This window comes from Pinus tabuliformis, chromosome 3_2, assembly GCF_031772625.1.
Source record: "Pinus tabuliformis cultivar Carrire ecotype Pingquan chromosome 3_2, CPIR1, whole genome shotgun sequence".
NCBI lineage: Eukaryota > Viridiplantae > Streptophyta > Pinopsida > Pinales > Pinaceae > Pinus > Pinus tabuliformis.
The window spans coordinates 1,275,612,604-1,275,684,692 of record NC_142302.1 but is presented as its reverse complement, the minus strand read 5'-3'; positions in this window follow the sequence as shown (position 1 = coordinate 1,275,684,692).

The following is a 72,089-nucleotide window of genomic DNA, read 5'->3' as shown; positions in this document are numbered from 1 at the left end:
ACAGAGGAACAAGATGCAGATATTTTGACAATGACATTGTCAAGATGCAAATTCAAGTTTCACAGAGGCAGGCTTGGGGTAGCAGATAATCCCTTTCTTGTTGAGAGGGAGTGTTGAAAATGCAACAAGAAAATCCTAATTTAATTTTTTCCTTGAATTAAATTGGGAATAAAATTGTAATTGCACATCTCATCACAAATTGTATTAGTTAACTAAGTTAATTTGACTTAGTTGGCTCAATTAATTTGAGTTGAGGGTCTAACTTGAGTCATTTAGTGTGTCTCCTACTTTATAGGATCCCTGATTGAGTTTATTTTGAGTTGTAATTAATTAATTCAGTTTAACTAAGTTAGAGTCAGTTAAACTAGTTCCAACTATCAGAGGAACTAGTGGGAGGTCTAGTAGTGTGGTGTTGCCTGCAGTGATTAACCAATAAACTGATTATTCCTCATAAATACTCATTCATGTTAGATCTGAGAGTTACCCAGTTGATATTGGAGTTCAGGGAGGATGTACTATCAATTCTATAATCATCTGAATTGTACAGGTGGTGCATGCAGTCAGAGGAATGCATATGAGGATTGCGTAATTCATATTGAGGAATTTCCCTAATTAATAGGGGTCTAATTCCCAAGGAAACAACACAAGGAAATAGGGACTTGGGCAAGCAGAAAATTGGCTAAGTATTGGCCTGGGCTTGTCTAGGAAGAAGTGAGATAGATAGAGATAGTGCAAAGGTTGCTGGGGCTTAAGCAAAGCATTGTAATATTCTCATATTTTTTTACTAATGCAATATATAGATAGAAGGGGTTTTTAGCTATGGCTTTCCCCATGAAATCATTGTGTTATGTGTTGATTGAATTATTTCTCTTGTATGCTTCATGATTTCACGATCGTTTAATCATTTTCGCTGATGAATAGAGTAGATTCAAGTCTATTGTTTTATCATATTAAAATTAGTAGTTTGAATCTACAAGGAATTTCTACACCTCTTCATTGTTTGTGTAATGTCATTTTTTGTAACTAGAAAGTGACCACCTATGATGGTAGGAGTTGCTAGCTCAATTAAGTCAACATTCATCGAAGTTATGTTCTTTTGGACATCCCGCTCTTGCACTTCTTGTTGGGATTTGACAACTTATTCTTGTGCTTTAGCCTCAACTTCTTCTTCTTTTCTCCTCTATTATTCTTCCTCTGATTTTCTCTTTTCTTCTTGTGATTTTATATTTCTCTCTTTCTCCATCCTCATTTATTCCTCTTCCTTCTTCTTAAGCTCAAGATCCTGGGCTATCCCGACTACTTCTTTCTCCTATTTCATCATTTCCTCATGTGCAACTCTAGCTGCTTCTTACTAGGTTGCTTATTTCTATGAAATATCTTCTCTTTCAACTTGATCTTTCTATTTTTCACTTAAGGTGAATTATAGACTATTTTGAATACAAGTTTCAAGAAGTTAAATGATTTTTTCTATTCCTCCTCTTCATCCCACATCTGTGATTGGTAATCATGCCTATATTTGCATGCTTTACAATGATTCTCCACCATAGAGTTGGTATCATACCTGTCGAATGTTAGAACACCGAAACAAAATAATGTTAGTGTTAGATTTTGCTCTAACTTCTTTCATGTCTTTTAATTGATATTAGCTTAGGTGTAATGACATGTGTGGCTAGGGAGCTTTCTCTTCCCATGGGAGTGCTCCACCTACTCTTGTGAGAACTTGATACGTTATTTCATGTACTATGATTCGATTAGTTACAAACTTTGGTAGAAGATGAGGAGGTTTGGTTTCTCCAAATATTCTTAGATATGCATCATCTTGATCCACAAACCAATAGCCAACTGTGAACATCAACTGGATGGTTCTTTTAGATATACATGGAGCAGGCACATTGAATAGACATTCATACAGTGGGATCAATAATTCCTAACATATCTTGTTGTAATACTAAATGTAATGAGACTCCTAGAGGACATTACAATAAATGTTCAATGGCTCCTCCTGCATTATCCACTTCCATCCCATTACTAGGAATACATACTTGACATTAAGGATGTCCTCCAAATAGGAGGCCATAAAAAGCTGAGGTTTATGTGTTGGTCTGACCATATAATTGACATAACATGGAAACCACTAATTGAAAGGCAGTCTTGAGCGGGTTAGTAGGGCATTTTTTGTTTGGCTTAGACATCAAGGTTCTTTTTTTGGTCCATCATGTCTTTAAAATCTCTCTAGGAAATATCTTGAAATCTGTCATCCTGTCCTTGTCTACGGCTAACTTTTCCTTGAGGATATTGTAATACATCTTAATGTTAGAGGCATTGAATGAGGCAATATGATTCTTATGGCTATCCATAATTGTGGATTCCTAAGGATCACCATGCTTTGCCAACCACTCAACCGCCTATGCAGATGGGAAGATATGAGGATGAGAAGGCACTTTTCACAGCTAGGATATCCAAAATTCCCTAAAAATCTTTGATTATGGGTCATCTAGAGGATAATTTTCTCTTTGAAACAATCAGTATAGTTCTGGCCATGTGCATTTTGTATATTTATTGATGAAACATGAAGTATCCCTGAAAACAAGACCAAGTGAGTTGGTAGGTGTCTTGTCATCTGAAGTCTCAAACATTATAGCTTTAGAAACCCTTCTCTTTGTTACATACATATTTCACCTACACAATCAATTGAAATTAAAATACCCATTATGTAGATTAAATTACATTATTAAGTCTAGGGAACTCAAAGGTTTGGGATGAAGGTTAGTTGTGTCAGTACATTGGTGTTATTTTTTGTTGTTAAAACTCATCTAGAGGTAATAGGGTCTAAGATTCTGAGTGGTGAAGGAAAAAGAGAAGTCTAGTAAGGAGTGGCTAGGACATGGTTATTCACGAGATCAAAATCTTGACCATGATGGCTCCTCAAATATTATTCTTTATGGTACAGAAGCTAAGACCAGTTTCTAGAAAATAAAAACATGTGTTATTTCTCTAAAGGAGAAAGACAAGAGTGCTAGCAAGTGAGCCTAGAGCTAAGATTCAATAATGAAACTGGGAAAGAGGTGTAGAAAGGGTGCTGAGAGCATGAAGCCTAAGAGATTTGGTGGGGTCAACCTTAGGAAATAAAGAGAGGAAAAGCTCTACATTGATGTGCATGAACAAGGTAAAAGAAAGGGTTTCACCATCATAATCAATTGATCCAATGACCAAATATCCATCTTATGTCTATGAGGGCATGATTCTAGAGTTAAATCAAGAAAGGGATGAGTGAAATGAGCTAGTTGGGGATATGCATCTCCTTTTCACTGATGAGAGTCTTCTTTGCGACTGAATTAAGGAATTTATTAAATTTTGTAAGTGCATGAGGTCTAATATGAGCTAGGGACCGATGGGAAGCTTTGTAGGGAAGCCTTTGGGCTTGGTAGAGTACATTGTATTGCCCACTTGATGTGAAAAGGAGGAAAGCTAGTTGATATGGTATGAGAAAAGAAGAAAAGAAAACACCAATGATAGAGACAGGTGATTTTACTGACATAATAAATAACTTAAAAAATATCAATGGCTAAGTGGGATAGTTGTTGTTCGGTTGTGTTATATTCTTTCCATGACTAGCCCACGTAGTTAATCGGGGGGTGGGGGGAGGGGAGGCGCGGAGCTCCCCCTTCATTGTGCCGATTGTGTAGTGGGTGGGTCATAGGGGTTTGAGGGGTGCAGGTAACCCCACTATATGGGGTCTGGGGCAGTGCCCCGGAAAATTTTGTTTTTGGATCCTATATTAGGTTGGGTGGACCTAACTATGGTTTTGTGCATTATTTTTCGCACATGGTTTTGGACGCGATGGTTTTCGGTCCATGGTTTTGGATGCGATGGTTTTTCGGTCCATGGTATTGGCTGCTTCGGCATGTATAAATATGTATTGTAACAATGAAAGGAGCAAAATGGAAAATCAAGCTAGTAGTCCCGGTTTTGGGATCTAGGGGAAAATCTCTGTGTATATGTTTTTTTATGTGTTATGCTCTCGCATTGTTTATTTTCTGTGTTTTAGAATTCGTATGCAGGTAATTTCTGTACGGGGTTAAAACCTACATTTGGTATTGGAGCTGTTTTGGCTTCAAGGGGACGCCTTTGTTGCTGAGGGGTTTTGCTCGGGCCTGTGGTAGACCCCGTTCAATAGGAGATCTACGAGATCGATTTTGGTTGTGAAAGAAGATGGCGAGCAGTGGAAAGATAGAGATCGAGAAATTTAATGGTTAGAGTTTTGAGTTGTGGAAACTCAAGATGGAGGATCTGTTGGTGGATAAACATTAGTGGATCGCAGTAGATCCGGGTACTAAACCAACGGGAGTGTCCGATGAAGAATGGAAGAAGTTAGATCAGAAGGCAAAGAGCAAAATACAATTGTGTGTCTCAGATTCAGTATTGCTAAACGTATCAGGGGAAGCTACGACGAAGGCTTTATGGGACAAGTTAGGGACTTTGTACCAATCTAAGTCTCTGGTGAATAAATTGTTCCTGCGGAAAAAACTATATAACCTGAGGATGAAAGATGGAGACTCAGTGACAAAGCATCTGAACACATTTAATATTGTGGTAAATAAGTTATTATCTGTTGATATTAAAATTTCAGATGAAGATAAGTGCATCAGTTTGTTGTGTTCTCTACTAGATTCGTGGGATAGTCTGGTTATTGCAATAGGTAGCAATAAAACTGCCTTGCAGTTTGATGAAATAGTCTCATCCTTGCTGACGGAGGAGATGAGATGGAAAAATATGGAGAGCCAGTATGGTGATGCCTTGTCTGTATGAGGACGGTCCCAGAACAGAAACAAAAATAAGTCATCGAGTGGGAGATCTAAATCTAGAGGGAGATCTAAATCTCCAGGAAAAACTTTAAAGGTGGTTTGCTGGAAATGCGGAAAGGAAGGGCACTACAAAAGGGACTGTAAATCTAAAGCTCCCGAAAAAGGAAAGGGATCTGATGATGCTCCTTCTGTAGAGGCGACAACCACCTCCGATGAAGGTGGGGATGTGTACTTGGCTTCTTCAAGTACACACGTAGATCATGAGGCATGGTTGATTGACTCAGGTGCATCCTTTCACTTCACTCCCCATAGCAAGTGGTTATGCAAGTATAAGAAATACGATGGTGGTGATGTCTTCTTAGGGGATGATTGTAATGTCCCTTAATAATAAATAAAAATAAATAAATAAATAATATAATATTAAATAAATAATAAACAATAAATAAAAAATAGTAATAGTAAATAAATAATAAATAATAACAAAATAATAAATTAATTACATGCTCTAAATAAAAATAAATAAGAATAAACAGAAAATAGTAAAAATCAGTAAAGCTATCAAAAAGTAAAAACAAAAGAAATAAACCAAGAAAGCAGTAAAAATCAGTATAGCTATCAAAAAGTAAAAACAAAAGAATAAAAAAAGAAAGCAGTAAAGTTGCATGTTGACACATGGAGTGTGTGCATGTGGTTCCCCTTCCAATGTTTGCTCTATTTAATAGATGGGGAGGAAGATGAGAGGCATTCCATCATTCCATGATTCCATCATCCATTCTCTTGGGAGAATAATGTTGTGAGATAAAGGATTCCCTACCAGTAGTACGTTGATTGAGGGCTCGGGGGTGGCCAGTTGTAGCAAGATTTTGTGCAATTGAGCCTACGGTTGGGTGGAGAGTCGTCCCCAAGACTTTGTTGCAGTAAGCAGAATTCAACTTGCGTTCAACTAGTGTTCCACATGTAAGTTGTCTCTGCTCACATTTTCTTTTGAAATTTAATGTTAACTAGTTGATAAATTGCGTGTTGATTATAAATCGCTTGATTAATCTAATTAATTGTGTGTTGTTATTTCGGGGCTGTTACAATGATAGGAAGGTCATAATCATTGGTCGCAGAAAATTAAAGTTGAAGTTGCAAGGTGGAAGGTATAGAACACTTCTGGGTGTTCTTCATATTCCTGCATTGGCCAGAAATCTGATTTCTGTAAGCAAGCTAGATGATGTAGGTGTAAAAACAATGTTCGAGAGGGATACCTACAAGATGGTTCGGGGAGCACTGGTATTGATGTGGGGAGTTCGAATTGGAACTCTATACAAGATGCAAGGTAGCACTGTTATTGATGTGTGCAACAGTTCTGTGGTTCCTGAAAGTGGAGAAGAAAATCTAGTGGTCTTTGGAGAGAAGACCATGCTGTGGCATCAAAGGCATGGAAATATTGGAGAGAAGGGCCTTCGAATACTTCATGGTAAAGGTATGGTAGAAGGTATGAGTAATAGCTCTTTGGATTTTGATTTCTATGAAAATTATGTATATGGGAAGCAGAATCGAGTGAGTTTCCCCTCTAGTGGTAAGAGGGCGAAACATATATTAGAGCTTGTGCACAGTGATGTGTTTGGACCTATGAAGGTTCCATCACTGGGTAATTCTGTGTACTATGTATCATTTATAGATGACTTCTCAAGGAATACATGGATATATTTCCTTAAGAATAAATCTGAAGTCTTTGACAGGTTTAAAGAATTTAAGGCTCTGGTAGAAAACGAGACATAGAAGAAGATAAAGGTGTTGAGGACAGATAACAGTGGAGAGTTTTGCAGTAAGGAATTTTAAGAATTCTGTAAAAAGTGTGGTATAGCACGGCATAAGACTACTCCATATACACCTCAACAAAATGGAGTTGTAGAAAGAATGAACAAGACGTTGATGGAAAGGGCAAGAAGCATGCTCAATGGTGCCGGGTTAGGACAAGAATTCTGGGCAGAGGCGGTGGAGACTACATGTTACCTGGTCAACAGATCACCTTCATCAGCATTGGAAGATAAGACTCCACAAGAGGTATGGATTGGTAAGAAACCTTCTCTTTCACATCTGAGGGTATTTGGATGTGATGCATATGTACATGTTCCAAAGGAGAAAAGAACCAAGTTGGATAGTAAATCTGAAAAGTGCATCTTTATTGGGTATAAGGATGGTTTAAAGGGTTATAAGCTTTGGAACCCAGTAACAAGGAAGGTTGTGTACAACCGAGATGTGGTGTTCAGAGAGGTGAAAGATGTTATTAAACATGAAGTCCAACCAAAGGAACCTAAGAAGATAGAGTTTGAGCTTAAGGAGGAAGAATCAGACTCTACAATAGAGGAGGAATCAGAAGATGAAGAGCCACAAACTCCGGGTGTGAGAAGATCAGTTCGAGAAAGAAGGCAGCCAGAAAGGTATATTCCATCTGCTTTCTGTTCAAATTTTGCTTTATCTGTTACTGATGATGATCCCAGAACTGTGAAGGAAGCAGTAGATTCAGAGGATGGAAAACTCTGGAAAGAGGCCATGGTTGATGAAATGGCATCTTTGCACAAAAATGAGGCTTGGGATCTAGTTGAGTTGTCGGATAGAAGGAAACCCATTGGCAGCAAATGGGTGTTCAAGAAGAAGACAAATGCAGAAGGAGAGGTGGAGAAATACAAAGCTCGGTTGGTAGAAAAAGGTTATTCCCAGGTGCCGGGAATTGATTTTGGTGATATTTTTTCTCCTGTTGCCAAGGTAACTTCTATTATATTACTTTTATCTATTGCTGCTGCTTTTGATTTTGAGGTAGAACAGATGGATGTGAAGACAACATTTCTTCACGGGGATCTGGAAGAGGAGATCTACATGAAGCAACCTGAAGGTTTTACGGTGAAGGGTAAGAAATAAATGGTATGCAAGTTAAAGAAGTCTTTGTATGGGTTAAAATAATCACCAAGGATGTGGTATCAGAAATTTGATACATTTATACGGGGACTTGGCTTCACCAGAAGCAAAGCAGATCACTGTGTGTATTTTAAAATAATTGGTGACCATGTTATTTATCTGGTCTTGTATGTGGATGATATGTTGCTGGTTGGAAATGACAAAGAAATTATCCAGGATTTGAAGACCCAATTGTCCTCCGAATTTGACATGAAAGATCTTGGTGCTGCAAACTATATTTTGGGCATGGAAATTAAAAGAGACCGGGAAAAGAGGAAGCTCTGGTTAAACCAGAGGAAGTATGTCGAGACAATACTACAGAGGTTTAATATGTAGGATAGTAAACCGGTGAAGGTTCCTATTCCTGTAGGTGTGAGGTTATCTGCTGAACAATGTCCCAAGACACAAGAAGAGGAAGAGGACATGTTTCGTGTTCCATATGCAAGTGCTGTCGATAGCCTGATGTATGCAATGGTCTGTATTAGACCAGACATTGCACATGTAGTGGGAGTATTGAGCAGGTTTATGTCAAAACCAGGGAAGGAGCACTGGACAACAGTGAAGCGGGTTTTCAGGTATTTGCGTGGCACTAGTGATTATGGTTTGTGCTACCAAGGAAGACCAGGATTGGACAGAGTGTTGGATATTTGTGGCTTTGTTGATGCAGACTGGGCTGGAGATCTGGATCAAAGAAGATCTATAGGTGGGTATGTGTTTAACCTATTTGGAGGTGCAATAAGTTTGATGAGTAAGAAACAATCTATAGTGGCACTATCAACTACAGAGGTAGAATACATGGCAGCCACTCATGCAAGCAAGGACGCAGTTTGGTTGCAGAGATTATGTTCAAGTATGGGGTTAGTACAGGGAGCTATAAGGATAGACTGTGACAGCCAAAGTGCAATTTTCTTCGCAAAGAACCCTGCATATCATTCAAAGACAAAGCACATTAATGTCCAGTATCACTTTGTGAGGGATATGATAGAAGACAAAAAGGTGTTGCTGGTAAAGGTGGACACTTTGAAGAATACTGCAGATGCATTGAAAAAATCTGTGAGCTCTGAGAAGTTCTCTTGGTGTAGAGAAACAATGGGTGTTGCAATGCTGGATAAATGACTAAGCTCTCTTGTGGCCCCTTGTGGAAAGAAAACAACAAGTGGGAGAATGTTGGGCTGTGTTATATTCTTTCCACGACTAGCCCACGTAGTTAATCGGGGGATTAGAAGGGGGTGAGGCCCCCTCTTCGTTGCGCTGATTGCGTAGCAGGGGGGTCATAGGGGGTTTGAGGGGTGCAGGTAACCCCACTCTATGGGGTCTGGGGCAGCGCCCCAGAAAATTTTGTTTTTGGACCCTATATTAGGTTGGGCGGACCTACCTATGGTTTTGTGCATGATTTTTCGCACATGGTTTTGGACGCGATGGTTTTTCGGTCCATGGTATTGGATGCTTTGGCATGTATAAATATGTATTGTAACATTGAAAGGAACATAATGAAAAATCAAGCTGGTACTCCTGATTTTGGGATCCAGGGGAAAATCTCTGTGTATATGTTTTTTATGTGTTATGCTCTCGCATTGTTTATTTTCTGTGTTTTAGAATTCGTATGGAGGTAATTTCTGTACGGGGTTAAAACCTACAATTTTGATCATACTTGAACTAATTTGTTGAGACCTGGTGATGATGAGGAGTAAGGAAGTGCTCTCTCCAATCCACACTTTCGTTCTAACAAGAGAAATATAGCACTAAGTAATGTGAGGAAAGAGGACCATATGGTGTCCTTTGAAAGAGTTTTCTTGAGCTAGGGTGCATTGATTTCCTTTAGTAAATGCCTTTTTCACTTTCATTCCACTAATTACCAAGCCAATGTTACAATGGAAGAGGCTAAGGGTTAGCGTTTCATGGAAAAATAGGCAAAAAATATTGTTCTATTGATGGATATAGAATAACTAGGGTGATATAACACTAGGATAATACCTGGTGGGGAGATATAACACTAGACTAGTGTTGTCGCTGCAACAAACACCCTCCAAAATTTTTCTTGCACTTGAATTTTGGACCCTACTTATGATCTCATGATTTGTCACCTCAAGTTTTCCATTGTCACTTCATGGTCGGTTGATGTTTTTCTAAGTGATCAAGTCTTCTTATGAGAATTTAAGTGTCGAAGCCACTTGCTTACACATGTTTAGCCTTTTGATGCATTCTCAAGCACACCTTCTTTGGGCAAGTTCAATGGTCAATGTTTACCCTTGAAGGTAGACATTGCACAATCCTTGAGAGTACTACTTACATAGTCTCTGGAAGTAGTTCCTGGACAATCCATAGATAAAGTAACTATGCAGTGCCCAATGATAGTGACTATGCAACTCCTAATGATAGTCACTGCGCAACCCTTGCTGATAGTGACTACACAGTTCATAAACACAATGAATGCACAATTCTAGTTGATAGTTGGTGCACAATCTTAGTTAATAGAGAGCATGGAATCCTGCGAGTTAGTCATTCTCTCACTCTTAGTTACAACTTTATTTCAATTATAGTAAGTTTACTCAGTTGTTTCTTTTCATGCTTTTTCTTTCATAAGTGTCGCTTTCATTTTCAGGACTGTCAATTTTTCTTTCTTTAGCTTTCTCAAGTGTCACTTTTTCATTCTCTTCCCTTTATCATGTGTCACTTTCAATTTTTCTGTCTTTTGCAAGTGTCGTTTTCACTTTTCCTTACTATCGCAAGTGTTGCTTTTAACTGCTTTCACTCCTACATGTGTTGCACTTTGGCACATCACTAGAGGAATCCCTAGCACATCCTTTTGCATTAACTAATCATATATATCATAAGAATATGTGCTATACATTCTCCAATAATTTAGTGCACTTTTTAGTAGTAATTGACACCCCTATCATAACTTATATTCTAAGTGTCACAAGCTACGTTTCAACTTTCGCACTTAGAAATAATTGTTGCTTTGTTTCAATTTCAAGGTATACATGATTTATTTTGGGAACTGAACATTCCCTTAGCTTGTGTTGATGTTATCTGAGTGTGAGATCATTGTATCAAGAATTGTTTGCATGTTTTGTTCTCTCTTGTCTCGTTGGTCCCACACAGTCATTTTTCCGAGCTTTCACTGTTTGTGCAACTTGCCAACTTTCCTCCCTCCTAGAAGTGCACACTGCATAGTATTAAGTCATAGAAAACTACCCTTGCCTTTGGGAACTGCACACTGCATAATCAATGCCTCTAAGGATTGCACATTGTGAAATCACAGTGCTTAGTCTCTGCCTCATGTCCCTCAAAATTGCACAATTATTTGTCCTAATCAGTCTTCCATTGTGCACTATGTAGTCCTAGTCAACAACCAAGCCTCATTTCCTCCTTGAACCATGCAATTTCACAATCACTTGGCTCATTCTTCCCTAAATCACTGATTCCACAATCACAGTGAGAAAGACTGCCTCACTGTGTCACTGTCTCCCTCAATTGCGTAGTTCTATCTTCTATTCCCTCAGCCACTGCACACTGTTCAATCACAGTGACTATACCTTCATCACTACCTATTGGAACTACGCACTATGCAATCTTGAGCCTTCTCCTTAGTCCTGCACTCTTTCCCTGGTTCAATCAATGAATTGCATGAAGAAGTTAGACTAGGAGATTTCCAGACTGATGTCATATTTTCATGAGTGAATTTCATCTGCAAATATTGTATCTTGACATGAAAGGATGATGCTCAAGGAGGATTCCAAGGAGATCATGCAAGAACACACTTGTGAAGCTGAAGAGACAAAGAGACTATCAAGCAAGAAGATGAAGGGACACTAGATCATGATGGAATATTGAAGATCAAAATCACAAGGAAGACTCCATATCATCCAAGCTCTGGGAGGATGAAGATGAAACACATGCAAGACTTATCATGAAGATACAAGGGAGGTCACTAAGGAGAGGCTACAAGAGAGCACTTGTGAAGAAGAAGAAAAAGAAAGAACCATCATGAAGAACTTGAAGGAATCTTGGACCAAAACAATGACTTGGAAACTCATGCTAACTTGGAAGGTTTCAACACTCATCTAAACCGTTAGAGGGTGAATATGAAGTACAAGTAAAGATACATCATAAATAATATACAAATATGGCAGCTCGGAGAAAGGCTTGGCCTGAATACATCATAATGAAGTTACATGTCATCAATGCCAAGTCATGGCTCGTCCACGTGTCATTATGAATTCATATGTGTCAATGTATCTTGCCACAACATTTGTGGATGTATTTATTGAATTTTCAAAAATGAGAAAATTTAAAATGTGTGGAAGACCAAGGGTCCCACATGGAATATGAAGAGTCACTAGAAAGTTCTAAAGTCATTTAGAATTTCAAAGGTCATATAAGAAATTGAAAAGTCATAATAGAATCTCAACAGTCATGAGGGAGTTCAAGAGTCACATGGGAGGTGGAGAGTCACCTCATTTGTTATGAATGCATCCACATAACTCAAGCAATAGACTTCGGATTTTGGACTTTTCACCTTGGCTTCTCTAGTTTGACATAGGAGAGAAAATATTTATTTGGAGGAGAAAGTGGTGACTAAATGTTCCACTATTGGGGCTACTTTGGCAGCATTGTAATTGTACATCTTGGGACTTTCACTTAATATATGAAGCTCTCAGAGCCAATGCATTTTCATGCATATGTTGTGAATTATTGTGAGAGTATTATTTCATTTTTCGCGGTGTACATTTATGTTAACATATACTAATGAAAATGAACTATTTTGTTGGCTTTAGTATGCATCTTGATGAATGTGAGTTGTTACTTTATTTTGTGATCATTGTTATCTTGTGAACTAATTTGAAGGTTAATCAATGATTATTTCCATGCTCTTGTGTGTCTCTCTAAGGATAGTACTATTCCTTCTCTTCTAGAGTCTCACTCTCTCTTTCCTTGCAATGAAAGTATACATTACAATTGTATGCCTTACAGTGTCAACTTACTTGCTTGTTTCAAAGATTGTTTGTACACTATCTTATGTTGATAATTGCAGCCAAGGAAAATTATTAATATTATGGCAACAAACTGTATTTCTAGTGGGGCTCCTACTGTTATAGACATTTTTGTGCCTTACAGCTCTAAGCATGAAATGTCCATAAACCAAGGGATCCTAAGTCCCTAAAAGTGTTGTTCTGGCCCCTAAAGGAACAAGGTCAACAAATTACAGCTTCTCCCAGAAGTTCTCCACCAGAAACTGCTCAGAACTAGTCAAATTAGGATCATTTCAGCTGCTCCACTAGCCAGCTGCGTTGCAAAGCACCCAAATACACTAGCTAGGTGCGTTGCAATGCACCTAAATGCACTACCAGGGTGCGTTGAGCGGGAAATGACAAGTGGCAGAGTCATTCCACGAGGTGGAGAGACAATGGAAGCTTCCAGAATCTTCTCCAATGACACTTGCCTCACTGAATTCGATCAATGATGAGTAAGAGGCTCTCAGTCTCCAAGTGGAAGCAAGAACTGACAGAGAGAAGCCACTAATCAATTCATGAGCTGACTCATCCTCTTTGCATACATCTATATATGGATCCCTCACCAAGAGATCCAGAGGCTGGAATTTTGTACATTGCAGAGAATTGCTGTTGGTTTTGAGATAGATATCAGAGTATTGGGTGATTTATGCTTTGTTGGAGGTGAAGAGGGGATTCTATGTTGGGAGGTTGATGCTGGATCAGGAATCATCGGTTGTAACTCCTCCAGGATCTTCTTGTTTTATCAATAAAACTATTTGAGTTTCTCCTACATGCTTGTATATCATTGATCTTGTTTACATTTGTATGTTTAGCTTAAATCTGATCCTAAGCTATTTATGAATATAAATCCATGTCTTTGTGTAGTTTCTTTCTTCTGTGATCTTACAGGAACTTGGTGAAGCTGGGAAAGTAAGGGAGCAGGTAGCTGGAAGCTGTCAAAGAGGAGAGAGATTGGATCAAAGGACTAGCGCAAGACACAGGTTGGTTCATCCTATTCCTCTTCATTTATAGTTCATAAAGGAGAATACGAAAGTAGTTTTCCCTGTTTGTTTCTGAGGTCACTATCACACCTCAGTGGGATAGGGTCGTTCTGAATAGACACTTTTCCCGTTAACAAAATGGCGACTCCACTGGGGATCCTGTCTAGTTAGTTTGTTTGTGTTTCTCTTGTTGTTTGATTCATAAACTTAGAAGTAGCAATCGAACTGCATTTGCCATTAACAAATGCAAAGTAAACGTCTGCTACTTCAATCCATTCACTGGATCTGTTTATGATTTGAACAGCTGATTCACAAATGATCTGATTACCCTTTGTGATAGCTCTTAAACCTCTTTTAAATCTACCCTCTGATTGTGCATTATTGATTGCTTTTACTCGGCCAAAAACCATAGATTAAACTGCAAACCGTGACCCAGAACCCGGATAGAATTCTCGTTTCTGCCCCAGCGCAGGTGCTGTGAAGAGTTCCTGCATTTCAGCGCAGTTCCCGAGAGGGCAACCTGCGTTGCAATCCAGTTTCTCTGTGTAGCAGGTGCGTTGATCAGCCTAGCCTTGTGCAGCTGAGGTTCTTTGCTCAATTTTTTCAGTTTTGTCTCTGATTTTTGCAGCCTGTGATCAGTGTGTGTGTCTGTTTAAAAACCCCTTTTCTTTGCCTTAATTCCGCCTCAGTTGTATAAAAGAAATTGTATATGTTTTTGTGTGTTTGTTACGTCATTTACAGTTTCCCATTGCAAAAGTAGAATAGTCATACTATCGTCCTTTGATTTAGATTTGTCGTAAGTGTCGATTTTGATCTTAGGAGAAAGTTTATTTGCTGTTGACAGTTGATTATGCTTTTACTTTTGCCTTTGGCTTGAATTTGTGAATTTCTAGTGTCGAAACAAGTGTTTATTTCAAAATCATAAAGTGTTGTAATCATTTCTACCTTTTGATTTCGAAAAGAAGCTTGTTTGTGTTTTTCACTTGAAAACAAATTCAAATTTGTACAACAACTTTCTTTTTAGGCATCAATATTAAGAAAGTGAAAAACAAATACATGCACATGTGCATTTGCATATTGACAGTCTGTTTGGCTTGATTTAGGAAAAGTGCATTTACAGTGTGCTCTTTGCTCTTTGAGAAAAGATTGTGTCTTTCTTTTCCCCTTGTAGCTAGGATTTTCATTGCTGAAAAGAGATAAAAGCTTGCTTATCATCTTTAGATTGCATTTTAGGAATTACGTCTACATCTCGTGGTGAACCCAAAAGGCAAACTTCATAAGAAAGATCAACCTAAAATAAATTCAATGAACTTAACAACGCTTTGTAACTTAACGCACAACATTTAGAGGTCTAGGCTAGAGACGTATTCCGGCGTCGTAAAGCCTGGTAACTGTTGTCCTCACTGATGGTTGGGTGATTCCTCCACTTTGAGACGATAAGTGCCAATACGGACTTGTGCTCCCACGTACCGTCGAGTATATATTGGGAGACCCCTATAGGCATAAAACCTTTATCCATAGGAAGCCGTGTTGGCCGCCCTACTGATCGCAATGCACCGAACACAGCATTCGGGAAGATTGACTGCCGTACCGTAAAAAGTATTCTGCAATTTTGCGATTGGTTTGGTACTCCCTCTACCTAGACCTCCAGAGCAGTCCCTTTCGTTCCTTTTCAGACTCCTTAACGGAAAATGTCCATTTGAGCACTTGTCACTTCAGACTCATTAAAAATCGAAGGAGACTAGAGTCATCTTTTGTTTTTTCTCGACTCTTTAAAACTGAAAAAACAAGTTGTGTCAAAGCGTGTTAAAATTTATTTTAAACGGAATATTCATACCCTTTTCCTACGTTGATCTTTAGGTTGAGAAAATGGAGCCTACCAACCAAGGAATTCCCCTTGGTGGAAATCCTAGTCCCTTCTCCTCTTGGGGAGATGTTGGTGCGCCCCATATGGCCACATTGTCGCTTCCAGGACTGACAATTGGCTTGCCAGTATGGCTCTTCTCAACCAATGTCGTTCAGAACACCACTATTCTTGAACAATCGAATCAGCAATTATACGAGTCCAGAGTTACCCACCGGCCTTCTACTTCCTCTGATTCTTCCTCTCCTCCTTCCTCTTCACTTGACGGGATTGGTAAAGCTAAAAGCCAAGTTCCTAAGGAGAAGAAGGAAAAGAAGAAGAAAGAGAAAAAGAAGAAGGAGCCAAAGGTGAATGGGGGAAAATGAGTGTCGTCTAACGAAAATCCACACACAACACCGACCAGGCCTAAATCACCATGTGTCATTTGCAGAGGAGACCACTTTCACAGAGATTGTCCTTGCATCCCCCGGATACTAAGGGACTGGTCTCCTCGTTTGCACAATCCGGTGTCATCAACCTCTGGAGATCATGTTGAAAGCACACCGTCAATTAGTGAAAGTGAAGCCCCAGGACAAAAAGGGAAAGTTAGATTTCCTTGTAAACTATGCGAAGGCGACCATGCCCTCCACCGTTGTCCCTTCTTAGACGAGGCTAAAAGAGTTTTGGATGATCGTCCGGTTTCACCGTTACGACTTCCTCCTGGATATAAAAAACTCTTGCCGAGTCCGTCACTAGTTGAAAACCCAGCTGGCCCGCTCAAGTGGTCGGCTGAAGCGCCTATCATTGAAGATAAACCAACTGAATCCATACCAGACGAAAGTCAAAAGGTCGAGGCGGCAGTTGACCCGGTCTTGCCTTCAAAGGTTTTATCTTTGGATGATACAGTCACTGAAGAGAACAAGGATGACACCGTCCAAATTCTCTTCATCAACACAGACTCCGACGAACATGGGGGCAATCCACCCATTCCTTTACCGCAGGAAGGAAGTTCGTCAGAGCCATACCCGGCTGTCTACTCGGTCCCACCTCCAAGCAACCTAGTTGTATCCTTTGACTGGAATCAACCAGGCAGACCTCGTTTGCCAGCAAGCATACCATTCCAAATTATCGTTCAAATATATAGAATGGTCATGGCTGGTACCATCATAAATGAGGGGGCTTTTGTGAGTATCCTTTCCTCTATTGCTTGGAAAGCGCTTGGTTCGCCATCGCTGTTGCCTGAAATGAGAAATCTGACAGGCTTTGATAAAGGAACCAGTCGACCTTTAGGGATCCTTCCCGATGTGCCCATAACATTGAGAGGGAAGACAGTTCGCATGAACGTCATGGTCGTTCAAGGACCCTTGGATTATAACCTACTCCTTGGACGAGACTATATTTATTGCATGGGAGCCATCATCTCCTCACTCTTTAGAGTAATGTGTTTTCCGCACGAAGGAAGAGTGGTCAAGCTCGTGGACCAGCTTTCATTTCCCGGATCACGCATAGCAAATAGTCATATACCGTCCCTAAATGGTCTCTTCACGCAAGAAATGTCTCAGTTCCCAGTCCGTCCTCCCGATGAGCGCGAGTAATTCAGAGGGATATGACTGAAACCCAGGGGGCATGCATCCTGGTCTGCTTCGGCAGGAAAACTTCGGGTATAGGGTAGGTTTCCGCGGGAGAATATGACTAGTCTGTACCCCGTCCGTGATTGGAAGAGGGGTTATTCTAGAACAAGATTCTCTTGTCAAAGTTATGTGAGTTGGCAGAACTGAGTCACTCGCCTTTGTTTATCTCGGTAGACATCGCCAAAGAAGTGTTTAGTTTGCTGTGTGAATAGAACAATCTTTGGGTGACCTGTAAGAGGTAGGCCTCTCCTGATAGAACAAATGTTTTGTCTACAAATTGAGGGGAGCTTTGAAACTCTGTTTTATACCTGGGGGCATGCAAACCTTTTGGCGTGCAAGCAAAGAGCGATTATTTATCCATTTTTTGGATTAGTCGTTTCCTAACTTGGATTAAGAAAGGACGTGGGGCAAAAATCTAAAAGTTGCCGTTTTTATATGAGACATTCTTATCATATGACTGGATTAATCGAGCAGTTTTAGCACATAGTTCAAGCTCGTTAAAAAATAAACATAAGACCGAGCAAATGTTTCCACCCGCGTTTAAGCTCGTTAAAAAATGAACTATCCCCCGGTAAATAACCACCGTGAATGAAGCATTTCAACCATTAAAGCCTTGGTCGTGTTTGCACCGTCACCTCCACTTTTCCATTGGCCGATCATTCACCTCCATTTGATTGTTTACCCATTTTGAGGAACAGCTGCGAAGAGTGATTTCACTAGCCATCCTTGTGACACTGCCGTGATTGGAAAATTCCAAACCTTACCTGGAATCAGTTGCTACCCATTTTATCACTCGTTCCTCAAAAGACGAATCTTCTTTAAGCTCTTTTCAACTGACTCGTAAAATATGAAAATATTGCCAAGTTTTGGCCTTCCAGCTCGTTAAAGCAACAGGAAGTGCTATCCCTCCTCTAGATTTTAATCTTTTTGGACCTGAGGGATTATTGCACAAAAAGATCGAGCGCTTGTTTTGTTCGGCTCGTTAAAACTATCGAAAATTCATCCCTTTTGTATTATTTTATACTTTTTCGGACTTAAGGGATTAGATGACGAAAAAGGAACTTCGGAGTTACCTTTACGTACCTTTTCAGACTCTCTAAAAATGAAAAGGACCGAGTTATCTTTGTCGTTAGACTCGTTAAAAAGATTAATAGCGACAAACTTGTCTTTAGGCGAGAATGAGTTTCACTATCGCTAGGCTCGTTAAAACATAGCGATGGGTTTGCCCGAAGGGCAAATTATAGAACAAGCATATGTTATCATCCTCACGCTTGACAAAAATAAAGAGGTACTGGTCAACAATGACTGGGGAAAAATTGGGAAGAAAACTCAAAGAAACTTTGTTGGTAGCAAGTCGCTCTTGAACATGACACTTCCACTCCGTGCCTGAGTCGGGTTGGGTTGTTTCATTCACCGGTCACATCACCATGGTCATGCCATACCATCCACATTTGGGGTAAATGCTACCAATCCATCACATAAGTGTCGCCGACATGTTCAAGAGAAGTCATCCAGAGAAGTCGCCTGTGTCCCATCCACTACCATACATTATACTTCATTCCTTCATGACCGCCACCCTGAACCATATATCATCAGATCGTTTTCACCTCCATCAAAATCATTTGCTCTGTTCCGTGTCATTGATGTAGGATTCATTAAGGCCCTCCTTTGACGGATCGCTTCTTGTCGACATCAGCTCATTATCCAAGAAGTTGATCTAGGAACAACCCCTTCAGTACTTTGAAGCTTGCATGCCTCAATGGCAAGTTTCTCACTTCCGGCGACAGGTATACATCAATGACCTTCGACCGAAAGATTTTGCTTGGTGTTCGACGCCAAGTCCTTTATTCACACAACGTGAATTGTACTGCGGTACCTTGAGGGTCATTATCATTATCGGTGATTCCTCTCGCGCTTGTTAACAGTTTACATCATTGACTGGTAATCAAGCGATGTCTTTCCATGTTCGACTTCAAAACATTTCTCACATGGATCGACTTGTACTTCGAGTGAAGATCGGACGAGATTGAAGACCCCGGATATAGTTTCATCCATCCGGGCTGCGATATATATTCAGGAAAAATAAAGACATTGAAATGTACAACATTGCAGCACAGATAATGATCCTACCAAAAGGATGATGACTCCATCAGAATCATCAGTCTACCATCAGACGATTGTCTGTCCTATGTACATGAAAATGAATTTATAAAGCTGAGCATGGGAATGCCCGCCTCAGCTAGATCATGAAAACAGTATGAAGATAATGTATTGTATTGTATCTTATTACAGGTCTCCTCCCAGCATTGAAAGAACTTCGGATCCTCCTAATAAATCATTTCACCCGATAAACGGCCTCATACTTTAGGGGGCAATTGTTATAGACATTTTTGTGCCTTACAGCTCTAAGCATGAAATGTCCATAAACCAAGGGATCCTAAGTCCCTCAAAGTGTTTTTCCGGCCCCTAAAGGAACAAGGTCAACAAATTACAGCTTCTCCCAGAAGTTCTCCACCAGAAACTGCTCAGAACTAGTCAAATCAGGATCATTTCAGCTGCTCCACTAGCCAGCTGCGTTGCAAAGCACCCAAATACACTAGCTAGGTGCGTTGCAACGCACCTAAATGCACTACCAGGGTGCGTTGAGCGGGAAATGACAAGTGGAAAAGTCATTCCACGAGGTGGAGAGACAATGGAAGCTTCCAGAATCTTCTCCAATGACACTTGCCTCACTGAATTCGACCAGTGATGAGTAAGAGGCTCTCAGTCTCCAAGTGGAAGCAAGAACTGACAGAGAGAAGCCACTAATCAATTCATGAGCTGACTCATCCTCTTTGCATACATCTATATATGGATCCCTCACCAAGAGATCCAGAGGCTGGAATTTTGTACATTGCAGAGAATTGCTGTTGGTTTTGAGATAGATATCAGAGTATTGGGTGATTTATGCTTTGTTGGAGGTGAAGAGGGGATTCTATGCTGGGAGGTTGATGCTGGATCAGGAATCATCGGTTGTAACTCCTCTTGGATCTTCTTGTTTTATCAATAAAACTATTTGAGTTTCTCCTACATGCTTGTATATCATTGATGTTGTTTACATTTGTATGTTTAGCTTAAATCTGATCCTAAGCTATTTATGAATATAAATCCATGTCTTTGTGTAGTTTCTTTCTTCTGTGATCTTACAGGAACTTGGTGAAGCTGGGAAAGTAAGGGAGCAGGTAGCTGGAAGCTGTCAAAGAGGGGAGAGATTGGATCAAAGGACTAGCGTAAGACACAGGTTGGTTCATCCTATTCCTCTTCGTTTATAGTTCATAAAGGAGAATACGAAAGTAGTTTTCCCTGTTTGTTTCTGAGGTCACTGTCACACCTCAGTGGGATAGGGTCGTTCTGAATAGACACTTTTCCCGTTAACACCTACTCCAAATGTTATGAGGTCTAATTAGGACTTCATATCGGGGATACCCCCTTTGTTGACAAATTTCCAACACCATAAAAAACTAGCCAACATTTGAGTGATACACTAGGATGAAAGAGTTTCAATATGAGTCAAAAATCATATTTCGTGAGTGTATCACTGGACTAAGCAACATTGGGGAACTATATCATTGGATTTCACATAATTGGGGTGATAACTTGGGAGAAAGATGTTGTTGAGTGAGTTTAAAGCCAACACTTGAGGGTGTATCATTGGAAAAGTCACCAATGGGGCATTGTTTCTCTGGAAAAGTGGCCAACGTAGTGATACAAGGCCTAAAAAAGGAGTTTTCAGAGATTATTATGTCAAGTTTAAACCCTTTGCAGAGCTATATCACTGGAAATGTAATTCGTGTAGTGATGTAAGACTTGAAAAAGCAAGTTTGGCGGAGAAAATCATAGATTTGGTCATCAATTAAGTGTGTTATCGTTGGATGGATGAGGATATTAGATCTATATCACTAGATAATTCATCATTAGGGCTATACAAGGATTGAAAAAGTAATTTTTCATGTCCATAACTTTGTTAAAGTTTATTCACTAGGCCTTAAAGTTTCGCTAGGTTGATCATCAGTGTAACCACTTGGCTAGTCAACATTTCTAAATCATGCTTAAAAATTATATTAAGGGGTGGTAGGACCAATAAAAAAGTGATATGAGCTGAGGTAAAGTTAATCAATCTTACAAGGTATATGATGAGTCTCTTTAGAAGGAGGGACCCTCAATTTCCTCTAGGAATAAATGGTACTTAGAGGAAATGTTGTGGGGGGGGGGTAGTTGTAGCTACTACAACACATAAATTTTTATATCTCTTTAGAATTATTATGAACTTGCCATTTTATTTTCAATATGCGTGATAAATAGAATAATGGTGCCCAAATTTTGGAAATAATTTCATGCAATGTTCTATCATATTTTCAAACAACTCTTTCTCAACACTTTGTAAAAGATGTACAATTTTTCTAATATATTTCCTTGAAAATATTTCATAAGTGAGGGATGCCCTCTCTAGCTACTTGAAGCTTTCATAGTAGCCTAAAGGGGGGATATTTCAAGCCTATAAAGGGACTTGGCATGGTTCCATAAACAAGAAGATCTTGAGGAATAAAATCTTACTCATCAGCCCCATGAGGGATAGGTCTTTCACTTCTCTTTGATTTTTTGAATAAGATTATAACTTGATCTGTTATTGTACAAAGTCATCCCAAATATTATCAAAAGTATGCAAATTCTCATGAGAAAAACACCTGGGACAAGCGATTTCAAAGATGAAACAACCCTATTCAAGATAATGGGCACCAAATTCTCATCGTCAAATTTTATTCCCATGATAACCAATTAATGTTTCAAGTCCATGATCCTAGCCATGTAGCTAACCATTGTATATATGTCACTAAGATGGACAATTGATAGTTTGTTTCTCTTTCAAGTGACACACACATACACTAGTGTAATGCAACCAAAATTTCGTACATATATTTGTTGGTATTCTTGTTTTCGGTGTGATACAAGAAGGCTTAGGCTTTTAGTAGACCCTTATAGTATGACATGAGTGCTATAAGATTGAAGAAAATAGAGAGCTTGTGTGATGAAAGGTTAGAGAATATATAATAATTGAATGATGCAGTTGGAATATTAAGGGTGGACATGTTGGTGTTGATTTTATCTTGTCATTGAGCCTTTGGAGTGGCTAGGACTATCTTAGTGTGATGCCTTGTTAGGTCATGATTGCTGGTTAAATTTGGATGTTGATGATGGATGCTATAACTAGGGTTTGGATGCAATTAGAGTGTCCTAGGTTGGGATAAGTGGATAAAATATGCTGTAACAACATGTGATGATATCATGATATGTACTTGTAAATTCATTATGTTATGCTATGAAATGTACCTTATTCATTCAAATATTACGCATTGCAAATGTGAAAATTAGAGTTATGTTTCTCATGTTAATGAGTAGTTTCTAAGGCTATTTGATATGTTGATTTTTCATGCATTGTGTGAAAATTTGTTTAAGTATTTAATTAGCTAGGAAGGAACTAAAGGGGTAGATTGAAAATTGTAATAAATAGGGAAGGGTGAAGGCTTCAACTTTCAAGACTGTGCCATGTGCCCCAAGGAAAAGGAGTCTTGAAAGACAACACAATTTTATTCAACAAAAGGTTATTGTTGGTTTGGAATGCACTTTTCCTTCTAGGCTAGCACAATTTGACTTTGGTGTTGCTTCGTTGCCAACAGGTCTGGACAGTACCCCGACACAGTCACTACAGGAACAAAAGCATCACTTCACTACTAGCGAGCCTGAATAGTACCCCAACAAAGTTACTTGTTTCACCTCTTTGCACAGGAATACTTTCTCTTATTTTACCCTTTATTTATTTTATTTACAAAACTATGCTTAAGAACTTATTTATTTACCGGGGTGGAAGAGGGATCCCACCTTATTGAGAGTAGGAGAGGTTGTTCCTTTAGAGAAGGTAATATAAACCCCTGATATTGGTGTTCTCGCTAATTGATTTTCCCCTTACCTTTCTCTACTCGATTATATCAACAAGAAAGCACTATTTAATTACAATACCAATTTGAGGAATGAGGATCCTAGAATACATACGAGATTTATGGTTTGACCAAAGGATTTCATTTGAGTGGATCATATTTTCATTCATACATTATGGCTTTAAAGATATGTAAACCCAGATAGAGCGGAGGTAACATATTATCCAAGCATTGTTTGTAATCACAATTTCCCTTTTCAAATTTTGCCACATTTCCTTTTGATCCAAACAAGAACATATTTCATGCAAAGTCTTATTAAGGAAACATGGAATAAAAGGCATAACAAAACAAAGAAGCAAGGCAAAGAACAAGAAAATAAAACAAATGCAGAGACTAGATGGAGAGCAAGACAAAAGGTGGATGCAATGCAAGGGAAACTAAATGAAACTAGACCTACTCCTAACTTAACCAACTACAAGGCCAGGGATAAGTGTAATGATATTTCCAATGAAGTCATCGTAATTGGTCTCGAAATGTAAACACAAAGATAAGAGAAATTACAATATATATATAATAATGTGCAACGGAAAAGATAGAATCTTTAAAATCTTGCACAAAACATTGAAGGTCTTTCCTATAGGAAGAAAGATGTGTCATAACACCTAACTTTACCCAACCTGCAACCTTACCTTTTCGATGACAACCGTAATCAAACAAAACTTGATGGATCCTCGTGAATGCACTTGCACTTATATTGTTTTCCTTAGCAAGCATCAAGAGAGGTTGAAACTTTCTTTTATAAAATGAACTTGTTAAGTAAGATGCTTCTAACTGATGATAGATTGGATCATAAAATTCAAAAACATCCTCTTGAAAAAACTAAGATTCTTGAAGAGTTAATTTCTCAATTAATGGGATGGAATCAGGATGAGAATCTTGTAAGGGAACATGGATTTGGTCATATTCAAAAGGCTTGTCAAGATAGTGATGACCTAACATAACCATCAGTGAAGGTTAAAGTAACCATTAGTGAAGGATAAAGTGCCTCACCTAGTTGACAAGTGTCTAAATATTGAGATGATAAACCATAAATATCAGTTGATGTAAAACAACCATCATTAGTACACTAGTGGGAAAATGATCAATTGAACAACATTTGTTATAACAAGAATCATGATTAGATGGGTGGATTAAGGCATAAGATTCTCAGTTAGGAGACAACAAAGATAGATAATTTTGAAAAAAAATAATATGCTTTAAATGAAAGAATTATATTCATCATATCTTGGATGTGAAAAACCTACTTGTGATTGGTTGCAAACTGGACTGACATCATAATCATTAAAAATGAATGCCAATATGGCAAACATATGAAACTAGTCGAGATGTAGTGGATGAAAAAGAGGAGTTTGATTCATTAAAACTCAAGAAGAGATACAGTACCATGAAGAAAATGATTAACATTCGAATATTCACAAGAACTATTAGGAGTTGATTATTTTCAAAAGAATGCGATATGTATGAATCCTTCGACCAATTATAATCTTTAGAATGATCAACTTCACAGTTTTTTACATTCATGAAAGGTATACACGCCAAACCTGAGTCTGATATAAAATATCTACATGAGGAATGATCCATTGAAATAGAATGCTCAATTTGTCTAGAAACAAAATTTGAAATCTTTCCAAGTTATACTCGAAATACCACACAACTTTCAAGGAGGAGTTTACATCCAGTGAAACCATGTCAAGGAAATAATTTTGCGAGAAAATATAGATCTTATTTATTTCAGGGATCTTTCCAGAGTCACAAGAACCTGACATAACCATCAATGGAAGTTGAAGTGCCTCAACTCCCTAATGAATCCCATAACTTTTAATAACTATAGAATTGCATTTTGAATATTGAATCTGATCATGCATGGTGCGTGGAAAACTACCACCATTAATTTCAATAAGATCAATACTATTCAGATGCAAACCATCTATATCATTGGTTAGATCATAATTTACATATTCAAAAAATATATTACCCAATTCATAAGGTTCCTATAATTGAACATCTAAGGGTGGATATATTGGATCAATCTCATGAGTAACTTGAACATAAGAATTTTCTTCATGCAAAATTGGAAATGATAAGGAATTTAATGGATTTTCCTTGATTTCCTTACCTTCATCTTCACCATGGATAACCTCACTACCTTATGTCAAGTCAATATCCATCTCATTAGATGATAAAACATAAAAATCATGGAGTAACTTATTCACAAGTTAATGCAAAAAGGGATAGTGAGCTGAAGAGGAGGTCACCATAAGAAAATATTCTTGGACTAAATCATATGTAAGGTCCAAATCTTTTAAATCTTCTTGAGAAACTGAAAAACTAATTAGTGCACTTTGGAAATCATCATCACATTCATCAATAGTATTAGAATCATCATAACGATGGTTTTCCACAACTTCAAATTGATTAATCAAATTAAATTCATTTGATTCATCATCGAGATTCTTAGATTCAAAATAAACCAAGGATGGAAGAACATAATCTTGACACAGAGTATTTTGGAAAAGAGAAGAAAGATCAAAATAATCCTCACTTTCTTGCTCCTCTACTTGTGAAAAGTGACTACCTTGCACTTGATCACTGTTTATATTGGAAAATTGAAAATCAAGCAGATCAAGGAGCAAGGGGTTATGAGAATGAGATGGTAAAGGAGCATAAGAATCAAAATAAGATTCAAGAGTGATGTTATGAGCATTAATATCATCTTGAGAAATCAAGGGATTATCCTTCACCTTAGGCTCCATGAACCATTCCAAATTATCCTCAGTCAGATCAAGATCGTGGGAAGTGGATGAAGGTTGAGAAGATGGATTTAGAATTGATTTGCATATTTCCCAACTTGATCGTTAATACATATAGGCACCCTGATTGGTATTGGAAAATGAGGAAGACAAGGAACAAAAGGAATAGTAGGTTCCTCCTCTGAGATTGGAGGTGTCTCGTGATCATCCAAGGGTTTAGATTCACTGTGTAAAGATATTTGAACCAAATTTTCAATATTCCTTTTAAGAAAATCCTAATTTGTATCTTCTCGAGGAAACTCACAACATAATTGAAGGAATCGATTAGAAAAATCCTTAATTGATTCATCAGGTTCCATTTTAAGATGATTAATTATGTTATAAACATCTCAATAATCATACCTATCAAAATATTATTGAATATCCTTAAGAAATTGATCAAGAGAATGAATAGAGGCAGATGGTAAGATATGACACCATCAATTAACACGACCTTCAAGAGTGAGGAAGAAAAGAACACAAGCAAAATCTTCATCATCAATTTCATAATATTCACGAAATTTAAGAAAATTAGAAATGTGCTTAGCTATGGATGTTCCATAGTCACCATCAAAATTCAATTGAGACATGTCATAAAGAAGCTCATTGGGGATTAAAAGTTGATCATTGGATATATTGGAAAAATACCCCAAGAATATGTTCTGATGATGAGCCATTAAAGAAAAGAGATTCAAAACAAACTCAATGGGCACAACTTGTCATCGAACCCTCCTTCTATTGCCATAATGTTGATGGTTCTAGATACCTCCAACATACAGGGGGTCTCCTCAATGTGAGGTACCAATTAGACCTCACACCATTTGGAGTAGGAGCCCCATTTGGAAAATCGACTTGACCACCATAACATAAAGGTTAACCTTGGTTTCAACAGATAACATAAGCGATTATATACATAGACCTTGAATAAGAAAGTAAGTTGACATTGTGAAACACCAATTGCAATATGTAAAAGGAGACCTTCACGAGTGAGATACAAGAGTGAGTCTCTGGAAGGAAGTAATAGTACTAACCTAAGAGAGAGACACGAGAGCATGAAAATATTCTGTTAGGTTCCTATAATACTAGTGTATCCCCATTATTGCTATTGTTAGTGTAGACCCCTATTGTAATTGTTGTGCCCCATAGAAGCCAAATATTTTTATTGTTGTGCGCTTACATTATTACTGTTATGTAGGCTCTAATTATATTGTGAACCCTTACACTCCTATATATACCAAGGAGGTATTATCATTTGTATCATCCAAGTATTCATTTATGTAATGTAAAGGAGGTTTACCCCTCAAAGAGGATAATTTTTAAGTCATCGATCTATTTTTTCATCTATTTTGTGAGTTGGTTGCATAACATTTGGTATCAAAGCTTTGGATTCTAGGGCTTCGCTGGTTCAAATAGGTCATCTTGGAATTTTCGCTATAATTTTTTTCTACGAAGCTTAAGAAGGTAAAATTTCTACAATGTGGAGCTGAAATATTTTTAAACTTCATGTTCAAATTTTAGATCTTGGTTCGCTATATTTTTTGAGATATGGTCTGAAGAAGTTAGGGTTTTTGAATGCTCCGTAATTCAGTCTCAAATAGGTGGTGTAAGGAAAATCGTCATAACTTTCACTTCAAGCATTGGATTTGAATTTTGTTAAGTGACATAAGTAAAATAGACTTTAGTTTCTCAAGTATCAATTTTAGGGCTGAAGGTTGAAATAGTGACACGTGGAATTCAGTACGATTTCACTCTATTGAACCCGTCCATAATCAAGTCATTATGGGAGATTTGGCATAACTTTATCTTGAAGAATACAATCTTGGTTTGACTTGTGGAATTGGAAATAAGACTCAGAGGGATACCATAGGACATAATTTTAAACCTTGGAAGGTTTACATTACAGAGATAAACTAGTTTCAACATTAAGCTCCTAAAAGAAAGAAAAAGGTGTGTATTTTTCTACAAAAATTTGCATAACTTTTGTTTAAAAAATCAGTTTGAAGTGTTTCAAAGTTCATAGTGAAGTATAAATATCGTTGTTTGATTCCAAAATGCCTTGAAACAAAAAAAATGGATACACCTAGTAAGAAACTAGAAATATCTACTATGACACATGAAGAAGAGGAAGAAATGCAACATGATATATCAAAATTGCAAGACCAAGTGCATCAAATTTCTCTCTCGCAAAGAATAACAAAAAATGAATTGGAATCTAAGATGGATGGTTTAGAAGAAAAAATAAAAGGCAACATGGAGGTTTTTAAAGTAGAAATGGACTCGAAGAATGTCAATTTGGAAGGGTTGACAAAGATGTTGCAAGAAAGGCTTCCCATTGGTGATAAGGTAATCCATGAAAGTCATGATGAGGACAAAAGGAATATGGAATATAATTTTAGCGACTCCAATGATGGGTTTAAAACCCACCACATTCCAAATATTGATATGAGGAATTTTGATGGAAAGGAGCTGGTAACATGGATACTACAGATCGAGCAATATTTTGATCTCCATGATGTGCAACACACACAAAAGGTACGCATTACATCTTTATATTTAGAACCAAATCAGTTTGTATGGTATAGATTGCTTTGTTCTCCTAAACCACTTGTCACTTGGTCAATTTTTACGAAGGAAATGATAGCACATTATGAGGATATAAACAACAACACATTATTTATCCAATTGATAAATCTAAAACAAAAGGCTTCAATAGCGAAGCATATTGAGGACTTCCAAAAATTGAATACCAGGGTAACTGATATTCTAGAGGAGCATAGGATTGATGTCTTCATAGGGAATTTAATGTATAACATCCAACATGAGGTTCACCTTTGGGAACCTGATTCATTGGAGAAGGCATTTAGGGTGCCAAGAAAAGTTAAAGCAAAATTACGGCAACAAGGAAGTATACCACTCACAACTATAAATATGGAAGTGTTTTTTCTCCTAGCCTTGCACAACCTACAAGGTTGACACCATAAAAATTGGAGGGAAAAAGAGCAAAAGGGCTTTGTTACTGTTGTGATAGAAAATAAACTAAAGGTCATAAGTGTGCTAAGAAGAAATTGTTTTACATATATTGTGAAGAGGAGGAAGAAAATGAACAAGAAACATCAAAATAGGAGGATATACACCAAGAAAAATAAACATCAAAATAGTAGGATATACCCAAGAGAAATAAGAAATGAATCTGACCATATCTTGTAATGCATTGGGAGGAATTACCACTCCTCAAACTCTCAAGATAGAAGGATATCTCAAGAAGAAAAAGGTAATAGTGTTAATTGATACATGTAGTAACCATACTTTTATTCATTGTAAGATAGCCAAGGAATTGAATTGCTTCCTATATCTAGCATCAGAATGTCAATTGATGTTTGCAAATGGAAGTTAAAAATTAACCTGTTCTATGGGGGAACCTCCTTTACATTATATAAATGAACAATTCTTGGATGATACAAATGATAAGACCTCCTTGGTATGTATAGGAGTCTAAGGGGTCACAATATAATCAGAGTCTACATAACAATAATAATGTAAGGTCACAACAATAACAATAGTCGGATTTTATGGGGCACAACAATAAAAATATGGGGGATAGTTCATATAATGATTATCAAAGCATAAGAAACACACATTCAACAAGATGAGTATCAAAGCCACTGAAATAGTTCAATTTATCTAGTACATATGAACACAACATATAATTTAAAAATCCTAAGAATAATCCTAAATTTTTTTTGGTACATGAATGAAAATGTGTTGGCTCATTGAAATTCAATTAGCTGAAATATCTAAGTACATAGTTACAATAGTGAGGAACTAGTTCCAATAATGTAACATTAAGTCACTTGCTTCTCCAAAGAATAGTTTTTCTCTCTTTTGCCAAGTAGAGAAGCCAAGACTTTCTCTCCAAGCTTAAGCCTCCAAAAGCCTTTTGCTTGAGTTATGAGGTTTCTTTTATAACTAGGGGAATGACCTTACATATCCCCATGACTCTTGAGTTACCCTCACGAATCTTGGACTTCTATGAAAATCTTGAACTTCTAAATGAATTTTGGACTTCTTTATATGAATTTTGAACTTTTTACAACTCTTATGTCCATATATGACTTTGTGACTCTTCATATTCCACACGTGACCTTTGGACTTCCACACATTACATTTTGTCCTTTTATTGAGAATACATCATTACATTCCACATGATGATGTGGCATGACACATGAACACACATTGACTATTATGATGACACTTGTAAAAGTTACAACTTGATAATGATGACATGGACTTCATGATGAGGTGGCAATGCCAAGTTATCTTCCTTGTTGCTTCATCTTCCATTATTGACGGTGGATATGATATATGCTTCATCTCCATGAAAGATACACTTTGTTGCTTACATTCACCCTTCAAAGGGCCTTGGATGAGCTTTGGAATCCTCAGAGTCACCATTCAATGTCTTCTTTTTGTTTTGGTCTATGATTTGCTTCATGTATCCATGATAGTTTTCATTTTTTCTTCTTCTCCGCAAGTTTTCCTTTATGCTTTCTACTTTCTATCTACTTTGAACATCACATTTTCATTCTAGGAAGGTAAAACCTCTAATGAAAATCATCCATGAAAAGGAAAAAACAGTCTTAAAAACATATATTCTATCACTGCATAACTCATGGAATGATCAGCTCATGATAGACCCATGAGAAGGTTAAAGAAGGAGGTTTGACTAGGAGGGCATAGTCAAACTCATCAGTGGCTTAGGAAGGATCCAATGTTTAGTTTTACTATGCCATACACTATGAAGAGGATTTCTCCTTAGTTCAATGCAGTGGGGAAAGCTAAAGAGACAAGGTGGGAAGGCTTGTTGCTTAACCCTAAAGAAAATAGAGGGAGGCTTGATAGTGTAGTTTGCCTAGTTAAGGGCTAAGAGGAGGCCCCCTTCATCCTTCCCTACTATGCCATGTGCTCAAAGGACTAGTTAAGGAAGAGGCTAGGGTGCATAGTGCATTGAGGAAGGGGGAAGGGTGAATGGTTCAACCTTCAAGATTGTGTCATGCACCCTAAGGAAAAGGAGGCTTGAAAGACAACATAGTTTTCTTCAATAAAGGTTCATTGTTGGGTTGGAATATGATTTTCCTTCTGTGATAGTGAATTTTGACTCAATAGTGGGTGCTTGGCCATTTGGAATGTTATTTTCATTGAGGGAGGCTATAGGAAGGAAACCACTTTTCCTAAGAGGGTTTTCACTGCACTAGGAGGATAAGAGGGTCTTTGCATTGCATGTTTTTCCTCTGCAAGAGGGTGGAAGAGGTCCATGCTATTATATAGGAGTGCTCTATGTGTCATGCAAGGCAAAGGTGACTAAAAATCAATGTAGTGAGTTAGTATAAACAAGAAGGATTACGTGAATGTCCTTGGGATGTTCATAATGCACAAAAATTTTTAGGTGACCTTGAGGAGGACTTAGTGCACAAATATTGGTGAGTATGATTGCATCATTGAGGCACTTGAATAGGTTAAGCTCCTCACTTGGTAAGAGGGATAATTCCTTCACAAATTACACTAGGATGAGGGACTAAGAAGGGCTCCAAAATGGTTAAGTGTGAGACCAACAAAGTAAAAGAGAGAAATGTATCCGAACATGACTCAAACACGGATCTCACAAATAAAACCATTAATACAAGCTATAAGGATACAAAAGAATCATGGGTAATAATAACACCTTGAAAAAACAACAAAGCGACACTTATTTCTAAGTGAAACAGTTGAAATGACACATTACGACACTTAGAACACAAGCTATGACATAAGTGACGAATGTGATCAAAAGGTGCACTAATCTATAGGAATGTGTCTAGGGAATATTATAATGATATGTAAGACCATCTCATGGAAAAGAGTGCACCAAAAATAAATTTGGTGATGTGTAAAGGTGTGACACATGCAGGAGTGAAAACAACAAAAGGGATACCTACGACAAGAGGAAAACATAAGATGACACTTGCAAAATGCGAATGACCTTGAAAGTGACAGATTTCAGAGAAAAAATAACATGAAAATGACACTTATTAAAGTGAAAGAGAGAAAAAAAAACAACAACAAATGTAAAAGCGACACTTGTGAAAGCTATAGTGCACAAAAGCGACAATTGAGAAAACTCACCGAGATAAAAGTACAATTGTAACCAAAGTGAGGGAGACTTTCAATGGGAGGTGCACACTGACTATTGTCATGAGTTGAACATCTCACAAGCACTATCTTGATGGATAGTGATATGCCTGTTCATGCTTGCATAAGGAAGTGTTCTCATGAAATCATTGAAGACTAAGCATGTGTGCGAGTAAATGATTAAATAGTTTAAAACTAGGAAGAATCCTTTGCAAAACATCATTCGACCATGAAGGGACGATAGAGTGACATATCGTAATATCCACAGTAAGCTCCAAAATTCAAGTGTGAGAAAAAATTTGGAAGGTGTTGGTCACAATGTCAACACAACCTTAAAGGTGTGAGTTATTGAAATGCAACAAGAAAAGTCTCAATTTGATTTTTGCCTTTAATAAATTAAGGAAATTCAAAATTCCATATCAACAGACAGCTTGGATGAGTTAACTGAGGTGACATGGTTGTGATCACTCAGTTAGCTTAGTTAATTCAAGTTAGGGGCATGGAATTTAGTTGTGTGCAGTGATTCCTAAATTTTAGGAGCCTAGGTTGAGTTAATTTTAGTTGTAACAATTAAATTCAATTAAATTGAGTTATGGTAAGTTAAACTAGTTATAACTATTGTAGGAACTAATGGAAGGTCAGGTAAGGGGGTGTGAATTCAGTGATCAACCAGTTAATTGATCAATCAACCTAAATTAGCTCATGCATGTAGAAAATTCAAGTTACCCAGTTGTGATTGGAGTTCAAGGGCAGTGTACTACCGGTTGTAAACTATTCCAAGTTGTACAAGTGGTGCAAGTAGTCAGATAATTGACCTAAAGGAACTATGCAATTCAATGGAGGAAAATTCCTATTAAATAGGGGCCTAATTCCTCAAGGAATAGTGCAAGGAAATAGGAGCTTGGGAGGCTGAGAAATTGGCCAAGTATTGGCTTAAGTCAGTCTGTGAGGCAGTGAGATAGATTATAATAGTGCAGAGGTTGCTTAGGCTTGAGAAAGCATTGTCTTTATTCTATATTCTTTGATTAATGCAATACATATAGTAAGGAGTTTTGAGTAGTTAATTTCCCCTAGATAAATCTCTATGTATGTGTGTTGAATCTTGATGCATGATAATAATTTGTGTTCTTGATCGTGATTTTCTTTCCATAGATGAGTAGATTAGCTTCAAGTATTGTGATCTAGTAAATTTCATGAGAAGTTTTGAATATACACATTAAATTTATACATGGTATTAGAGAAGGAATCATAGTAGAGAAGAGAATTGAAGTTGTCTTTGCAGGTGGATTGAATTTGTAGGATCAATTCTTCATAGCTAGCGATATGGATTTATATGGACTGAGACTTGAGTATGCCTTTAAGGGTAGCTCAAATTATGTTGCTTGAAAGGACAAGATGGAGGCAGTGTTGGAAGATAATGGGCTAAAGGAATTCATAGATAATGATATCCCGAAGCCTCCAACATCTGATGCTCAAGATCTAGCAGAATGGAAGAAGTGTGTAGCAAAGGTGAGGAGGATCATATTGGAGGGAGTTTGAGACCATATTGTCTCAAATATCCACGGGAATGAGACTCCATATGCAATGTGTCAAGCCTTGAAAGATTTGTTCCAGAACAATAGTTGCCATAGGAAGTTGGCACTAAAGGACAAGATTTGGAATATCAAGATGCAAAAGAACGACACAATACCACAATACCTCAACAAGTTCACATAATGTCGTGATGAACTTTGTCAAGTTGGTGTTACTGTAGTAGAGGATGATCCAGTAAGCCTACCACTTCTAGGCCTTCCCAAGAGCTGTCAAAACTACCAAGATTTAGTAAATGGGAAGGAGAATATACCAAAATTGGGAATGCATATGGTCTGATTTGGTGCAGGAAGAAATAAGGCGAAATACCAGAGGTTGGACCTCTTCCAAAGAAGAGGCAAAGGACTTTGCATTAGTCAAAAAAGGAAATAAGGTTAAGGGGAAGAAGCCTCAAGGTGAGACTCATTCCAACCAAGAGGGAATATCCAAAATAAAGTGCTTTCACTTTGATGAATTCAGCCACTATGCCACGAAATGTCCACAGAAAATGGAAAGAAAGAAGGAGCTTGTAGTACCAGCAACAGGTGAAGCTTTGGATTTATAGTTCAAACTTGACTTCACTCTCATCTCATGCATGGAAAGCACAGTGATTGGGAGCATGTGGTACTGTGATAGTGGTGCCTTGTTCCACATAACAGGGAACAAAGAATTTTTTAGTGACTTGGAGGATAAAGATCTCCAGATGAACGTTGATTTTGGAGACGACGAATGGTACTGTGTCACTGGGATTGGTACTGTCACCTTTCAGAGGGATTTAGGCTCCCCTCTTAGGCTTAATGATGTAATGTTTGTTTCGGCTCTAAAGAAGAATCTTGTCTTCGTATTTGTGTTGGAATACCATGGCTACGATGTGATATTCAACAAAGGGAAGGCTTTCCTGAGACACATAGCCACGAGATAGGTGAAGAAGATCAGGTTTCAATTCAAGAAATTGTATGCACTTGAGGTATAATATGCATGCAAATCCTTCAGGATCAAGGCAGAGACTATAGATTTGGTGGTTGATAGGGAACATATTAGACCTCTCAACATGTAGCCTCAGAAGAAGCCTCAGGAAATTGTGGAGCAACCACAAATGGAGAAGAAGAAAGGAGGTAGAGTGGAGACATTTACTCAACCAGAGACCTCTAGCAGTGGGAGAGTTCGAGCCAAGTAGGCAGAGGGAGTACATGTAGCTATACCTCCAAGAGTTAGGTGGAGCGATGTAGATCCCTAGTCCAAGAGTTGCAGAAATTTGGGCAGGATACATTGAGGTGTGTTTGTCTCATGGATCATTACCTTGGTACGGGGGCCCACAATATTCAATAGAAGGAGGATCATTGGTAGTCAGATACTGAGGAGTGCAGAGCAATGTTGACATCAGAGCAAGAGGCTTAGTAGCAGAGTCAACAACAACATAGTTTTCCTAGTAGAAATTTGCAGATTGATTCAATGATTATTTTTATTTATTTTTATGCTTCTCAGTTGCAACAACAACATTGAGAGGTGTTTCATATAGTATGTTCCAAAGGTGTTAGATTGGGTTAGATGTGAATCCCTTTCTTGCTGAGAGGGAGTGTTAAAAATGCAACAAGAAAAATCTCAATTTGATTTTTGCCTTAATTAAATTGAGGAAATTTGAAATTCCATATCAAGAGACAACTTGGATGAGTTAACTGAGGTGACATGGTTTGTATCACTCAATCAGATTAGTTAATTATATTTAGGGGCATGAACTTGAATTGTGTGAAGTGATTCCTAAATTTTAGGAGCCTGGGTCGAGTTAATTTCAGTTGTAACAATTTAATTCAGTTAAATTGAGTTATGATCAATTAAACTAGTTCTAACTAGTGGAGGGACTAGTTGAAGTTCAAATAGTGGGGTGTGACTTCAGTGATCAACCAATTAACTGATCAATCAGCCTAAATTATGTCATGCATGCAGATAATTTGAGTTACCTAGTTGAGATTGGAGTTCAAGGGCATCGTACTAGCAGTTGTAAACTATTCCAAGTTGTACATGTGGTGCATGCAGTCAGAGAATTGACCTACAGGAAATGCACAATCCAATGGAGAAAAATTCCTATTAAATAGGGGCCTAATTTATCAAGGAATGACGCAAGGAAATAGAAGATTTGAAGGCTGAGAAATTGGCTAATTATTGGCTTGAGTCAGTCTGTGAGGCAGTGAAATAGATTACACTAGTGCAGAGGTTACTTAGGCTTGAGAAATCATTGTATTTTTGTTAGGTCCCTATAATACTAGTGATTCCCCCATTACCATTGTCATTGTAGCCCTTATTTTTATTTTTGTGCCCCTATTGTCCCCATATTGTTATTAGTGTGCCCCATAGAAGCCCACTATTGTTATTGTTGTGCCCTTATATTATTATTGTTACGTCATCTTTGATTATATTGTGACCCCTTAGACTCCTATATATAGAAAGGAGGTTTAGTCATTTGTATCATCCAAGAATTGTTCATTTGTGTAATGTAAAGGAGGTTTTCCCCTCAAAGAGGTTGATTTTGAAATCATTGATCTATATTTTCTATATTTTTGTGAGCTAGTTCATAACATTTGGTAATGAGAGGTTTGGATTCTAGGGTTTCACTGCTCCAAACAGGTCATCGTGGAATTTTCGCTATAACTTTTTTCTGAAACGTTTCAGAAGCTAAAAAAAACCCATTTAAGCTGAAATATCAAGGATCCTTAGACCCAAATTTCAGATATTTTCTCACTATATTTTCGGAGATATGATCTAAGGCAGTTAGGGTTTGTGCAAGCTCCCAAATTACATCCCAAACAGGTGGCCTTGGGAAAATCCTGATAACTTTCTCTCTGAGCATCAGATTGAAATTTCGTAAGAAGTTACAGAAAGAGGACGGAAGGTAGTTTTCAGTGCATCATTTTCAATTCAGAAGGTTGAAATAGGGACTTGTGGCACTTTGTACAATTTTGCTCTACTGAAAAAGTGTATAATCAGGTTATCTTGGGAGATTGGGAATAAATCTTTCTTGAGGAATCCAATTTAGATCAGACTTGTGGTGTTAGAAATAGGACTCAGAGGGTTACTCTAGTTCGCAAGTTCAGACCTTGGAGATCCAAAATTTCAGAGATGCATCAGATTCAATATCGAGCTCCTACAAAGTGAAAAAAGGTGTGTACTTTTTTAAAGATTTTGCATAAGTTTGGTTTGAAAAATTAGTTTGAAGGAATTCAAAGGGAATAGTGAAGCATAATTATCATTAATTGATGCTACGAAGAAAGAAAATTGAAAAACCTAGTAATCAACCTGAAAGCTCTAGCATGAATCACGAAGAAGAGGAAGAAATGCAACATGATATATCAAAATTACGAGACCAAGTGCAACAAAATTCACTCTCACAAAAAGTAACAGAAGCTAATATGGATGGTTTAAAGAAAGGCGTGGAAGCTAAGATGGATGGCATGGAAGATAATATGGATGGTTTAAAGAAAGGCATGGAAGCTAAGATGTATGGTTTAAAGAAAGGCGTGGAAGCTAAGATGAATGACGTGGAAGTTAAGATGGAAGGCAAAATGGAAGATTTGAAGACAGATTTGAGAAAGTTGCTACAAGAAATGTTTACTAATGGTGAAAGGGTAGTAAAGGAAACTCATGATGAGAACAAAATAAATTTTAATCATGATTTCATAGACTCTAACATTGGATTGAAGACCCATAATGTTCCAAAGATCGATATGAGGAAGTTTGATGGTAAGGATCCCGTAACATGGATACTATAGATGGAGCAATATTTCGATCTCCATAATGTGCAAAACACACAAAAGGCACGCATTGCAACTTTATATTTGGAACCAAATCAGTTTGTATGGTATCGATGGATTTTCTCTCGTAAACAAATTGTCACTTGGGCAATTTTTACGGAAGAAATGATAGCACATTATGAGGATACAAAAAGCAACAATTTTTTTAGCTAATTGATAAATCTCAAACAAAAGGGTTCAATGATGGAGCACATTGAAGACTTCCAAAAATTGAATATAAGGGTAAAAGATATTCTAGAGGAGCATAGGATTGATGTGTTCATAGGGACTTTAAAGGATAACATCTAACATGAGGTTCACCTTTGGGAACCTGATTCTTTGCAAAAGGCATTCAAGTTGGCAAGAAAAATGGAAAGCAAAATTATGGCAACAAGGAAGACTACCACTCACAACTATAAATATAGAAGTGTTGTTGCCCCTAGCCTTCCACAACCTACAAGGTTGACATCAGAACAATTGGAAGAAAAAAGAGAAAAAGGGTTTTGTTATAGTTGTGATAGCAAATACACTAAAGGTCATAAGTGTGCTGAGAAGAAATTATTTTACATAGATTGTGAAGAGGAGGAAGAAAAGCAACAAGAAATGTCAAACGAAGAGGGTATACACTAGGAACAATCCCTAGAGAAAGAAGAAATGAATCCGACCATATCTTGTAATGCATTGGCTGGAATTACCACTCCTCAAACTATCAAGATAGAAGGACATATCAAGAAGAAAAAGGTAATAGTGTTGATTGATTCGGGAAGTACCCATAGTTTTATTCATTATAAGATTGCCAAGGAATTGAATTGCTTCCTATATCGAGCACTAGAGTGTCAAGTGATGGTTGCAAGTGGAGGAACCATAAATTGCTCTATAAAGTGCCAAAATATCAAGCTATCCATGGGAGAATATGTATTGAATATCCCAATGCTTTCCATTCCAATGGGCGGTGTTGATGTTGTACTAGGAGTCTAATGACTACAATCTTTGGGTACAATAACTTTTAATTTTCAAGAACTTTTCATGAAATTTTGTTCAGAAGGAAAGGAAGTTGAATTAAGGGGTATCGCAAGGAAACTGGGAAAGTTAATTAGCTCTAATAGAATGAAAAACCTTCTAAGGAAAGAACAATGAGGCATAATTGCACAATTATGTTCGCTAGAGGTTCCCACATTGAAATCATCTATTTATCGAGATCTCCAAACATACTTGGATAATCATTCCAGGGTATTTGAGACTCCCAAATGACTCCCACCTATTCGTGATCATGATCACGCTATTCATTTGATTCCAGGAAGTATTCCCCCAAACATCAAGCTTTACAGATATCCCTATGCCCAAAAGAGTGAAATTGAACGCATGGTTGCAGAAATGCTAGAGGCTAGTATAATTCAACCTCGTCAAAGTTCTTTCTCTACCCCAATAGTATTGGTGCACAAGAAGGATGGATCATAGCACATGTGTTTGGATTATAGGGAGCTCAACAAGCTCACTATTGAAGATAAATTTCCCATTCTGGTCATTGATGAATTATTGGATGAATTGCATGGATCAATTTACTTCACCAAGTTGGATCTTTGTTCAGGATATCATCAAATCAAAATGAAGACTGAAGACATTCCGAAAACAACATTCAGAACTCATGAGGGTCATTATGAATTCTTGGTCATGCCTTTTGGCATTACCAATGCATCTTCTACATTTCAAGGTTTGATGAATTCCATTTTCAAACCCTTCCTTAGAAAATCTGTGTTAGTATTTTTTGATGATATACTAATCTACATCAAGTCTTGGAAGGATCATGTTCAACATGTTGACAGGGTGCTCAAACTATTGGAGGAGAAACAATTATATGCAAAAACCTCCAAATGTTTCTTTGGAGTACAAGAGGTGGAATATCTGGGTCATATTGTATCTCATGAAGGTGTTAAGGTAGACCCTAGCAAAATTAAATCCATTAAGGAATGGAAAATCCCCACACCCAAAAAGCATCTGCGAGGATTTCTTGAGTTGACAGGGTATTATCGCAAGTTTGTTAATAATTATGGGAGAATAACATAACCTCTAATAACATTATTGAAGAAAGATGCATTTTCATGGACTCCAGAAGCAACAAAGGCGTTTGAACATCTTAAAGAGACAATGTCCCAAGCACCGGTCTTAGCTACGCTAGACTTCACAAAAACCTTTATTGTGGAATGTGATGCCTCAGGAAATGGAATTGGTGTTATTTTAATGCAAGAAGAAAGACCCATTTCTTTTGAAATTTGCCGAATCAAAGGAAAGTATTTACAAAAAGCTATTTATGAGAAGGAAATGTTGGCAATACTACATGCACTTAAGAAACGATGACCCTACCTAATGGGAAGACACTTCAAGGTAAAACTGAATCATGATAGCCTTAAATACTTTTTGGAACAAATATTATCTTCAGAAGAGAAACAAAAATGGGTCACAAAGATGTTGGATTATGACTTTGAAATCATCTACAAAAAAGGGAAGCAAAGTGTTGTGGAAGATGCACTCTCAAGAAAGGAGGAGGATGTGAAAGCATTGCTTTGCGAAATTTCTATTATCCAAACAGATTGGATAAATGAAGCAAGGGATGAATGGAAGAATGACAAAGAAGTGTGGGCACTCATTCAAAATCTACAAGAAGATCCTAGTACATATGATACATTTAGCTGGAAAAATGATTCGTTATGGTACAAAGATCGCTTATTGTGACCCCTTAGGAGGGCACTCAAGATTTTTAAATACTTACCACAGGGTTAAGAAGGAATTTATTTGGGATGGCCTTAAATCGGATATTCAAAAGTTTGTGGCAGAATGTTTGGTTTGCCAACAAAATAAAGTTGAAACAATTAAGACCCCAGTTCTACTACAACCTTTATCCATTCCAAGCCAACATTGGGAGGATGTTTCAATGGATTTTATCACAGGTTTACCCAAGTCCAAAGGAAAGAGTGTCATCATGGTGGTAGTTGACAGACTTACCAAGTATGCACACTTTTGTGCATTATCTCATCCATTTAAAGCTAGTACAGTTTCTACAACATTTATGGAAACAATTCAAAAGCTACATGGAAATCCAAAGATTATTATAAGCGACAGAGATACCATTTTCACTGGAAATTTTTGGACATAATTATTTTCTTGTCTCGGTACTCAGTTAGCTCATAGCTCATCTTATCATCCTTAATATGATGGGAAAACTGAGATAGTAAACAAATGTTTGGAAGGACATCTTCGTTTTTTTGTCTTTGATAAACAAACACAATGGATCGAATGGTTGCCTCTGGCTGAATGGTGGTATAACACTTCCTTCCACATTGCATCAAAAATGGCCCCATTTATGGAACTTTATGGATATCAGCGACCATCGATCACATCATACTTAAGAGAAAATTCTAAGGTTCAAGCAATGGAAGATCACATCGAGCATCAACAACAAGTTCTCCAACTCTTAAAGGATAACCTCACTTTGGCGTAGAATAGAATGAAACAATAGGCAGATCAACATCGCATCGAAAGAAGTTTTGATGTAGGTGACTGTGTATTCATACGACTACAACCATATAAACAAATGTCCCTCAAGCAAGCTAATAAGGATAATAAATTATCACTAAAGTATTATGGTCCATACAAGGTGTTGCAAAACATTGGTACTATGGCATACAAATTGGAGCTTCTTGCAGCTTCCCGAGTGCACCCAGTTTTCCATGTTTAATGTTTAAAGAAGGTTATAGGTGACAAGCTCCCAGTGCAAACAATATTGCTAGAACTTGACGAGGAAGGAAAAATCATATTGCAACCTGAAGAAGTTACATAAGAACTCGACAGCTACAAAATCGATCGATTTTGGAGTTCTCATCAAGTGGAAGAACTTACCCGTTGAAGATTCCACATGGGAAGATGAGAATTTTATATAGAAGCATCCACAACTACTCAAGCATTGAGGACAACACTTTTTTGAATGAGAGGGGCATGTTAGATCCCTATAATACTAGTGATTCCCCCATTACCATTGTCATTGTAGCCCTTATTGTTATTATTGTGCCCCTATTGTCCCCATATTGTTATTAGTGTGCCCCATAGAAGCCCACTATTGTTATTTTTGTGCCCTTATATTATATTTTTATGTCGGCTTTGATTATATTGTGACCCCTTAGACTCCTATATATAGAAAGGAAGTTTATACATTTGTATCATCCAAGAATTGTTCATTTGTGTAATGAAGGAGGTTGCCCCCTCGAAGAGGCTGATTTTCAAGTCATTGATCTATCTTTTCTACCTTTTTGTGAGCTGGTTCATAAAAATTTCTTCAATATTCTTTGATTAATGCAATACATATAATAAGGGGTTTTGAGCAGTTTCTTTCCCCTAGATAAATCTCTGTGTATGTGTGTTGAATATTGATGCATGTCAATTATTTGTATTCTCAATCGTAATTTTATTTCCGCATATGAGTAGATTAGCTTCAAGTCTTGTGATCTAGTAAATTTCATGAGAAATTTTGAATCTACACATTAAAGTTCTACATTAGCCTCTCTGATCAATTGTAGTTGCTCACCTTTAAGAACAAAATACTTAACCTGTATATTAACCCATTTTGGAGATGGTAGTCAAGTGTCTTGTTACCATCATGCACATGGCTTTGCAACTATTGAAACACATCCTTGAAGTTGTAATCCTCTATATATGCCTCTCTATATGTATCACATGTGAAAGGATCCATGTGCATAAGAGTCCCCAAAGTTGTGATCTTTGATGTGGGTGGCATTGAAATAATGTCGGCCAACTTGTTTGTGCTATCATTCATATACTTAATCACTAGATGAAATTGTTGCAGAAACCCCATCCACATGTAATGCTCATTTTGTTATAACTTAGTGTAGGCCTATAGGTATTGTAGCGGTTGGTGATTAATGTGAATCACTATCTCCTTTCCCATTAGATAGTGTTTCCACTTATTAACAATTTGTACCAAGGCATAGAGATCCTTGTCATAGGTAGGGTAGTTAAGGACAACCCCATGAAATGCTTCAAAATATATAGGCCCTACTCCTTGCATCAATAATACTCCCATAACATACCCACTTGCATATATCTCCACTTCGAAGGGTTGTTGGAAGTTCAGTAACATTGGAATTGATGATTGAATGATCTTCTTCATTAACTCCTCATAGGACCTGCTAAGTCAATATTCATGAGACACACAATCCAAATAGTACATCCAACAACCATTCAATTAAAAATCCTTAACTTACCAAATCGACCAATCCAAAATGAGTTAATAATGAGAGATAAAGTCAATTATAGTCAAAGGTACCAGTCTACAAAATTTTGGCCTATGGAGGAACAACCAACAATACAAACAGACTACCCTAACCTGTCAAAGTCAACATTCTAGTTGCTTAAAAAATGTCGGTCAAACCAACAATGAATTCAGGCTTCCTTCCTTAATCAAACTCAATCAACAGTAGCAAAATCTCTGTAAAAGAAGAGAGAAAATCTCATATCAGATTTGCAGTCAAACCCTAGTCAACCTTGTGGTCAACCTCAATCAACATTCTTAGAAAATCTCGGTCAAAACCTCAGTCAATGTGGCCTCCCAAAATAGAAATAAATTCAATCAACCCAAGTCAAAGAGATTTCACCCAATTTGGGCTACGTCCACAGAGAAACATCTAATCCTTCCTTTTATATTATCCAACAAAATGAAGAGATACAACCTACAACAGATCCACTGTAATTTCCTCTTTTCTCTCACACAGTCTCCTCTCTCTTTCTCGCTCGTAATGATGTTGGGATCACGATTGTCATTAGACCAAAACCCAGAGGTGTTAGTCAACAATCGCATCGCTAGAGATAAGGATCCACGAGAGGCGATTAGTCCATGTCACAAAACACATAGGGAGCATTGGTTTATCCAATGTCCAATAAATCTCCCCCCCAAAGAAAATTGGGTGTGTATCAAACTAGTGACCGTTACACTTTGATACCAATTGATGAAACCTTACTAAATTGAGAGGGGGGGTGAATCAGTTTAGTATATTCATGGACATTAATTTATTTTCTTTAAACCTCATTAAATGGACTTTTAAATTAGCAACTTCACACATGATAACCAACAAATTGAATATATGAACAACAAGCAATAACTAGTCCAAAACATCACATAAACACATAACATCAACAAATATGGACACCATATATAAGTGGAAACCTGTAAAGGGAGAAAACCATGACTTTCATTGTTGTGATGCAAAGGCAATCGCCTACTCCCTCATTACATCTGATTTTTTGCAGGCTCCAACCTACAGGAGGCTACTACCTTAATTTTCTGCAAGTTTCAACATGCAAGGAAGCTCCAACTCCCATATGTTTTCTGTAGGCTACAAACCACATGAGGCTCCTACCTCAACAGGATCTAACTTGAAGTTTATCAAGCCAACTTGAAAGGTGACTATAATCCCCTGATCCAAACAAGAAACAACAATGTGCTAATTTACCTGGTCATAAATTTTGCATATATCCATCTTCATTTCCACCTCTTCTTCCCTTCAAATCCTTCACATAAGCTTCAAATGTGCCAGGTAACTAATGCATAACACCTCAATCATCTCTCACACATTCTCCAACTCTCTAACTTACCTACCTTCAAAAATCACATCTTTTATAAATATATATTTTTTGGCTCTTTGTATCCCACATAGTAATATGAAGTGAACAAGCTTGACTCTTTTCCTTCCACTCATTCATTCCCAAACTCTTCATATCTTGAATATTAGAACACAAAAATAAATAATCCATCCAATATTAATTTCAGCCACATGTAATGATTAAATGCATCAACCTAATGCCAACATCATGTAAAATTATAGGAATAACATATGAGCATTCATTCATCATGATCAATAACAACATTTATCATTAATGCATCACAACAATATTTGCAACACCTTTGCCTTTTCCTTGGACTTGCATCACAACATCTTCATGTCATTGTCTCAGCAGCCTTGTTGTCATGGAGTCTTGCCTTGCCTTTATTTTCATGGAGTCTTTCCTTTTCCTTTCATCACAATAATTCAACTCAATCAACAATTTCACATCACAACAAATTCTTCAATATAACAATCTCTGAAACATTATCAAAACATTTCAATGTATCAAATCTCCTTCTCCTTCTTCTGCTCCTTTGCATTGTTGATCCTGTTCATTAGTGTATACATTGCCTTGTTGCTTCTCCTTAGTATTCCTTGTTGTTGCTCCTTTGTTGTTCCTTGTTGCTTCTCCTTTATTGTTCCTTGTTGCTGCTCCTTTTCCTTTGTTTCTCCTTCATTGTTCATTGTTGTCGCTCCTTTACCTGTTATTGCTCCTTCATTGTTCCTTGTTGTTGAGCCTTTGCCTTTGTTGCTCGTTCATTGTTCCTTGTTGTTGTTCCTTTGCCAGTTTCTTCTCCTTCATTGTTCCTTGTTGTCGCTCATTTTACTTTTCTACTCTTTTGCTATCAATGACAACAATGCCATCAATCTCCCCCTTTTGCATTGATGGCAACACATTTGTCCTCCCCTTATTGTCCTGAAAAAAAATCTCTCCTTTGTTGCTCATAACCTATGCTTACCTCCCCCTTTGACATCATTAACAAGGGTTTTGGATATTTACGCCTGAAAAAGCCAATTATGTAAGAGTAAAGTGATTTGGAATAGTTTAGGGAATATATAGTTAAAATTTTCTTCCCTCCTATAGTTTTTTTAAACTTATTTTCAAACTTAGGATTGAAGCATTTCATTCAATTATAAGTCCATTGATAATATAATTTCACCAATGAGAGGAAATAAAATTCCCAATTGAAAAATTCACAAGCCAGCATAAAATGAAGGTGTAATCAAAACTAGCGAACATAAGCATGAACGCTACTATTGGAATATATTTCAATAGTCAGATATGAATTTCCAATAGTGAATCCTTCCATGATCATCCACCTTGAGGAGCTCTACTGATGAAAATTTATGCCAACAACATTTAGAAGCCCAAGGTGGCCAAGAAAAATAAGAAGAAGAATCCTAGAGACCGTGTCACTAAAATGTATATTTCCATCGTAATGTATATGCCAATTTAAAATAAATCTTTTGAATAATGTTGCGATATCATATATGTGTAGGCTGCCATTGTATATACATTGCGCATTAGATATACCAACATAACACTCAAAATTTTCATACATTACATTAAAACACAAATCATACACTAAACTAGTAAATGGGCCAACAATTTTTCTTTGTGTAAGGTATAATTTTTTCTCACCCTTCACCAACCAGTTTCTAGAAACATCAATGTTAAACAGATAATACAAACCATGTATGCCATGACAAGTGCTGTCATTATCTTTCCCAAAAGGCATAGTGTTAAAAAAATGGTTGAGATGTATTTGCACCATTGAATCGGACCTGAATGGCTACATTATTTGAGGATGAAATTGCTAATATTTTATGCAACCATCTAAAAAAATAGAAGAAAATATAGGTCAACAACTTCAAAATCAGCCTCTTCGAGGGGGAAACCTCCTTTACATTACACAAATGAATAATTCTCGATTGATTCAAATAATAAAACCTCCTTTCTATGTAGGAGTCTAAGGGGTCACAATATAATCAGAGTCGGCATAAAAATAATACTGTAAGGGCACAATAATAACAATAGTGGGCTTCTATGGGGCACAATAATAACAATATGGGGACAACATGGGCACACAACAATAATAATAAGGGGCTACAGTGACAATAATAGAAAGGTAATACACTAGTGTTATAGGGACCTAACATGCCCCTCTCCTTCAAAAAAGTGTTGTCCTTAATGCTTGAGTAGTTCTGGATGCTTATGTATAAAATTCTCATCCTCCCATGTGGAATCTTCAGTGGGTAAGTTCTTCCACTTGATCAGATACTCTGAAATTGATCGATTTCTTATTTTTGTGACTGCTACAAGTTCCAATATGAATTTTCCTTCCTCGTCAAGTTCTGGAAATATTGTTTGAATTGGGAGCTTGTCACCTATAACCTTCTTTAAGCATGACACATGGAAAATTGGGTGCACTCGAGAAGATGCAGGAAGCTTCAATTTGTATGCCATAGTACCAATATTTTGTAACACCTTGTAAGGACCATAATACTTTAGTGATAATTTATTATCCTTCTTATCTTTCTTGAGGGACATTTGTTTGTATGGTTGTAGTCGTATAAATACCCGATCACCTACATCAAAACTTCTTTTGCTACAATGTTGATATGCATGTTGTTTCATTCTATTCAGCGCCAAAGTGAGGTTATCCTTTAAGAGTTTGAGAACTTGTTGCTGATGCTCAATGTGATCTTCCATTACTTGAACCACTTGACCCATTATGTCTGTTTATCAGATACAAAGCAATGAAGATATCCTTCCAAACATTTGTTCACTATCTAAGTTTTCCCATCAGATTGGGGATGATAAGATGAGTTATGAGCTAACTGAGTACCTAAAAAAGAAAATAATTATGTCCAAAATTTTCCAGTGAAAATGGGATCTCTGTCGCTTATAATAATCTTTTGGTTTCCATGTATATTTTTAATTGTTTCCATAAATGAAGTAGCAATTGTACTGCCTTTAAATGGATAAGATAATGCACAAAAGTGTGCATACTTGGTAAGTCTATCAACTACCACCATGATGACACTCTTTCCTTCGGACTTGGGTAACCTGTGATAAAATCCATTGAAACCTCCTCCCATCGTTGAACCGGGGGCTTTAAAGGTTGTAACAGACTCGGGGTCTTAATTGTCTCAACTTTATTTTGTTGGCAAACCAAACATTTTGCCACAAAATTTTGAATATCAGATTTAAGGCCATCCCAAAAAAAATCCTTCTTAACCCTATGGTAATTTTTCAAAAATCTCAAGTGCCCTCCTAAGGGAGAGATGTGCAATTCTAGAAGAATATTTTGTTTAAGTTGGGAATTCTTACAGAGGTATAAGCGATCGTTGTACCATAACAAATCATTTTTCCAACTAAATGTATAAGATGTATTGGGATCTTGCTGCAACTTTTGAATGAGTGCCCACACTTCTTCATCATTCTTCCATTCATCCCTTGCTTCATTTATCCAATCTAGTTGGATAATAGAAATGGCACAAAATAATGCTTCCACATCCTCATCCTTTCTTGAGAGTGCATCTGCAACAACATTTTTATTCCCTTATTTGTAAATGATTTCAAAATCATAACCCAACATCTTTGTGACCCATTTTTGTTGCTCTTCTAAAGATAATCTTTGTTCTAAAAAGTATTTAAGGCTATCATTGTTTGTCTTTACCTTGAAGTGTCTTCCCATTAGGTAAGGTCACCATTTCTTAAGTGCATGTAGTATTTCCAACATTTCCTTCTCATAAATAGCTTTGTGTAAATACTTTCCTTTAATTAGACGACTTTCAAAAGCAATGGGTCTTCCTTCTTGTATTAAAACAACACCAATTCCATTTCTTGAGGCATCACATTCCACAATAAAGGTTTTTGTGAAGTCTGGTGTAGCTAAGACTGGTGCTTGGCACATTGTCTCTTTAAGATGTTCAAAGGCCTTCGTTGCTTATGGAGTCCAAGAAAATGCATCTTTCTTCAGTAATGTTGTTAGAGGTGTTTCTATTCTCCCATAATTCTTAACAAACTTGCAATAATACCCTGTCAACCCGAGAAATCCTCGCAGATGCTTTATGGATGTGGGGATTTTTCATTCCTTAATGGCTTTAACTTTTCTAGGGTCTACCTTAATACCTTCATGAGATATAATATGACCCAGATATTCCACCTCTTGTATTCCAAAGAAAGATTTGGAGGTTTTTTCATATAATTGTTTCTCCTCCAATAGTTTCAGCACCCTCTCAACATGTTGAACATGATCCTTCCAAGACTTACTGTAGATTAGTATATCATCAAAAAATACTAACACAAATTTTCTAAGGAAGGGTTTGAAAATGGAATCCATCAAACCTTGAAATGTAGAAGGTCCATTGGTAAGGCCAAAGGGCATGACCAAAAAATCATAATGACCCTCATGAGTTCTAAATGTTGTTTTCAGAATGTCTTTGGTCTTCGTTCTGACTTGATGATATCCTGAACGAAGATCCAACTTGGTGAAGTAAATTGCACCATGCAATTCATCCAATAATTCATCAATGAAAGGAATGGGAAATTTATCTTTAATAGTGAGCTTTTTGAGCTCCCTATAATCCGGACACATGTGCCATGATCCATCCTTCTTGTGCACCAATACTACTGGAGTAGAGAAACAACTTTGACTAGGTTTAATTATACCAGCTTCTAGCATTTCTGCAACCATACATTCAATTTCACTCTTTTGGGCATATGGATATCTGTAAGGCCTGATGTTTGGAGGAACACTTTCCGGAATCAAATGAATAGCACGATCATGATCACGAATAGGTGGGAGGCCTTTGGGAGTCTCAAATACCTTGGAATGATTGTCCAAAACATTTTGGAGATCTAGAGAAATAGATGATTCGGATGTGGGAACCTCTAGTGAACATAATTATGTAATTACACCTCGTTGTTATTTCTTTAGAAGTTTTGTCACGATGTTAGCACTTATTACCTTATCTTGTTTCCCTATGATACCCCTTAATTCAACTTCCTTTACTTCCGAAAAAATTCAAGAAAATTACTTGAAAATTAAAATTTATCATAGCCAAAGATTGTGGTCATTAGACTCCTAGTACAACATCATCACCACCCATTGGAATGGAAATCATTAAACTATTCAATACATATTCTCCCATGGATAGCTTGATATTAAGACACTTTCCAGAGAAATTTATGGTTCCTCCATTTGCAACCATGACTTGACACTCTGGTGCTGGATATAGGAAGCAATTCAATTCTTTGGCTATCTTACAATAAATAAAATTATAGGTACTACTCAAATCAATCAACACTATGACCTTTTTCTTCTTGATATATCCTTTTATCTTGAGGATTTGAGGAGTGGTAATTCATGCCAATGCATTACAAGATATGGTTGGATTTATTTCTTCTTTCTCTAGGGTTGGTTCCTAGTGTATACCCTCTTCTTTTGACATTTCTTATTCTTTTTCTTCCTCCTCTTCACAATCTATATAAAATAATTTATTCTTAGAACACTTATGACCTTTTGTGTATTTGCTATCACGAACTGTAACAAAGCCCTTTTTCTCTTTTTTCTTCCAATTATTCTGGTGTCAACCTTGTAGGTTGTGGAAGGCTAGGGGCAACAACACTTCCATATTTATAGTTGTGAGTGGTAGGCTTCCTTGTTGCCATAATTTTTCTTTCCAACCTGAATGCATTGTCCAATGAATCAGGTTCCGAAAGGCGAACCTCATGTTGGATGTTATCCTTTAAAGTCCCTATGAACACATCAATCCTATGCTCCTATGGAATATCTTTTACCTTTATATTCAATTTTTGGAAGTCCTCAATGTGCTCCATCATTGAAACCATTTGTTTGAGATTTATCAATTGGCTAAAGAAGGTGTTTCTTTTTGTATCCTCATAATGTGCTATCATTTCTTCCATAAAAATTGACCAAGTGACAATTTTTTTATCAGAGAAAATCCATCGATACCATACAAACTGATTGGGTTCTAAATATAAAGTTGCAATGTGTACCTTTTGTGTGTTTTTCACATTATGGAGATTGAAATATTTCTCCATTTGTAGTATCCATGTTATGAGATCCTTGCCATCAAACTTCCTCATATCGATCTTTAGAACACAGTGAGTCTTTAATCCAAAATTAGATTCTATGAAATCATGATTAAAATTTCTTTTGTTCTCATCATGAGTTTCATCTACTACCTTTTCGCCATTAGGAAGCATTTCTTGTAACAACTTGGCCAAACCTCCTTTCAAACCTTCCATGTCTTTCTTCAAATCTTCAATGTTTCCTTTCAATTTTCCTTCTAAACCATCCATCTTAGCTTTCATATTAGCTTCCAAGCCATTCATTATGCCTTTCTTTAAACCATCTATCTTAGCTTCTGTTACTTTTTGTGAGAGGGAAATTTGTTGCATTTGTCTCATAATTTTGATATATCATGTTGCATTTCTTCCTTTTCTTCATGAGTCATGGTAGAGATTTCAGGTTGCTTACTAGGTGTTTCCATTTTCTTTCTTTGGGGCATCAATTAATGATAACTATTCTTCACTATTCCCTTTGAATCACTTCAAACTAATTTTTCAAACCAAACTTATGCAAATTTTAAAAAGACTACACATTGTTTTTTGCTTCGTAAGAGTTCGATATTGAATCTGTTTTATATCTGTAATTTATGATATCCAAAATCTGAAATTGTGTGATGTGATAGCCCTTTGAGTCCTCTTTCCAACCCCATAATTCTTATTAATATTGTATTCTTCAAGAAAACATTATGTCAAATCTCCCACGATAACCTGATTATAGACTAGTTTAGTAGAGAAAACTTGTACGACATATCACGTATCACTGTTTTGATATTCGGACATGAAAACCCTGCAAATAAAACTAAAGTCCGCCCTCTTTCTGTAGCTTCTTACGAAATTTTAATCTGATTCTCAGAGAGAAAGTTATGACGGTTTTTCCAAGGTCACTCGTTTGGGGTGTAATTCGAGAGCCTGCAAAAACCCTAACTTCCTGGGACCATATCTCTGAAAATATAGCAAAATGAGATCTGAAATTCGGACCCGAAGTTCATCAAGATTTCGGCTCAAATGGGTTTTAATTTCAACATTTGAAAAAAGGTTATAGCAAAAATTCCACGATGACCTGTTTGGAGTAGTAAAACCTTAGAATCCAAAGCTCTCATACCAAATGTTATGCAACCAGCTCACAAAATAGAAGAAAAGATAGGTCAACGACTTCAAAATCAACCTCTTCGAGAGGGAAACATCCTTTACATTACACAAATTAATAATTCTTTGACGATTCAAATGATAAAACCTCCTTTCTATATATAGAAGTCTAAGGGGTCACAATATAATAAGAGCCGACAAAACAATAATAATGTAAGGGCACAATAATAACAATAGTGAGCTTCTATGGGGTACAATAATAACAATATGGGGACAACATGGGCACAACAATAATAATAAAAGGCTAGAATGACAATAATAATAAGGTAATACACTAATGTTATAGAGACCTAACATAATCGAAGCTTATAAAAATTGTTTTATTCCACACCACTTTGCTGGAATTTTACTTGCCATATTGTAAGACTTGAGCTTCCATCATTTTCAATCCTACATATATGTGCAAAGACGAGGGGGTGAGTTGGGTGAATATGGTCAACAACATATTTATCATGTACTAAAAGTTATCTAGTGATGCATCCTTATTTTGGTCTCTTTTTAAATAAGGAAGATTCAGGCCACCCTGTTTGATGCTCATATATGGCATAGGTGTAGAACTGACTACTCCCTCGAAGCATAGGTGTAGAATTGACTACTCCCTCGAAGCAAAACACACATTTTGGCTATATTTAGTGGCACCATCATCTTCCAACTGCTTGAAGCATTGTATGGCCTGATGAAAGAGACTTTGATTTTATTCTTGTTAGCCTCAACTACATTAAATGATATCACACTCGGCCTTGCATTACCAGAACTACTATCACCAATGCATTCAGAGCTCTCCGTAGGTTGTCTATGTGTCATAAATACTTGCAGTGTCAAAGTGTCGATAACCTTGAGGTTAGATGCAACGAATTTTCTTAATGGGATTTGAAACCCTGAATTCAGTTGTGAATTTCCACCTAACATCTCCATATTCACAACGAACAAAAAGACGTTTGCAGATCAATGAGATTTTCGTTCAATCCAAGCTATGCTAGACAGATTCATATACGCTTTGCCAATAAAATATGTATAATGCTTATGACTTTGTTCAATGGTAATGTATCCAACGACGGTTAGAATTATAATACGGTAACGTTCCAGTTATAACGATTCGAGCGGATATTAACGACAGCAAGAATGACTATCATTAGTCCCAACAACCAATATTGGTCGTGCAAAATGCAATTTCTTTGACCACTTATTTTGAATTCTTGTGATACCTCCATTCATTCAACATTGATTGGCGGACCAAATCATCCTACCAACGCTGCGTAAAACGATGCTGTGGTCGATTCTAGGGTTATCAGGCCAGAGAGATGTGAAACATGCTAATCCATGGTTTAACCTTAACTCAACATGAAACAGGCAATGGTAAGCCCCACCACATTTCCAAGCTTTCATGTGGTCAGCGTGAAACATGATGGGATTCCTTGACTCAGTGGAAAAACATTGCAAAATGAATCGGGCCACTAACCATATATCGCTGCAAATTAACGTAGGGTTGGTATCTGGATTCCATACATGAACGCTTCATAAAATAACGTTGTGTTTAGACACCAATCTCCATGTATGGATGATATTTGTAAGAGCAATAGTTCCTCAGCCCAGGGAGTTGGCTGCCAGACTATTTTTCATCTCAATCTTAACGCCTCTCCTATAGCAATGCTACTACCAGTGCAACGATTGGCTAGGTTTTAAGGTTGTTCAGCGATGCTTCAAACAATCAATACGCCTCCACATTATTTGTAACACCATGCGTCCATTGTAATAATGTTTCCAGCCACACGTAACAAGTACTTTCGGATACAAAAACTGGTCTTTCCAGAAACACGTGGGGCTGCTCAACAATATATATATAAGTAATATGCTCCAAATAATATAATGGTGCAATAAATATTGGAACAACATTGTGAGTTTTTTTAATTGCAGAGACAATTTTGGATATGAGTTTTTATTGGATACAAGTGTTTATTATCAACATACACCACCACTTCCATCACCAATGCTCTTGACGCGGATAAAATTACCATGTGATACCTCAATTCATTGAAAAGGGACAGATATCGTTATACATAATATACCTTTTACACGGAGACGCCAAATTAAACGGTGCACATAGCTCGAGAATAAATAAGGCAACGTATGCAAGAGGATATTTGACTTGGCGTTGTTGCACAGTGATGTATACCGGCAGCGTAACTATATATATCGTAAGCAGGCATATATTGTACAATGTTGGCAGGGATATATCGTAACCTCATCGTTCCATATTTGCGAACCAACGTTCCATTCAACTGAGAGTTGGGGAGGCAGCCTGTGAATGTAGATCCATCAAGTTGCTAACCCACACAGATGATCAGAGTAGTGGCAATAATGAATGTCGTTGTAATAATGTTTACAATTAATTGATTAATACACTAATTCAACTAGCCCCAATCAAATTTGTAATTTTTTTGCATGCTTGTAATATTAATGATATACAATGTAACATAGGTTCATTCCACAATTCTGCTTGGGCTGAATAACGCTCTTATTATCGTAATGGTGCCATTGCCAGAGTGTCTTTTTAATTCTGTCGGTAACAGAGAGAGAAGCATAATTGATATAAGGTATGCATTGAAATGTTCTATATTTCTGACATCCATGTGACAACACTACACTCAACTCCGTTACTCTATGAAACGTTGAAGGCTCCATAAATTATTTTTATGATATGTCGACATCTTATCTTCATTTGTTTTCATTTCGCTCCTCCTCCTGCGTGGGGTCGTCTTCTCTCTTTGTTATTCTTAGATTCTTTTCTATCTCCTTCATGACTGTAATCGCCATTATCTTTTGCATCCTCATTGTCACTTCATCATTGTCCCCATAATTACTGGTATCTATTTCAGAATCTTTGTATTTCACCCCATCTTTATAATATCACAACATCTCTCCATTCTCTTTTTCGAATTTATACATATATCGATCTTGTTTGAGGTACTCTCACACACAAATTTATTTGCGCAATAAGCAATGAGATGCTTGAATTAATAAATAAAACTCAGTGGTCAGCTCTACAAAGGAGAGTCTGAACCAGGAGAAGAGTTGAACGAGGAGAGTATGGCTATGCACCATTCTAAATAAACACCAAACATTATATAGCACACATAGCTATAGGGAAGTTAGAACCATACCCTAAGAAATAGAAACTAATTCCTATCCTAAGGTCTCGTGAACCAACTCACACTATTATAGGATTCTCTAACATTTCCTTAAACATTTCAAACTTAATTTTACCAATAGGCTTAGTGAAAATGTCTGCAACATTATCACACATTTTACAATATACAAGATGGATTTCCTTTGATTGAACTTTCTCCCTCACAAAGTGGGATTGTGTATCAATGTGTTTAGTGTTCTTGTGAAACACAGGATTATTAGCAAGTTTGATTGAACTCTGGTTGTCACATTGTTGTATCTTTCTGTTCTTCCCCGACATCCTGGAAAAGTCTCCGCAGCCAAACTGCCTCACATGTTACTGCACACATAGCTTGATATTCTGCTTCTGCTGAAGAGAAGGAAACCGTGTTTTGTTTCTTACTGCTCCATGTAATCACCCCGATCCAATGCTGAATGCCTAGCCTGTTATGGATGTGCGGTCGTCTACATTTCCAGTCCAGTTGAAATCTGTAGAAGAATCAATATAAATAATACCATAATCTATAGTTCCTTGTAGGTACCTTAAGACACCTTTTGCTGCATTCCAAGGAGTCTCAAGTGGTTTGGACATGTATTGACTTAGCACACTGACTGCATAAGCCAAATCTGGTCTATTAGTGGTCAGGTAAATTAAGCTCCCAACCAGCTGTCTATAAAGTGTCGCATTTGCCTCTTTAGAGCCATCCCCACTCTGAAGTTTAATGTTTTGCTGTAGTGGTACTACTGCAGCCTTACATTGATCCATCTTGAATCTTTTTAGTAGACCTCTGACATACTTACCCTGGGATAGAAAAGTTTGTCTTGAATCTCTCCAGATCTCAAGACCCAAACAATATCTTAATTCACCAAATTCTTTCATTTCGAACACCTGTGACATTTGTTGCTTGATTTCTTTGATTAGAGCAATAGCATCACCTGTAATAATTAAATCATCTACATACAAAGAAATCAATACTATGCGCCCCTTTTCATCTTTCATGGTATACACATTAGGGTCATTTTTACTTCTGTTGTAACCAAGTTACAGAAAAAATAAATCAATCTTTTCATACCAAGACCTCGGTGCTTGTTTTAGTCCATATAGAGCTTTCTTTAATCTACAGACTAAATGTTCTTTCCCTTTCTGGACAAACCCCTTAGGTTTCTCTAGATAAATCTCCTCTTTCAATTCCCCCTTTAAAAATGCAGATTTTACATCTAGTTGGTGAATCATCCAATGTTTCTTAGTAGCTAAAGCAATCAACATTCTGATAGTATTTAGTTTAGCTATGGGGGCAAAGGTTTCTTCATAGTCAATGCCTTCTTTTTGTGAATACCCCTTTGCTACGAATCTAGCTTTTAGTTTATCTATGGTTCCATCTACATTCATCTTTGGTTTATACAACCATTTATAGCCTATGGTTTGTTTCCCCTTAGGAAGTTCAACTAGCTCCCAAGTGTTGTTTCTGATTATAGATTCATATTCCTATTCCATAGCTGCTTTCCATTCACTACATTCATTTGCTTCCTTATAACTAGAAGGTTTAACAACATTCATCATACTAGTTATAAAAGCATTTTCCCTATATCTTGCTGGCAACTGAGCTTTTCTACCTGATCTTCTCAGTGGTGGGGTAGCTTCAAACCTTGTTTGATCATCATTTTCTGGACTTGGTTTAACAGCTACATCATCTTCTTTCCCTTCCTGTTGTTGCTGCTGTTGCATCTCATTGTTGTCACCTGATTCATCACTTCCTTCTTCCACCAACAAGGGCACGTGCCATTCTTCCTTAGCACTCTCATGGCTTCCATCATTTACCTGCTCATGAAACACTACATCTCTTCTTGCAAACACTTTATGAGTAGAGGGATTAAACAGTTTGCAAGCCTTCAATTTTGTACAATAGCCAACAAAAATACATTTGATGGACTTTGAGTCAAGTTTCTTTCTATCTTCCTTTGGGATATGAGCAAAGGCTTTGCTGCCAAAAACTCTCAAATGCTTAACTGCAAGCTTAAAACCAAATAAAGCTTCGAAATGAGTTTTAAAATCTAAACTTCTTGTTGGACTCCTATTCTTTAGATATACTGCAGTATTAATCGCTTCATCCCAAAAGCTGTTAGAAAGATTCTTACCTTTCAACATACTGCAAGCACACTCCACAAGGGTTCTGTTCTTCCTCTCTGTGACCCCATTTTGTTGAGGAGTGTGGGGTACTGTAACTGTTGTTGTATCCCATTATCTTTGTAGTATTTGAGTACATAAGCTTTCTTGTACTCTCCTCCTTGATCCGAGCGGAGAATCTTGATGCATTTAACTGTCTATTTTTCAACCATACTTCTGAACTCCTTGAAGTATTCAAAAGTGTTGCTCTTCTTCCTGAGGAAATACACCCAAGTAAATCTAGTGCAGTCATCAATAAACAATAAAAAATAATATGCACTGCCTAACAATCTTGTCTGCATAGGCCTGCATAGATTTGTGTGTACTAGCTCGAGTATATCTCTCTTCTTTCTATCAGGATTCACAAGAAATTCATCTCTGTGCAACTTTCCCAGTGCACATGCATCACAATCAATATGAGCAGATTTTAAAACAGGAAGACCTTCGACCATACCTCTTTTCTGTAAAAGCAGCAAATCATTGAAGTTAATATGGCCAAACCTCTAGTGCCATAAGTCCATTGTAGTCATGGCAGATGATGCCAATGCCTGATGTGGTGCACTTTTGACATTTAACTTGTACAATCCTCCCACACGAATACCTGATGCAATAGGCTTCATAGAATCCAACAGGTCTTTTTGATCCCGGGTACGTACATAACAAAGATCAGATTTTTTTTTTTATCCCGGGTACATACATAACATTATCAATATGTCTAATATTTCCATCAGGAAAAACGACAGGAATATTACCATAACCTTTGATTTGGTATCCTCTATCATTGCCAAGATAGATGTTTGCTCCACTGCTGGTCTCTTTGAAGTCTTCAAACCACTGTCTGTCCCCTGTCATGTGGATGGATGCACCTGAGTTGACAAACCAGGTATTTGTTTCATCCTCCTTAGCCGAAAGTGCAGAGTCAAATATGAACAGTCCAATGTTCTGACTCTGGTCCTCATTAGCAAAATGACCTGCATGCCGCTTATGTCTCTTCTGACCTTCATCAAACTTCTTTTTCATACAATATCTGGCTATATGGCCGGTTCTACCACAATAAAAACATTTAGTCTCATAGTCATTTCTATTGAAAGACATACCTTGAGATGAGGGCATCTTTCTCTGTGGGGCTGTGCTACTCTTCTGCGTTGGATTTGGATTTCCTCTGAAGGGCTTCTTTTTTGCCATTAAGGCCAGATCTAAACTCTAGGGTTTATGAGTGAGTCACCTTTCTTCCTCTTGCATGAGGATCCCTATCAATTCTTCAAACACGGGGCCTTTTTCTCTTGCATTCAAGCCAGTGATGAACATATGATACTCGTCAGTCATACCATTCATGGTAATCGTGACCAGATCTATATCTGACATAGCTTCACCGATATCTCCCAGCGTGTTCTTGAGCTCATTGATTTGCGAAATGAATGCTACAACTCTCTCATTCTCCTCCATCTTGATGAAGAGAATCTTGCTCTTCAAGAACAACAGTCGATTGGTGTTCTTTACCTCATAGAGATCATTGAGCATCTTCCAAATCTCTGGTGCAGTCTTGCAATCATAGATATGGGGGATAATGCAATCTTTGACTGACAATTTCAGGAGCATTCTCGCCTTAGTCTCCCGCTTGTCTCAGTCCTGGATTGTTGTTTTTGTTCCTCCTACAATGAGGTTTGGCTTCACCTCATCATTGTTCACAATCGTCCATGCATTGTGTCCCTCAAGCAGGGTTTGCAATCTGAATTTCCAACCAAAGTAATTGGATCCATCCAACTTGTTGTTTTCATTGAGGTAAGCTTATGCTACTTGATTATTCATCTTGAATGAATAAAAACTTCAACCTCAATAATTAAAAAAAAAAACAACCCCAATCTCTTTAAATTTTTTTGTCAAATTCTAGATCCACAATAAAACTGAGCTCAGATCCAAGACGAAAAGAGCCCAGATCTCCCTTCTTTTTAGTCACCCCCTTTTCAAGTGAAAAACCCCTTTTTTTCTTTAATTAAAAGACTTGAATTCTTTAATAAAGAATTTAAATAAAAAACCCACATTCCTTCTTTAATTAAGAGTAATTGCCCCTTTCCTTTTTTTTAAAAAGATTACATAAATTCTTCCCTTTTAAAACAATCGCCCGAGTGTTTTAAAATAAAAAAATTCAAACTTTTAACAACAACCCGAGATCCACTAACATGAGTAACCACCTCAATAAAAACTTTTACCTTTACCATTCAGCATGTTCAATGGTAAGAGGATTCTGAAGGAGTTCAAAATGAAGGAAATCCCAAAAACAGTCCCGATGAAGATAATGAAGGGCTCATTTATATTTAAACGAGGCATAACAACCATGACCAAGCGTATTCAAGATTGTATTTTTCACGATGCACCATTAACCAACATAAAAAAAAAAGCGTGACCTTGAACGCAATCCTCCCGCAGGTAATTTTGGCCTTCAGCAGCGGTTTTCAGAGAAAACAACAATAGTCCGCAGCAACCCAAGATGCTACTCAAAACCAAAAAATGCAGCCTCAATCGATCCCTGTGTGGTTTTATCTTGCCACGACCACCGATCTCCTCCACGCAGCTTTTATGCAAAGATAAAAAACACAGCTTTCTTGCCCTCACACAAGTCAGTGCGATTTTCTGCTAAGCCCTCGCGCTGATCTACAAATAAAAAAATGCATAAGTCTTAACAGTGAATCGACGTGATTTTCCCCTCAAAATCCACGTTGATTCTGCCTCAGTCGTGTCGACCTCTCTCCACTCAGGTACAGGCTTCAGCCTTGAAGCTCTGATACCATGTCAAAATGAGATGCTTGAATTAATAAATAAAACTCACTAGTCAGCTCTACAAAGGAGAGTCTAAACCAGGAGAGTTTGGCTCTGCAGAACACTCTACATTCTCAATAAACATCAAACATTATATAGCACACATAGCTATAGGGAAGTTAGAACCATACCCTAAGAAATAGAAACTAATTCCTATCCTAAGGTCTCGTGAACCAACACACACTATTATAGGATTCTCCATTATCTTCAACATAATCGGCATCATCTTTTGCATCCTCATTGTCATTTCATCACTTCATAATTGTCCCCATAATTACTGGTATCTATTTCAAAATCTTTGTATTTCACCCCATCTCTATAATATCACATCATCCCCCCATTCTCTTCTTTGAATTTATACATATATCAATCTTGTTTAAGGTCCTCTCACACACAAATTTATTTGCGCAATAAGAAATATGTTTATGGATTTTTAATTAATGCATTTGTATTTCATATTATCAGAGATGTTCCTGTTATTGTTTCATATTATGTGTTCTTGAACCCCAACTGGCATGTTCTTTGTTTCTTTGATAGGTGCCATGCATAGAGTGTGAATATCCATACTATTCACAAATAAGGAAGAAAATTTGATTCCCATTTGATATATCTTCTTAAAATAGTACTAATTCAAAGATTGTGACATTTTTATTCTACATTTTGGTAGTTCGAAACTTCTTTGATTGAGAGATATCCTTCTTGTCTACACACACTGATTATATGTGTGTGTGTTTAAAATATAATATTCCCTGTATGTGTGCTCATGTTCTGGTATTCTTGCTTCTCTCAAGCTTACCATAGTTGTCTTTGAATGGATTGTTGATAATACAATTTCGAAAAAAAATGTACTGCCTCTTCCATCTGTAGCACTTGACACCTTCACAATGCATGAGAATTGAAATCTTCATTACTAGATTTGGCAATATAATTGTTCCTCAGTCAAATTTAGTGTGCACAAAGATCTTATCTCTTGGGATTATGCAAAATAGATTTGCCCATACATTTCCTTCTTTATTCACAGCACAATGACTATTCTCCCTTAAAGCAACATAAATTACTTATGCATGTCGTCATATATTCATTGCCCACAACATCTATTCAGTAAATAAATAGTTCATAGTTTCTCTGGTTTGTAATAATTATTTCCTTCAAACATCATTGTCCCTGTCAATACATTCATACTACTATTGACCTTCAATGGTTGGAGTTTCTGCTATTATTTCAAGATGAATGGGATAGCTTGAATTCTAAAAGATTACATGTGTTGAAATGTCAATGGTAGTGGTGAGCCAATGAGACTTGAACTTGTGCATATTCTTGTCTCCCTATGACACAAAATTAGGCTTCACATATCTGCTTTCTCTTATTACGAATTCGTAGGGTTTCTCTCCCCCTGAGATAGTGCTTATCTAACATAAGCCAAGATCTTCATTACTTCCATGAGCAGCTCCTCTTGAGGTCAAGATGAATTCATTTTGTCATTAAAGTCACAAACTACTCCTTTTTCTTTCTCTTCCATACAATTGTGGGTTGCATTCTTTTGTTTGCATTTCTTTTTGACTCATTGTTTGGTATGCTTGCAAAGTTCTTCATATTTTGCCTAGACTTCTTTAGGGTACATGTGAGCTTACATTCTTTGGCCATGTGGCCAAGGTTTCTACACAAATATCATTTTATATGGCCATGAGATGGATCAAATGGTGTATGCCTTCCTATGCTCATCTTCTTCCTTACATACATTTTTCATTTAATAACTTTATGTATGAATCCATTACACAAACAATAATAACCATAGAAATAATGTGTGTACGTGATGGATGAATGTTTTTTCTTACTTTCTTGAGAGAAATTTCTTTGATTGTTTGTTTGAGGATATTTTCTTTCTTGTTGCACATTATGTTGATTAGTCTTGATTTTATTTATCTTATAGTTTGTTGCTACATGTCCAAGTCCATGGCAAGAAGAACACTTGATATCTTTTCCAGGAGCAAAAAATCTCCTTTGAGATCTTCCAAATTTGTTCATCTCATCTCTAGGAGGAAATGAACTTTTTGTAAAAATCAATTTCTACGACTCATTCTTTGGCTCTTGTTGTTGTTTCTTTTTTATTTACTCTACTTGTACCTTCATCTAATGGTATTTTCAGGGTTGCTTCATTCTCCTCTATAACTTCCTTTGAGCTATTTCTCTTTTCTTTTGAGTCCTTCATGGATGTTATATCCTCTCCTAGCTTCTTATAGACCCTGTTCTTTTCATCTTTCTTTCCTCTAGCTGAAATAACCTCAGACTATAACCTTTCACATTGTTCTTATTTCTCCTTCATTTGCCTGCTCATTACCTCTTCTATTCTTCTTTCATCTTCAAGTCGTGTCTTCAAGGTAGCAATTTCATCCTTGTACTCTCGTTCTCTCTCATCACATATATGCACAACATTCTTCAGGTCTCTGCTCCAATTTCTCAGTATTTCTATTTTAGTCAATGTTAAGTCAAGCCTAGATTGATGTTCGTATGTCTTTTCTTCATGAGAGTCAGGTATATCCTCACATGCAGAGGTTTCATTTGACTGAACATTGTTGAAAACTTGACTAAACTGAGAGGGGGGGTGAATCATTTTAGTATATACATGGACATTAATTTCCTTTTCATTAATATCATTAATTGATACATACATGGGTATCTTAACAAATAATAACCAACATATGAATATGTGATCTGCAAGTGATAAACAAACCAAACCAGATACATGAACACATAATAACAACACACATTGACACTAGATATATGTGGAAACCCATAAAGGGAGAAAACCACGATTTTATTATTGTTGTGATGCAAAGGAAAGCTCCTATTCCTTATTACATCTGATTTTCTGTAGGCCCCAACCTACAAGAGGCTACTACCTCAATTTTCTGCAAGCTACAACATTCAAGGAAGCTCCAACTCCCATATTTTTTATGTAGGCTACAACCCATAGGAGGCTCCTACCTCAACCAGCTCCAACTGGATATTTTTCAAGCTTCAACTTGAAAGGAGACTATCATCCCCTTATGCAAACATGAAATAACAATGTACTGGTTTACATAGTCATAAACTTTACATATCTCCATCTTCATTTCTGCATCTTCTTCCCTTCAAATTTGCTTCACATAAAATGCATAATAGTTCAATTAGCTCCCCCACATTCATCCATTCTCTAACATCACTTATGCCTTCCAAAATCACATATTTTATAGAGATAGTTTTATGGTTGTTCGTATCCCACATAGGAATATGAAGTGAATAAGCTTGACTCTTTGCCTTCCACTCATTCGTTTCCAAACTCTTCATATCTTGAATATTAGAACAAAAAATAAATAATTCATCAAATATTCATTTCAGCCACATGTAATCATTAAATGAATCAACCTAATGCCAACATCAAATATCAATATTTATCATTAATGCATCACAGAAATATTTTCAACGTCTTTGCCTTTGCCTTGATTCTTTCCTTTGCATCACAACAATTAAGCTCAATCAACAATTTTACATCACAACAAATTATTCAATATAGCAATATTTGCAACATTATCAAAACATTTCAATGTATCACAATTCCTCCTCCTTCCTCTTCTCCTTTGCCTTATTTTTCTACTTGTTGCTCCTTGCTTGCTGCTCCTTGCATTGTTGTTGCTCCTTGCTTGCTTCTCCTTGCATTGTTGTTGCTCCTTGCCTTGCTGCTTCTTGCTTCTCCTTGCATTGCTGCAGCTCCTTGCCTTGCTGCTTCTTGCATTTCTACTCCTTACATTCCTTCAATGCTTCTTTTCCATCAATGACAATATTGCCAACAAAAACATTCCTTTTGACAGGGCCTTTTCTTCTTCCTCTTTCTATTTTCTTTTTCTGCACGATTTCTACTAGTATCTCCTTCATGCATGAGATGCAATTTATCCCATATTTCTTTTGTAGAATTTAAATCTATTATTGTATCAAGATCCTTATTGTGAAGATTTTTATACATAGTACATTTTTCCTTAGCATTCCACTATTTTTCTTGTGCAGATGGGGATTCTTTATAGTAGCCATCACATATTAATTTCCATACACTAGGTCCATAAGATATCAATTACGTTTTAACCTTATCTCTCTATTCATGAAAGTTTGATGTACTAAGCACAAGTACACTTTGATAGTCCATGACTCAACCAGAATTGCCTTTAATTTGTTAGGATTACATAGAAGGAACCAACTCTAATACCAATTGTTGGGAATCACGATTGTCGTTAGACCAAAACCCGCAGGTGTTAGTCAATGATCGCATCACCAAAGATAAGGATCCCTGACAGGCGGTTATTCCTTGTCGTGAAACACATAGGGAGCATTGTTTTATCCAATGTCCAATAAATAATACTACACATCCGCAATATAATTCCCTCATATAAATTGAGGGGTTTCCTTCTAGGGAGAAAAACCATAAATTAAACATAACTTCTACCATTAAATCATCTGCCTAATGAACGAACTAGATTGACTATGAAATTATACGCCCCACACCCCCCCATCGAGGATTGGGATCCAAATGTGCCTAAAAAAAGACCTCTAAATCAGGAATATAATCATGCTCCACATCCAACACTTTGCTTTCGTCAACGGCTTGGTTAGAATGTTTGCAACCTGCTCATCAGTCAAGATGTGTTGGAGCCTCACTGCTCCTTTCAATACCATATCTATGATAAAATGGTATTTGATCTCAGTGTGCTAGGACCTGTCACGGAATATTCAATTCTCTAAAAGTATGATCCCTCTTTGGTTGTCATAGTATATCATGGTATTATCAATCACCTTCTCAGACAACTCTGCGAAGATCTTTCACAACCACACTACCTCACAGCTAGCCATACTAGTTGCAATGTACTTTGCCTTCATTGTGATTATAGTGATAAAAAATGTCTTCCTACTCATTCAGGAAATCATGGTAGACCCCAAGCTAAAACAACATCCATATGTGCCCTTCCTTTCAATAAATCTCCCAACAAAATCTGCATCTTTATATCCATGCATACTCAACTCATCACCAGAGATATATCTCAATCCATAATTGATCGTCCCATGTAGATATCTTAGCACATGTTTTGCGGCCACCCAATGAGCATGCAAAGGTTCCACTATGAACTATTTCAGGGTGTTAATGGAAAAACATATGTATGATATTGTATTGACCAGAAACATCATAGCCCTAATCAACTGTCGTTACATAGATGGATCTACTAGATCTGGTCCCGCAGCTTCACTGTATAACTTCTTGAGTTTTTCCTCCATTGGTGTGGCCACATATTTGCAATCCACCATCCCAAATATTTCCAAGGTTTTAAAAACATATTTCCCTAGATAAGTAATATCTCACTAGGTATTTGCCACACCTTTAAGCCCAGGAAATATTTCATCAACCCAATATCTTTCATCTCAAACTTAGAGGCAAGCTCCCTATTACATTGGAGAATCAGAGGTCCTGCTACTGTCAAGAATAAGTCATCAACATATAAAACCAAAATCAAAGGCATACCTTGGACAACCTTGAGGTAGAGGTTCATATAAAAATTTCTTCTTATGAATCCTAGCTTCATTAGATATCCATCGATATGAGCATACCAAGCCCTAGGGGCTTGCTTCAAACGATAAAGGGATTCCTTCAATCTACAAACATGGGTTTCCCTTTAATGCTCCTCAAAGCCCTGAGTTTGTTCCACGTATGCTTCTTTGTTAAGTATGACATGAAGAAAGGTAGTCTTCACATCTATTTGGTGAAGACTCCAACCCTGATTATCACTGGCAAGTGTAATGATGGATTGGATGGAAGTGTATAAGGAAATAGGTGAAAATATCTCATCACAATCTTCTCCATCTTTCTGGGAGAATCCTATAGCCACGAATCTCGCCTTGAAATTCTCAATGCTACCATCTGCTGCATGTTTAATTTTGTATAGCCATTTGGACGTCACAACATACTTCCTTTCTAGTCGCGGAACCACCTCCCATACATCATATTTCATGATTTGTCAAACTCCTCATCCATGGCATCTTTCCAAACATGTTCCTTCATTACTTCTTCAAAGTTGCAAGGTTTAGACTATATGATGTCACTCATCAATGTTACATATCCCCAATATTTGCAAGGTTTCTTACTCTCTATGAAAGTGCCTCTTGGGGTTAAGTGTCTCTCAACATCCTATAATGTATCATGAAGCCACAAGGGTCTCTTCCTCATGGGAGGATCACATGGAGGAGGATATAAAGGATCCATGGGTGTGATAAGTTCATCAAAAATATCATGCTTATGCATGGATGGATCAACATCTTCATCCATAGAAGTAGGGATAGGAGAGTCCCTTTCTTGCCCAATGGAAACATCCTCATCAAAAGTCACATCCCGACTAAACTCAATATTCCATTGACCTGGCACATATATCCTATAAGCCTGATAAATTTTACAGTAACCAACAAGCATACCTTTATTTCCTAAAGATTCCAACTTGTACCTCTTCTCCTTCAACACATGAAAGTAGACAGAGAAGCCAAAGATTCTTAGATGTCCAACTTCTGGTTCAAACCTATAAAGACTTCTTTAGGAGTCTTATCTCCCAAGGCATGATGAGGACTCCTATTTTGGACATACATTGTAGTATTTGTATCTCCCCCCCGTAGAACATAGGAAGCTTTTGATCATGAATCATGGCTTTGGATGCTTTCATGATGGTCCCATAATTTCTCTCAACAACACCATTTTGTTGAAGGTTTTATAAAACAATGACCTCCCTCTTTATCCCAACTTCTTTGCATAAGTCTCTGAACTCGTTAGAAGTATATTCTCCTCCATTATATCTCCTTATGATATTGATCTTCTTCCCTTTTTGATTTTCCACAAGGGCCTTAAACACCTTGAATACATCAAAAACTTGATCCTTAGTCTTCAAGAACAAGATCCAAGTTTTATGGGAGAAGTCATCAACAAAGTTTTCATAGTTCAAATATCCTCCAAGAGATTTTACTGACATGGGCCCACAAAGATCAGAATGAAGAGATGAAGAATATCATTGGTTCTATTGCTGCTAGAAGGGAATGGCCCTTGAAATTATTCCCACTGGCACATCCCTGGAAAACACCTTCATGATCAACTTGCATCATGGGTATCCATGTAACCATCCTTCTCACTATAGGAAAAGCTTTATAATGAAGGTGAGGAAATATTCGGTGTCAAATTTCACACTGATTTGTACTATCATGGACCAGTGCTTGAATTGGTCATCCACTAACTCTATAAATGCCTTCGTTTATCATATCAAAAATGAAGGGTGCTTGCAAGTTAGATCCCTTTGCTCAAGAAAGAACTTTTCCATTGATGAATGCAACTCTAAATCCTTTTTCTTCCATGGTAGAGATGGAGACGAGATTTTTCTTTAAGCTTGGCACATATAGCACATCATGAAGATGAATGGTTTGACTAGAATTCAAATGAAAAGAAGTAGATCCAGACCCTTTGACATCATGAAAAGAATTATTCCCAAGTAAAATTTTCAGATTGGTCTCCCTCTCAACCAAATTTTAGAGGACTTATGATTTAATTAAGTGCAATGTGAACTAGGCCATGTTCTATTTCCAGTAGACATAGAGGTGAGAATTTCACATTCACACTAAAGGGAATCATAGTGACTGCTACAAAATCAGTTGCTATGAAAACTTGTAGTTTCTATTGAGAAATCTAAATGTTGTGAAATCTAATTACCGTGAAAATAGTAGCATTCACTACAAAATCACAATGCAGCAGAAATGATTATCCATAGTACTTGAACAATTACATTTATCTAGACAATGAGCCAATATCTTGATACATGTATCACCACGTAATTGTCATATAAATAATGTGTTAGGATTTGTGTAATCCTTGATTTCATATCACTGTTAGGATTTCCTTCATAGATAGATTTAGTGCATCTAGGGTTGTGTTGACGGTATTGCACCTGCCAACATTAAGGGGATCTCCCCAATATGATGCTCCAACTAGACCTCACATTATTTGGAGTAGGAGTCCCATGAGTGGGTGGTAATGTAATGCCTTGACCGTGGAAACATACAGAGGGAAGTATGATAAATTTGGGTGAGAGAAAGAGTGTGACCCTATAGAGAGTCAAGTGTGATGCATGAAGGTTCCAACACACGAAGGGAAAAGGAAGTGTGCCCCTTGGAAGCATGTAATAGTACGTAGCTTGAAAGGAACACATGAGTGAAATGACATCACAAGCTAAGATGTGGATTAGTCCACAAGTTAAATGGATGAGTTAATACAACAACATGCATTCAACAAGATTCATACAAATGCAAACGAAATAGTTCATAAACATATGCATAGGTTAAATAACATACATTTCCATTACAACAAGAATAGTCCTAGTATATTACCAACATATGCATGAAAGCGTGTTGGCTCTGATTTTAGTATTATAAGTGAAAGTTCCATCCATACATACACCATCGACGACCACTATCCCCAATAGTGGAACATTATAATTAAGGACACTTGCTCCTCCAAAGAAGTATACTCGCTCTACGCTATGGAGAAGCCAAGACTCTTCATAATACTCCCAAGCTCTTTCTAAGCCTAAGCCTAGCCAAAAGCTTGGCTCCCAAAATTCCCTTACATGACTTATGAGGTTCTATTTATAACAAGAGGGGGGTGACTCTTCAACTGTGATGAGCCTCATCATTGAGTAATTATATGGGCCTTAATTGACCTTAATTCACCTCCTAGCTTAGTCAAACCAACTATTCTCACAACTTATTGCATACTTTTGATTATATTTTGTTTATGAGATGAGTAGAGTTGGATATTTTTCTTTGTGGTCTAATGTGCATGTAATGCAGGAATAAAGGATAAAAGCAAGGGAAATGCAAGGATAAATGTTAAAAGCAAGGAACTATGGTAAAGACCTTGGTAAAAAATCGAATGGGACAAGGGAGAGGAATTACAGGAGGTAAATCCTCCTCATTTACTGCCCCTCCATTCGAATATCCCTCCATCAACTGAAAGTACAAACAACCAAATCAGGTGTACTAGAAGGAAACCAAGCAAGTGAAAGTACTAGTTCATCTTGAGTTTGAGCCAAGCCTCCCTACTAGAAGGCAGTCGACGTAGTGGAAGGGAAAGCACGAGTTTATCATTGGATTGGGAGATGTGCCTCCCTAACTGTGAAGGAAGTCATTGGAGACTTCAGATGTATAAGTAGAGAGGCTTAGGACCTGGGTTTTTTTAGTCAGTTAGTTAGTTACCAATAGTCACCAAGAGTTAGGAAGAACTCTACTTTGTTTTCAAGCTACAAGTCTTGTAACAATTTTTTATTTATAATGAAGATGAGTTTTGTTTTGATCTAGCACTGAGTTAACTCAGAGGGCTGAAGCTCTTGGGTTAGGGCTCGACCCTAGCAACCAAAGCTCCTCTTTATTGTATTGTTAAGTAGCATAGCTTTCTGTTCATCTATTGAAGTAGTTCATTTCCATTACAACAATAGCATAGATGCATGGTTTGATTGATCCGGATTTAAACAGGAACGCAACAAATTACAGAGATAACCATATACACAAAGATGCAGCGGAAATAATACTTCATTTCATTAATGGAAAATACTGAAATATGCTTACAACCAGAAATGGAAATAAACCAGCTAGGGCGATGGTAGCTTATCTCTGAGAAGAGATGTGGTGGCTACATGCCTCTGAACTGTGTTACAATGAGGCTCGAAGGCCTATTTATTGTTGAGAAACAATGGAAAACCCTTAACATTCCAAAACCTAACCCTAGGAGATGAAACGCCAAACTGTGGGCCCCGTTTGGGGTAAATTGGTACATCAACTTCCCGAGGTCGTAACTTTGGCATACGATCTCCGTTTGACACGTACAATAGATCGTTAGAAAGATCTATCCGAGCACTACCATTGTTGGAACGGGCAACATGGGTCCATTCCATGGACCCATGTTGCCCCCGGATTCCCCAAAAAACGTCGTTTAGGGCCTCAAAACGGCTCCGGAAGTTCAGGACCCTAAAAACTGCTAAAAATAGTAAGTTGTGCTATAATTAAGGAAACTGAAAATGCTGAGAAAGACAATGGTGGGGGTCCAGGTGGACTTGGCAGGTGGCCACCAATATCCACCTGGATCATTCCTCCCCCCTTAGGAAGCAATGGTCCCCATTGCGTTGAGCTCCTCCATGAGATGAGGAAACTTTTGCTGAACTTGTTCCCTGGTGAGCCACTTGCCCTGCTGAAGGAGTTGGCCTGCTTTGACAACTCGATACAGTTGGATATTCTGTTGGCGAGTGTTCTTGATCTGTGTGTCCATGATCCGATCAGTTGCAGCTTGTTCCATGCAATCTGGATTTAATTCTGTGGGTTTGAGCTGTTCTGCAATGTCGGATGTGTCTAGCAATGGTGGAAAGTATGGCCGAAGGCGGTCCACATTGAACACTGGGTGCAGGCCAAGGAATGGAGGAATGCTGAGCTCAAATGCATTGTCTCCCATAGCCTTAGTAATGGTGTAAGGACCATATCGGAGTGGTCTCAATTTCCGATAGGCTCCAGTAAGGCGTTCCTTTTGCAAATGCAACCAGACTTTGTCGCCCACCTGAAACTTGTGTGGCACCCGATGTTGATCATGTCGCTACTTGTACTTGGCATTTGATTTCTCAAGAATGTCATGGACCTGCTGGCGAATATGTTGGATGCGCTCAATGAAGCTGGTGGCCTTATCTATTTCGGACTGGACATGAGCTGAATTTATGTGAGTAGCTGCAAGTGGCATGGCCACATCAATGGGGCATAGTGGCTAGAATCCCAAACCCACCTGAAAAGGACTATGGCTAGTGGAGCTGTGAAGAGCTCGGTTGTAGCTGTGCTGAACATAGGGGAGGCTCTCGTCCCATGTGCGTGGATGCTTTGAGTTATACATGCGCAGGATGTGCACAATCATCCTATTGACAACCTCTGTCTGGCCATCAGTTTGAGGATGGAAGGCTGTGGACTTCGTGAGTTTGGTGTCCAGCATTGACCAGAGACTGGACCAAAATGTGCTGAGAAATCGGTTGTCCCGATCTGAGATGATAGACTGTGGGATCCCAAAGTGCACCCACACTCGTTCAAAGAAGAGTTTAGCAGTGGCTTCTGCTGTGATATTCTTCTTGCAGGCCACCATAATGGCCATCTTCAAGAACCTGTCGACGACCACAAAAACACAGTCATTTCCATGCTTAGTGGAAGGAAGGCCTGACATGTAATCCATGGAGATGGATTCCCAAGGTCGACTAGGGGTAGGCAACGGGGTATAGAGGCCGTGCTTCTTAATGGTCGGTTTGGCAATGGCACAGGCAATACATGATCTGATGTACTTCCCAACATCCTGTCGAAGATTCGGCCAATAGAAATAATTTTGCAGTACTGCCACTGTTTTCTTAACCCCGAAATGCCCAGCAGCCTGACTGTAGTGTGCTTCCCAAATCATCTTGGCACGCTCGCTTGAAGGAACACAAAGGTGACCGAGGTGGCACAATAGGGCATCCTGGAGGTGAAAATCTGGAACATGCTTACCCTCCAAGAGTGTCTGGTATGTGTGGCCGAATTCTGGGTCGCTTTTGTAGAGAAGTGGACAGTCAGAAGTCTCGTGCCCACAAGAGTTGAGCACAGTGGTTAACGCCATGATCAGTGGTCGACTGAGGCAATCTGCAACATTATTGGTGCTGCCCTTCTTATACTTGATATTCAAGTGGAACTGTTGCAGGTATGTAGACCACTTCTGATGGCGATCATTCTGCAATTTCCCTTGGGTCTGTATGAACTGCAGGGGTCAGTGGTCTGTGTGGATGACCGTTTCCTTCCCCAAAATGTAATGCTTCCATTGTCGGCAGGCCTGTACAATGGAATACATCTCTTTATCATAAGTGGGGTACTTCCAGACTGTGTCTGAAAGTGTTTCACTGTGATATGCCACTGGATGTCCATGTTGAGTAAGGACTGCCCCAATAGCATAGTCAGAGGCATCTGTCTCGACCTCAAATGGTTGTTGTAAATCTGGTAACGCGAGCACTGGTGCCGTGCAGAGGCGATCCTTCAACTCCATGAATGCCTTCTGTTGAGATTCAGACCAAAAGAATTTTGCTTTCGCCCCCTTTAGTTGGTCTAGGAGGTCATCAATCCGCGGGATCGGGTACCTATTACGGACAGTGATCTTGTTCAGCGCCCGATAGTCAATACAGAGTCTCCACGTCCCATCCTTCTTCTGTACCAACACGATCTGGCTCCCACAAGGCGATGAACTCGGACGGATGTGACCTTTCTGCAGGAGCTCCTGAATCTGCCTCTTGATTTCATTGTTCTCCAGAACGGAGCGCCGATAAATTGGTCCATTGGGTAGCGGCGCACCTGGGGTCAGATCGATGGAGTGCTT